This window comes from Nicotiana sylvestris, chromosome 1, assembly GCF_000393655.2.
Source record: "Nicotiana sylvestris chromosome 1, ASM39365v2, whole genome shotgun sequence".
Lineage (NCBI taxonomy): Eukaryota > Viridiplantae > Streptophyta > Magnoliopsida > Solanales > Solanaceae > Nicotiana > Nicotiana sylvestris.
In genome coordinates, this window is record NC_091057.1 from 103,831,708 (window position 1) to 103,903,273 (window position 71,566).

The 71,566-nt window shown below is 37.8% G+C and overlaps 5 protein-coding genes across 7 annotated transcripts; 4 read left to right on the forward strand and 1 right to left on the reverse strand.

The window, feature by feature from the left end:
- Window positions 1-2,252: 2,252 nt before the first annotated feature.
- LOC104243580 (uncharacterized) lies at window positions 2,253-4,697 on the forward strand. Its single transcript, XM_009798792.2, has 3 exons — window positions 2,253-2,517; window positions 2,897-3,187; window positions 3,939-4,697. Exons 1-3 carry the CDS (start codon window positions 2,410-2,412, stop codon window positions 4,524-4,526), a joined length of 987 nt encoding a protein of 328 aa, XP_009797094.1. The 5' UTR covers window positions 2,253-2,409; the 3' UTR covers window positions 4,527-4,697.
- Window positions 4,698-6,145: 1,448 nt separating this feature from the next.
- LOC104243579 (pentatricopeptide repeat-containing protein At2g44880) lies at window positions 6,146-8,159 on the forward strand. Its single transcript, XM_009798791.2, has one exon. The coding sequence runs from the start codon at window positions 6,251-6,253 to the stop codon at window positions 8,060-8,062; it is 1,812 nt and encodes a 603-aa protein (XP_009797093.2). The 5' UTR covers window positions 6,146-6,250; the 3' UTR covers window positions 8,063-8,159.
- Window positions 8,160-8,558: 399 nt separating this feature from the next.
- Window positions 8,559-10,003, forward strand: LOC104243578 (uncharacterized). The gene is made up of 4 exons (XM_009798790.2): window positions 8,559-8,867; window positions 9,047-9,158; window positions 9,377-9,437; window positions 9,526-10,003. Exons 1-4 carry the CDS (start codon window positions 8,837-8,839, stop codon window positions 9,853-9,855), a joined length of 534 nt encoding a protein of 177 aa, XP_009797092.1. The 5' UTR covers window positions 8,559-8,836; the 3' UTR covers window positions 9,856-10,003.
- Window positions 10,004-12,238: 2,235 nt separating this feature from the next.
- Window positions 12,239-17,935, forward strand: LOC104243577 (uncharacterized). Of its 3 annotated transcripts, none has more exons than XM_009798786.2 (12): window positions 12,239-12,493; window positions 13,168-13,252; window positions 13,387-13,438; window positions 13,542-13,562; window positions 13,644-13,697; window positions 14,485-14,535; window positions 16,067-16,129; window positions 16,230-16,298; window positions 16,418-16,456; window positions 16,556-16,672; window positions 16,816-16,908; window positions 17,389-17,935. In XM_009798786.2, the coding sequence occupies exons 1-12, from the start codon at window positions 12,412-12,414 to the stop codon at window positions 17,683-17,685; spliced, it is 1,023 nt and encodes a 340-aa protein (XP_009797088.1). In that variant the 5' UTR covers window positions 12,239-12,411; the 3' UTR covers window positions 17,686-17,935. The 3 variants fall into 3 exon arrangements, with proteins under 3 accessions (XP_009797088.1, XP_009797089.1, XP_009797091.1); XM_009798787.2 differs by having other exon boundaries at window positions 12,357-12,493; window positions 16,233-16,298; XM_009798789.2 differs by lacking the exon at window positions 12,239-12,493 and adding an exon at window positions 12,546-12,758.
- A 1,951-nt stretch (window positions 17,936-19,886) lies between these two features.
- On the reverse strand, window positions 19,887-53,107 carry LOC104243583 (protein ARABIDILLO 1). The gene is made up of 12 exons (XM_070166395.1): window positions 50,783-53,107; window positions 50,356-50,514; window positions 50,202-50,285; window positions 49,936-50,067; window positions 49,178-49,305; window positions 25,994-26,081; window positions 25,079-25,173; window positions 24,149-24,212; window positions 23,050-23,225; window positions 21,240-21,461; window positions 20,674-20,758; window positions 19,887-20,573 (listed from the first exon to the last, which is right to left on the reverse strand). The coding sequence occupies exons 1-12, from the start codon at window positions 52,121-52,123 to the stop codon at window positions 20,397-20,399; spliced, it is 2,751 nt and encodes a 916-aa protein (XP_070022496.1). The 5' UTR covers window positions 52,124-53,107; the 3' UTR covers window positions 19,887-20,396.
- Between the last annotated feature and the right edge of the window lie 18,459 nt (window positions 53,108-71,566).

Below are 71,566 nucleotides of genomic sequence, written 5' to 3' on the forward strand. Positions count from 1 at the left end.
ATACTGTTTAGTTTCAATTTTTTAAGACAGAAGATTATTTTTCATCCATTTTAATCTTTGTTAATTTCAATTTTAAGATTGAAGATATTTTTTGCATTTTAATTTTTGGTATTTGTAATTTAATTAATTTCTTAAAATTTTTACATATATATTATCTTATTTGTCTATGAAATTAATTTTTCATAACCGAATATTTCTAGACCAAGTCTTGTCATGAATTTCATACTCGAAGCAAAAGTATTCATTTTTAAAAACATTTGACCTTATAGTGGTGACCTCAAATGTGTAACAACAACAACAACGACCCAGTATAATCCCACAAGTGGGGTCTGGGGAGGGTAATATGTACGCAAACCTTACCCCTACCCCGAAGGGTAGGGAGACTGTTTCCAGGAGACCCTCGGCTCAAAAAAAGCAATAGGAGATGACCTCAAATGTGCGATATATAATTATAGTCAACTATAAAAGTTTATTGATATTTTGAATCAATCATTATTCATTTTTTTCTTGATAAAAAATTGTAACTATTAAGCCAACTATTTGGAATTTCTTTCTAACTTGAAGGAAAATTATCCATTAACTACAGGATTGTGTTTCAACTAATTTAATAGTCGTAAAATATTATTATTGCAACAATAGGTTTCAATTCTTGGTAAAACTTATAAATAGCTATGAATTTTTGTCATAGTGATAAATCTGTGGTTTATCTCATTCATGACAAATAATTGTTAAGCCAAATATAGCAACAGTTTATTTAGAACTTAAAGCTAAATTATTTATTCAGATACAATATTTTATTTTGAAATAATTTATTGTGACTAAAAATTAATTTTGCTACAGTAAGTTTTAGCATGTAGCAAAAACTAATGATTAGCTACGAAATTTTATCATATTAAAAGATCTGTGGCTATATCATGTCTTCATGTCAAATAATCGTAGCTTTTAAATCAACTATTGCCACGATATTTTATAACTAGAAGCAAAAATATTTATTTTAGCTACAATAGTTTGTTTCAAAAAATTATTATAGCTAAAAGATTATTATTGCTACAATAACTTTTAATGCGTGGCAAAAACTTATGATTAACTACGAAATTATACCGTAGCAATAAATTTATAGCTAATTGTTGCCATAATAATTAGCAATCATAGCAAAAAGGAGGAATTAGCTTTGTCAATTTAATTTTTGTGGCTAAGAAATTTTACGAATTTGTAAAAAGTCACGCAACTCTAATTTTTGTGGCTATTGTTAGGTACTAGCCACGGAATTTAGAGTTGTAGCTGAGATTTCGTAGCTATAAATACATTATATTGTACCCAAAGTCCGATTTGCTCCTTTTTGTTGAATTACCCATTTTCTGTTCATTCACTTAGTATAAGAAAATTCAAGGGAGTTTTCAGAGAAAACCCACCTTATTTATACATTGAGCGAATTTTCATAAACTTAAGATTTACAATTTAATTTGGGTTTGAAAAATAATATGCTTGGTTATGATGCGGCAGCAACAAATACAATATGCTAAAAATGTAAAGACAAAGGTGGACGAAGGAGAAAAAGAAGGTAACATGGTTCTAGGGGTGGGGTGGACTTGGACCGAAGTGAAAAGAGGGGCTAAATGTCCTGCCATTTTTATTTAAGAAATAAAGAAAGTAAAAACGTATCTAATTAATAAAGCAAATAGAAAAATACTAAAACACTGAAAGTAAATTCAAGTCTTTGAAATTTAACTGCACACATGGCCTACATCATCTAAGTGACAATTGAGAATTATTGGACATTAAAATAGTGGAGAAATCCCATCCCCGATTAAGGGTGAGAAAAAAAATAATTTAAAGAAAAACTCTAATAATTAAAGTTATGAAATAGTTTATTTTAAGAGGTATGCAAAAATCTTAAAGGACAAGTAATATTAATCTAATGTAGTATAGTACTCTTTGTTCCTTCGAATTTCGCTTATTGATTTTGAACGTGAATTCGGATGTTGAATCTTAAGTTTTTTAAATAAAATTTACATATTTAAAAATTATGTGAAAAGTACTATAAGTCACAATAGTTAATAATTTAAAATATATAATAAAAAAAAAACAGTTAAAGAAAAACTTGTTTGGCTCTTCAACTTCAAATTTAGCCACGGAGGGAGTAGTAATTAAGAAAAACAATTGGAATGCAAATTAATGTAGTAAATTGTTCAAAGACAACCTGTAAGTTTTATTTCGTCACATTTAGTCCCACCCCGTTCCTAGATTTTACTGCCATTAGTCGAATCTTCCTCGAACCAAACTCGAGGGTTCTCGACCAGACCAACGCTGAAAGCTGCAGATTCAGATTCCTTTGCCAATATTAACGAATTCCCCGTTAGCAATTCAATCGATTAGCATGAGCTAAAAGTTTTAGCTCGGGTTTTTCCCATGGATCGTTGGACAGGAATCTTGAAGGTGCCCTTGTACGCTGATAGCAGCACATATTATCGAGTTGCAGCTTCTCTTTGCCTTTCCGCTTCTACTAAATCACTCTCTGTAAGTTCTTACAAACCCTAGACCCTGCAGAAAGTTTAATAAATCAAACACCCCACCTCCCAATCAAATACTCTTCTGTTCTTTTTTATTTAAAGAAATGACATTTTAACAATGTAGCTATTTGGATGAATTCATAATCAATTGCGCCTCAATTCCAAATAAGTTGGGGTCGTTTATATGTATCCATTCAGTTACGTTTCAATTCCAAATTAGTTGGGGTCGTTTATAGGTGGAGTTACGTAGACACTGAAAAAGGAAATTTTGATATACTGTATTGAAGGGATGGACATTTTAATTTGTGTAGCAGTAAAGTTGCTTGCTTTATTGGTTTTAATGGAATCATCAGCTCTTATTGCCTTGTATTTTGTATGAGAGATAGGTACCTGTTGCAAATGCCATTTTTTTCAACGGAGATAAGGTTGAAGGGACAGGAAATCAAGTGATTGAGAGGCTATCAGACCTGCAAAAAATAGCTGAAATCTTGGTTTCAAAATTTGGGAATTCTATCAATGCTTGGGTTGTTGAGTCACCAGTTTTTAATGGGCCTTTTGCAGTTTATAAGGACTTTATCCCTTCTGTCAATGAATATGGAGAGCCCAAATCTTATGATGCAGAGCGGTTCCCTGCTTCTTCCACCACTGTCTTGCTTTTGTGGAATTGCCTGAAAGAGGTAATTATCTATTGCTCCAAGTACTTGACTTGCTTTCAGTAATCACAATGTACCACTTTTTTTGTTAAGTCAGTATTGAAAGAGAAAACTTAAGGTGATGATCCTCGTTGGAGTTTTGGAATGTGATTTTAAGTCTTTTTGGCCTGAGATGCCCTCCTCTTGCAGTTTCTTGTAGTGACATGTATGTCCATCTTGGCTCTGTATTTTAGGTAAATATTACTCTAATTTTCAATCGAAAACCTAAATAAACCCCGGACCAAAGTGAAGGTTTTGACCATTTAGTGCAACCATCTAGTGTAAGAATAAGTCTTTTGAGCTCTTTAGGCTGGAACTCGCACTAAACATGTTCGTGGGAAGACAGAGATGGTTGTGGAGGTCGTATGGTCCATTGAATCCCTCTTACAGAAACATAGGAGAAAGTACTTTTCCATTTATACAGAGTATATTGATTCTGTTAATTCTCGCAAGAAAAAGTGATGAATCACCAATTGCTTTTTGCTATTCTTTTTATACAGCTTACATTAAGGCTATAACTTGCTTCTCTGGTGGCTTGTGAATATTCTTGTTCCATTTATGCATTTCTTTATTTTGACCTTGTTTGGCTTGTCCATATGCAGAATATTAGGAATGAAAGTGATATATTGCCTCTTTAAAGAGGGCGATTAGTACTTCTTCTTGCACATTTTTACATCACATGCAATGGTTTTGCATATTTCCAGTTGTTAAACAATTTACTCTACTGCCTTGGCAGGCAAAAAATGTCATTTTAGGGAAGCAAAAAGAGCCCTATCAAGCTGAAGTTTCTACATCAACTTCAAGTACACCAAGAACAATACTACTTGGATTTAGTAAGGGTGGTACTGTACTCAACCAGCTGGTTACTGAGCTTGGTTTTGCACCAGTCCAGTTCACTGAAGATGTATCGTTAGCAAATAAGAATGTGACAAATGGAGGATTTGCCTCCCTGCAACAAGATCAGATCATTCCAAATTCTAAGGATAGCTTCTTAAATAGCATAGCTGAATTCCATTACGTAGATGTTGGTCTAAACACACAGGGAGCATATGTAACCAACCAAGATGTCATTGATAAAATTTCTGAGCGCCTCGTGCAAGGAGCCCCTGGAATTCGGTTTTTCCTTCATGGAACTCCTAGACAGTGGTGTGATGGCCGCAGGATTTGGATCCGGAAGGAGAAGGATGAGTTTTTTCGGCTGCTCAGAGGAGCAACTCAGAAGAATATGGGGAAATTGTATATACGTGAAAGATTATATTTTGGTAATAGGCTCCCTGAACTCCAGATACACTTTGAAATCATGGAGCATTTGGATGTGAGTTGAGTGTTTGTTCCTGATGAAATGCATTTACTAAAATATTGTCAACCTCCCGGAACTAGTCCAAGGCATCGATATGATTATGGGCCTTTTGCTGTCATTGTTATTTCGTATATGATGCTGCTGTTCCTGAATTTTATCATGTCGCTTTGTATACATTTCATACTTTTTCGCTTCCTTTTTTTTTTTTAACCAAAAAAAAAAAAAAAAACTACCTTTTGTGGTGGTGGCTTCTTTTTTTTTTTCCCCTTTTCGGGGGTGGGGTGGGGGGTGAGTATTGGAAAAATTGATTTTAACCAATTTTACTGGTAAAATTGAATCTATCACTGGTACTGAAAGGTGTGATCTCGGGATTAATGAGTTGGTATTGAAGAGTGTGATCTAGTGGTCAATGAGTTGGTATGGATTATGTGAGACAGTATTTTTAAATGTTCTTTTTTTTGGCGAAATGGCTTCTTGGCCACCTAAACTTGCACCCGATTTGAAAGCCGATATATGAACTTTCGGTTTTTCCATTTTAGCACCCCAACTCGATAAAAATAGTTATAATAAACCCCTCCCTCAGAGCGTGTATCTCAATTGCCTGAAGTGAATACCACGTCAGATACTAAGACCATTTATTGTTTGACATTTGTAAAATCTGGGTCCCATCCCTTTTAAAATTAATTTATCAATTTTTTTAATTTTTGTTCTCTTTTCTTTCTTCTTCACCATAGCTCCTGCAAAACGTTCCCTTCCCCAACCACTATTTTCACTGGTAAATATTCAAATATGAACAATTCATATCCTAGTATATATCTTAACCAAAACTCAATCTAGAAATTAGTCCAAATAAGCCATTAGATCTTCTAAAAAAATATCAAAACCATTCCGACAAGGTTTTTATCGAAAAAAATGGCATCTTGGTGGCACTCGTCAAAATAAAAATTAACAGACCTCCTTGAGCACCTATTACTTCCTACCCCTGAAAATTTCCAGTAATATTGTAGTCACAACCGGCCAAAGAAGATCGCCGGAAACGCTGTCACCACCATACCTGTCGTCAAACTAAGAAAATGAGATAGACTAACCAACGCTACCAACGCTAAAATAATTAGCTTGTGGAGAAATGAAGCCTGGCCAAGGGATTGTTCAAAGTCGCAACGAAGAGAAAGGAGGTGGGGGTGGGGGACCGGGAAGAAACTATGGCGAGAAAGAAATTGAGGGGGGGGGTAAGGAAGAAGATAAGAAAGGGATTACGGGGAGGGATTTAGGTTTCAGGACTTATTATTTTTTTTTATTTGTCTTTCATTTACTTTTCCTTTTTCTTATTCAGCTTTAATACTTTTCAGTTTAGTAATTCGAGTGACGCTCTTTTTCTGCGTGATTAACACGCACTTTGACCACGTCAGTTGTGTTGCTGCCACATAAGCATAGTCAAAGGTCAAAAGTGTTCACTTATAAGTAATCGGTTGAGTTGAAGTGTTAAAATGGAAAAATCGAAAGTTCATATATCGGCTTTCAAATCCGGTGCAAGTTTAGATGGTCAAGAAGCCATTTCGCCTTTTTTTTTTTTATATATGTTTAAGCTTTGCTAAGCAAAGTTATAAATTAAAAATCACATACTATCTAGGACCTTATAGATGGATGCCATAAAGCATAATTGCCGTTATAAAATAGCGCGAAATTACATCCAAAGTCCTACACAATTGACTATCCAGGACTACAATGTAACTCCCAGAACCCAATCAATGAATAACAGAAACACCCAGTGGCTATGGAGCACAATAGAGAGAAAATGCCATGCTTTGCTCCAACAAAGGAACTCCAAAGCCACCCTTCTCCGTATTCACGCGGTAATGCTTCGAAACGCCGTTGATAGTAACGTCAATCTCCTCACCAAGCTCATTTCCAGCTTCTCCGTCAGCGACCCAGTAGCTGGAATCAGCCATGGACGCCGCGTGTTCGACACAAGTCCCCAAAAGGACGACACTTTTCTCAGTAACACCATGATAAAGTCCCACATGGGAGTTGGCCAATTCGCCGAATCAACACTTCTGTATAGAGATTTACTAAGACATACTAGTTTTGAACCGGACAACTACACGTTTTCTAGCCTTTCCAAGTGTTGTGGTGCAAGATTAGTGTTGTGGGAAGGCTTGGAAGTTCATAATCATGTGTTGAAATGTGGGTTTGTGTTGAATTTGTTTGTAGCGACCTCCTTGGTTGATATGTATGCGAAGCTTGGTGAAATGGGTTTTGCTAGGAAGTTATTCGATGAAATGCTTGAGAGAAGTTCAGTCTCGTGGACAGCTTTAATTGGCGGTTATTTGAAGTGTGGTTGTATTGGTATTGCTGAAGGACTTTTTGATGCAATACCTGAGAAAGATGTAGCTGCATTCAATGTGATGATTGATGCTTACGTGAAGAAAGCAGATATGGTGTCAGCAAATACATTGTTTGAGGCAATGCCAGAGAGAAATGTGATTTCTTGGACTAGTATGATCGACGGGTACTGCAGTAATGGTAACGTAAATGAAGCCAGGGTGTTATTTGATGCAATGCCGGTGAGGAATTTGTTCTCTTGGAATGCAATGATTGGTGGATACTGTCAAAACAAACAGCCGCAAGAGGCTTTGAAATTGTTTCACGATTTGCAGATGAGGACGACATTGGAGCCGGATGATGTTACTGTTGTTAGTGTGCTACCAGCTATTGCTGATTTGGGTGCCTTAGATCTGGGTAACTGGGTTCACCAGTATGTGAAGAGGAAGAAATTGGATAGATCTTCAAATGTTTGCACTGCCTTAGTTGATATGTATAGCAAGTGTGGGGAAATTGCAAAAGCCAGGGAATTTTTTGATGAGGTAAAAGTAAAAGAGACATCAAGTTGGAATGCTTTAATTAATGGATTGGCGGTCAATGGATCTGCTAAAGAAGCTTTGGGGGTGTTTGAGGAGATGAAGAGTAAAGGATACAAGCCAAATGAGATTACTATGCTTGGTGTTTTGTCAGCTTGTAACCATGGTGGATTGGTGGAGGAAGGCAAGAAATGGTTTATGGCAATGGAGAATTATGGGCTTACTCCGCAAATTGAGCACTATGGTTGTCTGGTTGATCTCTTGGGGAGGTCAGGGTGTTTGGAGGAAGCCGAAAACTTGATCGAAACCATGCCTTATGAGGTAAATGGAATAATATTGAGTTCCTTTCTATTTGCGTGTGGTTATGCCAAAGATGTTACAAGGGCTGAGAAGGTCAAGAAAAAGGCAATTGAGATGGAACCGTGGAATGATGGAATCTACATTATGTTGAGGAACTTGTATGCCACCGACAAAAGGTGGAGTGATGTTGAAGACATTAAGGGGTGGATGAGGAGAGAAGGGGCAAAAAAAGAGGCAGGTTGCAGTACAATTGAAGTTAATGGTATGGTTTGGGAATTTTTAGCTGGAGATAAGATACATCCACAATGTGAGGAAATACGTCTTCTATTGGAGCATTTGCGGCTGTACATGAGAGGTCAGGATACACCTTATAGTAATGATATTGGATTGGCTGAATTTTGAATGACGACTATCTTGCCAATACTACATGTGTTTCACAGCTTGTATATACTGGTGTTTCCCCTCATATCTCAGATGTCAGCCTTGAGGTTAACGAATAACATGGACGACAATGTCAATCAAGATGGGCACAAAGACCACAACCTATAAGGAGACATGATAAACACCCTTGCCTTCCCGAAAACGGTGCGGTACTAATGTATTGAATTGATTCTTTGTTAAGAGTGTAATTTATAAACTAAAGTTGTGAACCATAAGAAGAGCCTCAGACTGAAGATCAAGAGAAAACAGGTACTTGAATGTCAGTGTTGGTTTGGAATCAGAAATGTCCGCTGCACAAGTATGGTTCTTTTGGAATTACTGTTGCATGATAAAGGCAGAGCGTCATGCGGGAGTCTGTTGTGTAGATTCCTGTTTAAGCTAAAGCTTGATTGAAGTCAAGAATCTACGCCATGATCTCCCACATGATGAAAGTTTGAAATTTTAATGTTGTTGGTTAGGAATCAGAATTGTCCCTGGCACAAGATATGGTTCTTTTGGGATTACTGTTGTATGGCAAAATTTAGAGCATCATGTGAGAGCCCATCGTATAGATTCCTGCTTAACTCCAAGCTAAATCTTGATGAAAGTCAGGAATCAGATATAGCAAACCAATGGAAAGTAGTTACTGGATTCTTTGCTTGTACACATCACCTAGACAGACAACAAGCCATTCCTAGTCTTTCTTTCTCTTTCTTTATATACTTTCATTGAATCTATTTGTTCATATTGGCAAAGATGGGTCTAATCATGAGCTTCATGGGAAAAGGTCAATCATCTTCACTCTCTTTTAAAACTTAACTTTTGCTAATCATCTTTATTCATCACCTCGTATTTTCTGGGTTTCCCCTCATTAAAAGTTAAGTTTCTTTGAGCATAGCTGTCGTTTGTACATTTTATGTTCAGAAGGCAATGACATTTGTAAACCATAACTATTCAACTCTACAGGATTGCCAACACAGCTTATAAGTAAGGTGACGGGAAAATTTCACGAGTCTTTCGTGGATAAAAATATCACGGATTTTGAAGGGTTCCATCTGGCAATTCTTGACATGTTCGTGTAAGATTCTTTGTCCAAAACTCTGATAAACTTATGTTGATACAACGAGCCTTAACTACCAAAGAAAAATGAAGATGCAATTGGCCTTATTTATAAATATATATCATTTGGGTGTGCGACTAGTTGCCAGCATCTGGTTTGTTCTTAGGATATTCCTAGCTAAATGAAACTATAGAACCATTATCCTTAGGTAACGCTGAAATTTCTTTTTTCCACAGCACTGTGAATGGTGCATTGCCTGGTAAGCACTGGATTGTGCCTTCGCGTGACAAAATCGAGGTCATTGTCTCTCTCTCTTTCTCTCTTTCTCTCTCTCTCTATCACACACACAAACAACTGGTTCCTAATGCATCTTTAGCAAATATAGGAGTGTTTTAAGGAATGGAAGCAACTCGATGAAGAAGGCAAGAAGAAGAAGGTCCTAGAGTTCATGGAGAAGAACATAAAACTAAACAGGTTAGATCAGACTTCGCTCATCATTGGGCTGGCAACACCACCTGCATCAATGGCAGCCAAGAGAGCCGGTGAAGGTGTGCCTCAGCTCAAATTTATTAAATCCATTCCAGACGTGCTGTTTGTACCTGCTGCTACATTGGTTGCTCTTGCATCAGTTAAACTTTCCAGAAAGATATTCCTCCAACACGCAGCATCTGAAGACCGTCTAATTGAAAACCATCCTGGAACATCGAATTCTTAAGCTTCGAGATGAAAATTTTCAATTGGTATACAAGTTTGTTTAACTGTTATTTCAACCATTCTTACCAGTCAAATGTAACAAAGAAACATCACATTTGACATGCATATAACAGTTGGAGATAATCAATAAACCATGCACATTTTATGTATACTTAGAATAAGGAATTAATGCATGCTCCTTATTAGATAAACTGGTTTCAAACCATTCCTACCACTACCAGTCAAATATAAGGGAGTGTCTCATTATCCAAAAAAGTTCACAAATTTACGAGGGAAAGAGAATTTCCTCACTCCCAGATAGAAGGTGCGAGCGGTTAGCCTCGGAGGGTAGCATGAGGGGTAGAGGTAGGCCTAAGAAGTCTTGGAGAGAGGTTATTAGGCGGGACATGGCGCGTTGGAGCTGACTGAGGACATGGCCCAAGACAGAAGGGTGTGGAGGTCAAAGATTAGGCTAGAAGGTTCGTAGATAGTCCAGCGTTTCTCTTTGTCTTACTCAGTTCGCTAGCATTAGTGTTTGTATGATATTTTTTATTCATAGATGGCTATTACTACCTAGAGTTTGACTGCATTCTTGGATTCGATCTTATTTCATCTTGATGTCATTCCTACTTGTTGCAATTACCTTTTCTTTTTCCGTTATTTTCAAGCCGAGGGTCTATCGGAAACATTTCTGCGCTTCCAAAGGTAGGGGTAAGGTTACGTACATCTTACCCTCCCCAAACCCAACTGATGGGAACTATTGAGTTTGTTGTTGTTAGGTTTGTGACACATAGCGCATTAACATACAGTAGTATACCACAAGGTAAATTCAAGAAACTCTTCCAAGTTAAAAAGGACAAGGATAGTGCCCACCCTGACATGTGAACAGACCTCAAAATGAAAAGGGGCCACCTTTCTTGGCATCTATTATGCAATAGCTCAAATGATGGGTGACAACTCAATGCTATGCCTACAAGAATATGACCACTAACATGTTTTCCCGGGAAACACATTTGCTAACCAAGGAGAATATACTCCCATATGCCCATATGAAACACGTTCATACATCCAATATAACACGTTGAAAGATAAACAATTAATAGAATACAGAACAGCTGAAGTATTACTCTTGATTTAAAAGGATCAAACTGAAGTTCAGAGTTTAATCAAAAACAAAAACAAAAAAACTCAAGTATACTTAAGAGGGTTTGAATTCGTTTTGTTGATGGTGAGGTAGAGTTCACCTCTTTTATTTTGCAAAATTTGATTTCTTAAACACATCGTAGCTTTTAGAATGTACTCATGACTCCCTTCAACTTGTTTAACTTTCAGATTTGATTCGTATGTTATTTGAATAAGAAAAGGTTTAACTTTTTATTTTGAATCATGATGGTTATCCTAATATATTTCTTGTGTTATTAGTAAGAATCTCACCACGGATTGAACTTATTTGTAATTTAAATCTAATAGCTAGTGGTGGCAAACGAGCGGCTCGGCTCGGATATGGGTCGGATCGAAACGAGTAATGCAAAAATGGATAAATTATCCGATCCAACCCATATTTAAAACAGATAAAAAACGGATTAACCGGCGAATAACTCATATTATCCATGACTTCTTGAATATGATCACTTTGGGAGAATTCATAGTCTCCCAAACTTGAGGAACCCCCAATTTGAATCTTTATAAATATAAAAGTTAAACCCATTGATTATCCATTTTCTAAAAGAATAATATGGTTCTTATCCATATTTGACTCGTTTATAAAAAGTTTATTATACAACTCATTTTTTAATGGATAATATGGGTGGATAACTGTTTTCTTTTAATACATTTTGCCACCACTACTAAGAGGCAATAGCTAACGATTATTAAGGAGGACTCTCATGGAGCAATCACCACTACAAATTTCTTGTTCGTTTGATCTTTTACAAAAATATAGAGAGTGTTTTTTTCCTTCAATCTCTTTTTCCTTTTAGAGTCTTTAATTTCATAAGAGCAAAAATTATAGAATCTCTACAAGAAACGGAAACAAACATGATAAAAGAGGTGACAACTACAAGTGTGAGGATATAATCCACAATGGACTCATGATGTTCTTTTCTTAAAATGAAGTGCTTGAAATACCATTTTCAATCGGTTAATAAGTTGTATCAATGGAGATTAAGATTATATTTTAATGAGGCTTAAGTGTTCCAACTTCATACCCAAGGGGGCAAAGTAGAAATAGTTCAAAGTTGAAGCCACACCCGTCCAAAACTTGGAATTAATACGTTCCTATAACCTTTTGCCACGTGTCTTTCATTTAGTTATTGTCAACTACCATGACTCTATCCTATTTCTCCTACTAGTTCGCACTTTTGATCTACCAAACTCTTTTCTTTTTCTTTTTCGTTTTCTTACTTCATCTAACCTTCTCTTCCCACGTTTTTTCTTGACACTATTTTCAGTTTTGTGTCAGTTCTTGGAACAATTAGTAAGCTAGTGAATCCAAGATTTATATATATATATATATATATATATATATATATATATATTCCCCTTTTAAAACAAGATTAAAGTTGTTGGGTCTTTTCCAATGAACTTCATGTTGATATTTACTCTCATATTGACCCTTCAGTCAATCAATACTTATTCTCTTCCTTTTGTTGTCTTTCATGGTAAAGCAAAGTTCTCTTCTTTTATATTGCCCTATGCGTAATGTTGTTTTGTGGGACTGCTCATTTTGTTGAATAATCTTGAAAATAAGGTGTTGGAGAATATTTATAGTACTATATAGCTTGAGTATTGTACTCATTTGTAGCGATTAGTTGCCTCTCAGCTTCTCTTGGAAGGGGAAATTTTTCTGTTCTATACATAAAAGAGCAGGTCGGTGCACTAAGCTCCCGCTATGCGAGGGGTCCGGGAAAGGTCCGGACCACAAGGGTTAGTACGCAATCTTACCCTGCATTTATGCGAGAGGTGTCGAACCCTGGCAGCAACTTTACCAGTTACGCCAAGGCTACGTTTCATTTTGTTCTATCCATAGTTTGAGAAAATGTTGTTTCCCTTTTTATATAAAAGCCTGAATGAACCATCCAAACTTTTGTATAATTGAACTTAAGAAGAGCATATAAACGTGGAAGAGTCAACAAGAGTAGAAAAGGTTTATTGGTGTTGTGTTGATATGGATTACAAATTACTTCACTGTGCCTCGGTTTCCATAGGAACATCTAGCAGTCACCTCACTTTCTTCTTAAAGCATATATAATAGGAACAACAATTATTTATTGGCCAAAATTATGGGATTCTACATTGTGTAAATATCTTGAGATAAGCAATGTTTATATATCAGGAATATCAGATAAATGCAGCAATGAAGGAGTCAGCTATTTCACTGAGCTTCTAAGCAACTGGTCTGGCTCTCCAGGATATTGCATGTAAGCATTAACATTATCACTAAGTCAACATACTCTACGATCAACTTGTTATAAATGATGATTTCCCCTTTAATTTTTAACTTAACTCTAAATAAACTCCAAGGGTAATATCTGGATTTTTTCTGTTTGCACAGAGAAATAGGTAACGGAGAATGGGACTCCTGGTTTATGCCTTTTACCAAGCAGGTGACTTCTGTTCATCAGCCTGACTCTGCTCTCCTCTGATTCATCATCTTAGATAATTAAAGAAATAATGATGATTAATATGCTTCTTATTTTTCCTTTGTAGGTAGACATTGCCTGTGATAAGGTAGACAAGTAGTTTATACTGTTTTTTTACCTGATCTAACTTCAATTGTTTCAGTCTGATTATTCCTTTTTCAAGTTATAGGTGAAGGAAATAGATGAGCTTAGTGAGGGTTACCACATAATCGGTCTCTCCCAGGTAGAGAACTTCTGCACCCTGAAATATTCATTTCCAATCCTCAAGGAACCTGTCCTGAATCAACAATATATAAGAGTCAACTGTAATGCTCACCTTTTATTTCATTTTTAGTTCTTACAATTTTTGTTGCAATTAAAACCAGTTTCCATTAACTCGGGATAAGATTGTTGTTTCCACAATCATCAACATGATATTTCATTTAGACATGGTCAGTGGACCACTGTTATTGTAACTAAATGTATAAAAAGTTCTGTTAGGTTCTTAGTAGCACTTGTCGACCTTTCCTCTTTTACTTCCCATAGATTTTCACTTCTTTTCCTCTTAGCAGACCAAGTCAGTCTTCAGCATTGAGAACTTAATTCTTAAATATGTAAACTTTTATGCTGTCTATTTTCAAAATCTTGTTGCAAAGCCTCGAGGCAACTGCTTTTTAGCTTGAACTTTGATACTAAATATTGTAGAAGGAACTAAGCTGTTGGAGTTTGATAAGAGTCTAGCTATCTCAGGTTTATATGATATAAAAAAATATTCTTTCTGTTTCTACATAAACTATCAATTTCACATTGAGAAACTCAGATGCTCAGACTCACCAAAAACTGCAGCACATTTGTCTCAATTAATAAGATTGCTGGAAATGACAGCATTATATGTATTTCAATGAAGAGTGCTTAGAATTTCCATGCATAATTTGATCTCCTTTTTTGATAATCCTATAGAACCCTTTTCATGGTAGCGTTGTTTGTGTCCATTTCTTTTGGTTTTGTGACTCCTCTCTTCATTTTATTAGGGAAACATGGTTGGCAGAGGGCTTGTTGAGCTCTGTAGTGATGGACCTCCTGTAAGTTAAAATCTTTGATCTAGCATTTCATGTATTATATCAACTAAAATGGAAGTTTCTTTATACAGCTTCCCACAGAATCCCCCCCCTCCCCCTCGAGGCGGACTTATATGTTATAGCGAGGGGCCACCGGACCCCGTAAACTTCGGCAAACATCTGGTATATGTACATAGATATACCTTGAAATAGTTAATTTAAAGCACTTGGCACCTTTATCACTAAAAGCCTTTAGGGGTCACTGGTTGAGTAGAATATTGTGCTCCCGTCGTGTAAAAATCCTGAGTCCCCCCCCCCCCACCTTTTTAAAATAAAAGAAGAGGAAAGCGCACACACCACAGGAAACCAATGAAAAGATGGAAACTACAACTCGTATATTCAAGACACACACACACACACACACATATATATATATATACAGTGGCGGATCCAGGATCTTGTAGTCGTGGGTGCTCCGCCTCTTTATCTACAGTTGTTACGGTCAGAGGCGGATGTAGTGTTCTACCGACAGGTTCAATTGAACCCATAACTTTTTACGTAGAGTAAAATTTTATATGTAAACATTCAATAAAATTGCAAAAATAGTGGATATGAACCCATAACTTTAAAAATATATATAATGGGTTCAGCGCTTAAAACCTTAACAGTTAAACCCATAGAGTTTAAATCCTGGATCAGCCTCTGGTTACGGTCACAACATATAAGTGCACAACTACGTCTTATCCCACGATGGTAAAAATATTTAACAAATATACTAAAATTAATATTATAGTTAAAAGATTTAATTTATTCACGGTTATCCCTTGCGATTTTCATTTTTTAAATACACAATAAGCAAACAAATATCATTTTTTGGTTATTTTACGTTTATTTTCAGAATTAACCTTCAGTGCAAAACTATTATCTTTAGATTGAACATAAATTGAATATTTTTAATTAATTACAAAAAAATTTAAACCATATTACCAATTTCCTTCTACAATCGCAAAAGATGGAGTTTCGTCAGCTTAGGTTTGATGGGGTTTGGGGGAAAGAAATTAAAAAAAAAAGCAAAGGCACTTAAAAAGAAAAGAAAAACATGAAAAAGACCATTCATTTTTGGAGCCGAATGGGCCACGATATTGGGGAAGAAAACAAAAAGAGAAAGAAGAAAAATTAAAATGAAGCAAATAAAATTAAAAGAGGAATACAAGTACTGAAGGGATTATTAATATCAAAATGGAAAAAATATTTTTAGGGATTCGATTCTGCGACTGTTCCATCTAGAGATCTCTCAAGTGCACTTTCTAACCAAAGCACCCACCTGCTTATTTTGTTCCTGGGTGCTTACTAAAATTATTTGTTAATTTAATACTAATTGTTTACATAAAAGAGTGATTCCGCACCAAAAGCAATGGGTGCTAGAGCACCCATATGGCTCCAATATATATATATATATATATATTTGGTTTATGTTTTGGTATTCCCTTTGCCAATGTATATTTGTATATTTAATATTATTTGAATACTCATAGTCTCCTAATATATGTAACAGGTGAAAAATCTTATATCTTTGGCTGGTCCTCATGCTGGGATAGCTTCTGTTCCTTTCTGTGGTGTATGTGCTCTTTGATCCCATGAACTAACAATATTTAACCGCTTCTTTGGTTATGTTTTGGTGGAAAGATAATACTAGTGTCTATTCTTTCCTCTTTTAGCAGTCAGGTTTATTGTGCATTCTAGCTGACTCTTTGCTCAAGTTAGCAATTTACAGCAATTTTGTACAGGTCTGATTTTTTCTTTGATATACTACTACTATGCAGTCCCTTTATTTTCTCATCTTTTTTGTTCTTTTCTTTTCCCCTTTCCTTTTTTGGAGTTGATTCTCATATCAATGCAATTGCAGGAACATCTTGCTCCTGCAGGTTACATTAAAATCCCAACAGTAAGTTATGTGATCATAAAAAGTTCTTGTTTATTGTCTAAAACACTATTAGCTTATGCTCTCTCAAATATATCATTCTATCCTATTTGATCATTCCAGGACATAGCTGACTACAGAAAAGGATGTAAGTTCTTACCAGTAGTTAATAATGAGATACATGGAAATTCTACTTTCAAGAAACGCTTTGCAAGCTTGGAAAATTTAGTACTTATTATGGTGAGCAGGGAATTCTCTTCTTATCTGCAACACAATGATATCGCCTTTTAACTCTTCATCTAAATTTTGTCCATGCACCAAAAAGTGTTAATCTGGAAGATCAAAGAGGCTCATAATCTTTTACTTCTTTTTATCCTTATCAGTTTGAGAAAGATCAAATTTTGGTACCAAAGCAAACCTCATGGTTTGGGTATTATCCTGATGGTTCCTGGAGCACTGTTTTGCCTGCTAAAGAGGTACTAATATGTGACATTCTACGTGTCAACTTGACTCCCTTTTAGGAATATGAGAGAGATGTTTCACTTTTTTTCCTGATGTAAAATCAATCAAAGTTTCATCTTTTTAGGAGTTTCTTATCTTGATTGTAAAATCAATCAAATTTTCATCTTTTGAAAGGGGGAGCCTTGGCGTAACTGGTAAAGTTGTTGTCATGTGACCAGGAGGTCACTGGTTCAAGCCGTGGAAACAGCCTCTTACAGAAATGCAGGGTAAAGTTGCATATAATAGACCCTTGTGGTCCGGCCCTTCCCCGAGCCCGCGCATAGCGGAAGCTTAGTGCAACGGGCTGCCCTTTCTTTATCTTGAATAAGTTGGAAGTTATCAATTGTATTTTCTTATTCAATTAGTAGTGTTTGTTTAAAAAAGCAGTAGAGCCTTTTATGTCCTTGATTTTCTGCAAGATATTTCCTGATATTATTATATGATTATGTATGTAGACAAAGCTCTATACAGAAGATTGGATTGGTCTGAAAATTTTGGATGAAGCTGGAAAAGTGAAGTTCTTGAATGTATCTGGTAATCATCTTGAAATATCTACTAGTGAAATGAAGAAAAACATACTGCCATATTTGGTGGATAATGCATCCACTACAGTGACTACATCAAGATCATCTGATCTATGGCCTTCGTCTGTCCGGAATTTCAACGATAAATTGAATGGTGTTGGAGAAGAAATTCTCGAGCTGCATACTCATGTTGAATCAGTTAGCTTAAGATCATGGACATTTTGGTAGGGGAAAAGGTAAACAATGAAGAAAAACCAAGATCAGGCTCTTGCCTTCAGCTCATTCCACGACCTGATTTTTTTCCTTGTATATGTCATTTTTATCTCTACTATTCATTGTATAACAACATGAAATGTGTTTGCTAGCTCCAAATTAGATATCACCTCAGTTGTATGAGAAGAGCCAAGGCTAGCTTACTACATATCAGTTTTCTACAAAAATTCTAATCTTAACTGGTGTAACTTTCTTGCTGTTTTAACCTTGCATTTCTCCTCCTCTTTTTAAGAAGTCCTAATGAATGGACGTGGTAGGCGATCAATTAAAATGGTGACACCTTGCAATATGGGCAAATGCAACCATGACAAGCATAACTCTGGGACATGTTTACTTTCTTTTATACTTTTATATTTACGGGTAGAGCTGTCAATATAGGTTTGGCCCGTTGGATCGGTCCAACTCAGCATAGGGTTGGACTAAAAATTTTGGAGCTCATTTAAAGCCCGTGTAAGTTGGTTAGGCTGGGCTGAGCCAGCTCTATTTGGTGGCTATGGTTTTCGTTGCAGTGTTTCTTCCCTTTTTATTTCAAAAAATCAAGGGAGTAGGGGAAGGGAAAAATAAAATTACGTACGGTAAATTATTTAATGTTAGTGAAGTGTGAGACCCCCTACATCTCCAGTATATCCCAGATTTCGAGATTTTACATTGGTCTTATCACTGCTCAGTGGTGGCAAAATAGTTAAAGAAAACAGTTACTCACCTATATTATCCATTAAAAAATAGGTTGGATAATAAACTTTTTAAAAATGGGTCAAATATGAATAAGAACCATATTATCCATTTTCTAAATTGATAACCAATGAGTTTAACTTTTACATTTATAAAGCATCAAATTGAGGGTTCCTCAAGTTTGGGAAACTAGAAATTCTCTCAAAAGTGATCGTATTCAAGAAGTCATGGATAATATGGTCTCATATTATCTGCCGGTTAACCCCCTTTTTATTATCCGTATTAAATATGAGTCGGGTCAGATAATTTGTCCAATTTTTTATTACCCGTTTTCAACCCGAACCATATTCGATCCGACCCCGCCGTTTGCCACCTAGAATTGTCAGGTGCATCGGAATTCAAAAGGTTAGATTTTTTTTTTTGGTTGAGCAAGTAATGGTTTGGATCAACTAGAAATATTAACCAACCTAATGGAAGAAGAATCCTTTTAAATTTTTTTATTTTATGGATGATGCTAAAATACATGAATATAACTCTATTTCACAAAACTAACTGGAATTTTTCTGAAAATGGAAAAGAACAATGAATAGTTCACCTCAATTAAATAAGTAATCAATGGTCATAGGTAGAGTACTTTTTAAGCTTCATTTTCCTTCTTTATTCTCCAGACATTATTACATATTTAAATTTAAAAAGTACCTTTGAAAGTCCTGTTTTGGGTTGAGAAGTGAAGAAAATACTAGGTTTGAGTTGCAATAAGACTTAACCAGCACCAATGAATAATTAATTATGAACTACTATACACTTATAGCCCGTTTAGCCAAGCTTCTAAAATCAGCTTATTTTGATAAGTGTTTTTCTCAAAAGTACTTTTTAAAAAGTGTTTTTGGTGAGAAGTAATTTATGTTTGGCTAATTAATTTGAAAATCACTTTTAAGCAGTAATTAGTGTTTGGCCAAGCTTTTGAAAACTGCTTCTAAGTGTATTTTTCTCAAAAGTGCTTCTTAGAAAAATGCTTTTGGAGAGAAGTTACTTTTTTCTGCTTCTCCTCAAAAACACTTTTTTTCCTTCCAAAAGCTTGGTCAAACACCTCAATTTTTGGCCAAAAGTGCTTTTAGCCAAATAAAGCACTTTTGGCCCAAAAAAAAAAGCTTGGTCAAACAAGCTATTAGTATTGTATGGCCATTTTACCAATGCTAGCCATTTAGAATTAGACCACTTATCTTGGCCTCTAAAAGCTCAGTGGCCCTTGGATATTCACTTTCATAAGTTGAAGCTAACATTGCAAAACTTTGTTTAGCAGTAATATATTTTTGATAAACGTATTTGGGCAACAGCAAACCCAGTATATTCCCACAGGTGGGGTCTGCGGAGGATAGTGAGTATGCAGGTCTTACCCCTACCTAGTGAAGATAGAGAGGCTGTTTGAAAACGTATACGGGCAAAAAGGATAAAACTTAACATACTTGAAAGACACCATCAACTTTCATCCAAACCACCTTAAAACACAGCTACTATATCATAGAAATTCTTTGAAGTGTTTGTACAGAAATAGTCAGCATGCTAATGTCTCTGCAAATCTATAATGTACAGGTATTGAACAAACTGCCAGGGTAAATTAAAATACAAAAACTGAAAAATCAACTGGACTTCGAAACTAACGCCTGCCAATAGATCTATTAAGCCTAAAGCTTAAACAGACACAAATAATGACGAAAATAACTAATAAAAAGGAAGGGGAAAAAATCACACCCTATATACCCAAGAAATAAAACTAGAAGAAACTCACAAGAAGGCAGACATTTGGGTAGAAAAATAAGAAGCCTTTGCCTCTTCCCAAAAGCCAGCACCATTAGTTTCAGAACGCTAACACAAACTGGAAGCATAGTGCCAATGGCACCGAGAGGAGTATACCTACCACTACTGCTGAGTAAAGTGCCAATGGCAATGGCCGCAATGCACAAGCCTAGGATCATAGTAGTCTTCGTCAGGCCTTAGTTTGAGGATTCTGTATGATGGTGCTCCAAGTTCCGAAGTACAATCCGTGCAAAGATTTTGGCTTCGATAGGGGCACTGGCTGCTGCTGCAGCAGCACGCAAAATCCTTGATGCTCCGGTATTCTGCAATAAGCGGACGTGATGTTGTGCATGCCGACCACCTGGGATTGTGAACTAGGAAAATGTAAACACAAGATCAGTTAAGTTACCAGTTCAAAGTATAAAAGCTGATATCAGAAAAATGGCAGTGTCACTCTCAAAGAGAATCATTTACCTGAAGAAGGGCAAATGCAGCACATGCTTTGAGAATAGAAGAAGAATTTCGTAACATCGTAACAAATCTTCCAATCTCAGCTCCACTGAAGAGGTAGTTTAAGGAAATCATTAATAAAAAAAGGCAGAAGGATAGCTAAGAAAATTAACGAGGGAAAAGAAGATGAAGATTCAAAAAGGCAAGAGAGAATATTTGGGACCCAGGGGAGTTGCTAAAACAGTTAAGCACCACAAATTTCGATCTTGCCACGTCACAACATGGTGAAATGAAGCAATGTGTTGAATTTCATAAAATTGACTCAATAAAGTTTTCTATGTTGCTTCCCCAGGAAATGTACAGGCATTAAGCCCTAGGATTCTCGATGAGCTAGAGACGGCCACCTTTTTCAGAGAGTGAATGATGCAGACTGCTGACGCAGTAAATTACACACACGATGAGATTTTTATGACAAGTGAGCTTATGTGTACAAAACATCTTATCAGTAAGTATAAGATAAAAAAAATTCAGAAAAGGATAAAGAGAGGGAGAAAGAGAGAGTTGAGGGTGAGGGGAGGCAACATACATACCTGCACCTTAGATGACCTGCTTCATGAATACGAGCTGATTCTGTAACTTGAGTTAATGGTGCAGGGGCAGATGATGCAGCAGCAGCTGAAAATGCTTGTGGATCAGAAAATGCAAGGATGAAAGCTTCAATGTTCTTTAAAGCCATTCTTCGAGCTCCATCTAAGTTTACACTCTTAGAGGTGCTATCTGAAGAAGTTCCCACAAGTGCAACTTCATCCATTCTGTCAGAAAGAGGAAATGACATTTTAACTTTTACGCACAAGGAAAGAATGTATCAACGTTCCAGAATGCCTCAAATCATTTCTTTTTCCCTTTGACAAGTGAGAACATCTCAAATCACTTTGTTCAACTTTGTTTTCCTATTGCAAGCACCCTTAGTGAAGCAGTTGTATTTTAAAGATTTCAGCTGAATCCTCTTGGCAGTATGTCCTCTCCCCGTTTGAAATCCAATTACAAGAGTTCCTTTTTTGTTTAGCCTCTCCCATGGAGTAGGTCCATTGTCTATTCACAAAGTTTTATAGAACATGAAAAAGAAAATTTCTGAAAGCTTGAACAAATACACTGATAAACAGAGATTACACAAAATTTATTTTGATTCTGACAATTGGATGCACATGCGGAACAATGACACGTTTTGAGAAACCTACCTTAAATTTTACTGTAGATGCAATATTCAATCAGATTTTACGTTCCAAGAAAAAAACGGAAGAGCAAAAGCATGAAGAGGAGGATGATTTCACATTACCCAGCAGAGTAAGCAGATGAACCACGATTCTGTTAACCGGTAAAAATATACAACAGAGGAACATGTCTATCTCACTTTTCAATATACCACCTATTACCTCTATCCACAATTTTTCAATTTGCTTTGTGGGAATGCCCCATTATTTGGTCACATTTCTACAAAATAGATCTTTTCAATCATAATCATCCGTAAACTTTAAGTGGACGAGCATGATTATTGGAGATCAAAACTTCTACTTTCCTCTAAATTGTGTGAAAAAGCTACCACAAAAGTATTCTGGGTGAAGCAAGACATATACATCATAACCAATCCATATGAGAGTATTCTTAGATGGGCATAAACAGCACCAGAAGTTAACTGTCGACAAGAAAAGTCACATGAGCTTGTCCAGTGAGATTTATCACAAGAAAAGCTAGCTTCTCTATCTCCCACATGTCGTCAAACTCGCTTGGGTGACAACCGTCAAAGTTAACTAAGCCCTTGAACTCCTCTACAGGCTACTATATCCCCATTCAAGCAACACAATTACATCCAAAGGAATCTCGAGAACTGGTTCTCTTCAACTGAGATCTACAGAGAAGTTTTCATGAGATAACGATGTGCTGCTGACGGATTTCTTTTCTCTACTACATCCACAAGTAGCCATTCATAGGCACATAACACCCCCCCCCCCCCCAAAAAAAAAAAAAAAGAAACAAAACCTAGCTTCCCAGGTAAAAATCTTCAAATGACAATGCCCTACTCCTCAATCTTAAACAGCTCAGACATGAGACACCTAAGGAAGAATGGAAACTGCATACTTGTTGAGCATAATAAAAGACGAAGAGACCTTGCTCCAGTTAATTGTCTCCTCTGAAACAGCTATAGCTAGATTGGATTGCTAAATATGATGTGAAAAGAATGCCAGAAATAAATGGCTTCTGGAAAATAAATATCGTCCTAAGACGGCTCTCGTGGAAAAAAAAAGAGAATCATTCAAAAAAATCTATACTAAATAGCATACCGTATGTAGCATAGGATGCTGTTTAGTATATAGTTTCACGGATGAAGACATTGTCAAGTACCTTCCATCAAACATATAAGACAACGCCAATGCAGCCATAAAGCGTGCCATTTTTGAGACAGATGACGAACAGAGATGAACGAGGGCAGGAACCCCTCCTTCCTCCACTATACGGAAAGCATTACCAGGGTTGAAAGCAAGATTCCAGAGAGCCCCAGCTGCAGTCTCATGGACATCCTGGAAAGAGGAAATTTTAGGAATATACAAGCATAATAAGCCTCATACTCCAGAAAGCAGAAAAACTTATTTGATTCAGAGTACATGCCAATCAACAAAGCAGTGGCTTCACAGGTTAGTTTAAAACCGCTTGTAGGTACATAAACAAATGTCAAATGTATGCTACATCTACAGATCGCAGTTTAACCAAAAAAGCATCAGCGATTATGTGAAAGACGCCATCAGAACTACTACCCACTTGCAGCTCTTGTACTTGGATACTTTAGCACTTTCAAGGTGGAATTAATAACAGCTCCAGTAGCCAATATGCAACGGAAGAGTTTAGACCTAAAACTACTCCAGAGTACAGAAAGATTCTAAATACTACATTTACCTATTAAACTATGCAACTCTGAGGAACATATATTTTTATTAAAGCCTAGCCATCATTGGACAGGCTGGTTAATTCTTCTTTTTAAGCTTGAAGAGCTAGCTAACTCCGGCTAAAAAATTTCCAGAGGAAAATGGAAAAACAGTTTACCAATAAATGATACAACCTTAGATGCAAAAAAGTGATTTACTTTCCCTTTAACATAACCATGTTGAGGTGCCAAAATTAGTAGTAGCATAATAGCAAGGTACTGAGAACCACGGGTCGATCTCCCTAGAAAAGATTTCTAGCTGCCGAATCTATATTTAAATTTACAATCTGTTCTGAAACAAAATAAATATAGCTAACTGTTAAGCATGAACTTAAAAGATATACAAGGACCCAATTCAATTACATTTTGAGGAAGGGTGTCAATTGTCATAGTTCAAGAGTAGTAACTAAAATTAACAAGTCAACAAATTAAGTCTTCACAAGTCGCAAACAGCATGGAAGAGCAAGAACCAGGCAGGCAAGAAAAACGTTTCTATAGAAGCCTCACATTATAAAGATTTACCTCAGCATCAGATCGTGCAAGTGCTATAAGTGGCGCCACACCTCCTTCTCGTCCAATGGCAATACTATTGCAGGATTCAATAAATTATGAATTGGATTAATATCCAATCGAGTAAAGAGAAAGCAAATTGTGCAGTTGCAACATGGCTATAAATTTTACCATAAAGCAATAGGCAGAAACATGAAGAAATGAACTTTCATATTCAATTAGTACGTTGCAACGCTCAGGACATAGTGGTTTAAGTTATGCTCATCTCCATCCAATTTTTGTTGGCATCATGCTGTACGTGTACACCTTTCTGTTACCTACCCAGAGTAAATGGTGTGTAATGTAATATGGCAATGTTGGAGAAGAATTATTGCGGTGACCTTAGTAAGTTATGAGTTAAAAATGATTATGGGATACGAAGAGGTGGTGGAAGATAGAGTTTGGGATAGAAAGATGGGCATAATAACAAAATAATCCAAACTCAGAGATGAGGGTGGAAAGAGGTGGTGGCAGTGCCAGAGCAGGAGATCCTCTAGTTGTACATGGACTAATAGTACATTACATAATTTCAAGAAGATTTTTATGAGGTTTATCAGATGGATTGAGGTTCAAATATGGTGTCTATTAGTCCTCTTCGCATCCCCCTTGGATCCTTTTTGATAAAACTGTTACCTACCGAAAAACTAAAATAAAATAACAAAGGAAACAAACTACCTGACATACAAAAATAAATAACTACAGCTTTATTTTTTTTTTAAAAAGGAAAAGCTATGATAGCCATTCAGCCTGATATGGTTCATAGATGCAGCAGGCAAATTGCCTGTACAAAGATCTTCGCAGAGATTAATAAAAGGAGAAATAGGTTCACGCAGTATGATACCTATGACAAAATAGATATACTAATCTAGCATCTGCACCAAAAAATCTAATAATTTTACAGACCTGTTTGCTTCTGAGACAGACAATCCCCACAAAGCACCAGCAGCCCTCTCCTGCAGACCAGGAGAAGCATTTGCGCATGAATGTGCAAGAGCAACCTGGCAAACAGGCAAGATAAAAGGAATACATCACTCTTCAAACTTAGAAAGGAACACGGTTCGGAATTCTAATATTCTGTAGAAATGTATGGATAAAGAAAGAAAACCATCATTTCAACGCTCATTCAAGCAAATCAAAAAAACCGAAACCGATGTGATACCACATAATTAGTATCATGTACAGCAACGGCCGGCACAGAATTTGCCAGCAGTATAGTGATTATTTAGCAAATTCAAGTCACAACAAGCAGGATTGCTTAGAAGTCAGTGATGGAGTTATCATTCTTGGATAAGGGGATTTAAAACCATGATGAAACCATGACAATTTCACCTTTATTTCCTCGACAACATCAGACTGCTAAAGCCTATTAGGAATTAATGTCCCCTTAACCAGAGAAGAAGCTTTTCTCCACTAGTTTCGACATACAATACTTGCTCCCTCAGGCATCTTTGTTCCCGTGAACAATATGGATGCTGATAATGAGTGATGCGATAATGTTGTCCAGGATGGGTCACGAACTGATGAAACCCTGACTAGCAAAAAGATAAAAGTCTAGTACCAGTATATTTAGGCTCCTTCCACTTTTCAGCTGAGCATTCTTAAACTACAAACTAGACCAAGTCAGCAAAATGTACAGTAAATTTGGGAAAATATTATCTTGTATGGGAAATCTGTGACTTGGTATGGAAACATGACACTTACAACAATTCTCAACTCCAAAGCTCAAGCTATTGCCATGTATGGAACATTGTATGTCCATAACTAGTAGTTTCACGGAAACTGAAAATAGTAAGGCCCAAAATTAGATTAACACCATACCAAAGCCTCAACACCACCAGCTGCCGCAATTGCTTCACGATTTCTGTCATCAAATGATAGATTCCATAACGCTCCAGCAGCTTCTTGCCTAAATCACAGCAAGGAAAGCAAAATAAATGAGATACAAAATATACTTGTCAAAGAAAAGCAATGAGATATGAAAAATGAACCTAAGGTGACAGGTGTTTAGGATCATGAATTCTGTTTCACATTGTTTATGCAGAAAATCTGACTTTGAAACTAAAACCAAAAAAAGGTTCCATGTATGCCAGCTTGAAACTAATAGAATCTAGTAAGAGTGGAACACTCAAGTCAAGAAATTGATGCATTAACATGTTAGAATGTGCTTATATTAAAATGTGTCTAGATTTATCAAACTTGAGGTCTCCGTGTGACATATAGGTCACGGGTTCGAGCCTACTTATCAAAAAGAAAAGGTCACGAGTTCAAGCCGTGTCAGCCACTAACGATTGTGTTAGCACAAGCTGCCTACATCAAACCCCTTAGGGTCCGGCCCTTCCCCGGACCCTACGTGAACGCTAGATACTTTGTGCACCGGGCTGCCCTTTTTTTAATCAAGCTTGAGCTGGAGATCAATCTATAATATTACATACAATATTGTATATTTAAATGTAGAATAACTACTTGAGTTGTTAGACAAGTGACTAATTACTAACGACATACTCCCTATGTCCCATTTTATGCGGCAATGTTTGACTGAGCATGGAGTTTAAGAAAGAAAGACTTTTGAAATTTGTGGTCCAAAACAAGTCATAGGTATTTATGTGCCTACCCCTGCAAACAGCTCCGACATCAGATCTCCCACGCGCCGCCATGCGCCGGCGAGCACTCCCACACGCGCCGGTGCGTGAGCCTAATCCAGGCAACTTTTCAACTTTTTTCTTCAGGACAGCCTTTTCATCACCCTGTTCCGACCAAACCCTTCCTTGCAGATCTAGATTCCGACCACTTTTAGTTTTCTCCGGCGACGTGAAGCTTTTCTCCGGCCATTTTTCAATCATTTTTCATTCAGCTTCAAAACAAAATTCTCTCTTCTTCTTCTCAAGCAGAATACCATTACAGGGAGCCTCTCAACGGAGCCAAACATCTCCTTCTTCGGAATTAGCATTCACCAACTGTGATTACTACCAAACACCCTCTATAATTTTCATAACCTGAGCAACGGGTAAGTACATTATGGGAGACAGCAGGATATAATTCAACGCCGGATTCAAATCTTTTGACATCACCAGATGGAACTCCAACAAAGATATATTGTTTGAATGAGTAGAGAGAAGCCGCAACATGATGAGACACTTATCCATGGGTAGAAAGTCAATGGAATGGATTTGCTTTGTACTTAAAGAAGCCTCGACAGATCAAAAGAATTTAGTGAGGAGATGGAAGTATAAGGACCAAATGACAGAACATTTCTGCACTAGGAAATTTAACGCTCATGGAAGATATATGAGTATTCTGTCACTAAAGGGAAAAGGGAGGTCAGTTATTATAATCCCAGAGTTAGCTTTGAATGCAGGCTGGAAAGACATAGCAGCTAAGAGAGAGATTCATCTATCATGCCCCCAAGCTGAATACCACAGTACCACCCAGAAACACTGTGGACAACTATCCTTATGTCAAAGCAGTTAAGGAGAGTAAATGAAAATCCAATACCCTTCGAGAGGCAATGTCAGTACAAACAATGGAGATATCTCTGTTTTGGAACCTCCAGGAGCGGAGAACACAGGTTTACTAAAAAGATGCATTATTTGGTATTTTGGGAAAGGAATCACTGAGAGACCCACTTTAGCAGACATAAGGCGATGGGCTACTGCTTCATGGAACAAAGCATATGGAGTCAACATGTATGAAATGACTGGCAACATGTTTCTATTTGAGTTTCCGAATAGATACAAACAGATTCTGCAAGGAGATTGGAGATGGAAAAAGTTCAAGCTTCATCTGGAATGGTGGAACTACACTGCTGGATGCATTCCAAACTCTCAAATTGTGGAAACATGCTGGATCAGAGCCATGGGGATTCCTTTACATCTGTGGTCACAAAAGATCTTCAAAGAAATAAGAGATATCTGTGGCGGATGGATAGCTACTGAAGAAGAAACGGATCTCAAAAATCACCTTAAGTGGGCTAGAATTCAAATTGTTGGTGACGGCAGAAAGATTCCTAATTATATTGGGATTGAAAGAGAAGGGATCAAATTTTTCATCCCAATCTAGGCTGAAAAACAGGCAAGATTTGAGCTGAAGTCGTCGGAAACACACATAGCTTTGGTGCAGAGAGAAACATGGGCGACCAAATAGGATGCACCATATTGCAAAATAATAATAAGGGAAAGGCACAGGTGCAACATACGCAAGGTTCAAGTTCGACAAATCTATGCATTAATGTGGCGAATAATGAGCTGAAATCAAATGAGTCTGATTTGGCTGCACAAGTCATTTTTAATGATCTCTCGTGTGAGGCCACTCATGAAATTAGGCTGACGACTTATATTGAGGAACTGGTGTGCACCTCTTACTTGAAAGTCAAAGAATCCAATCCAGGGGATCCAATTCCCATTGCAAACCTTGAAATTATGCCACAGGCAACACATATAAGTTGCGATCAACCAAAAGGTGAAGCAGAGATAGGAATACTAGGACAGAAGGCGAGCATACCATAAACAAAAAGATGGGGAAGATAAAGTTGAAAATGCATTGGAGCACCAACAACAGTTAAAGCACTTCAACTCTATCCAAGATTGGGAAATCGAGGAGGTTACTCCTATATCAGTACAACAACACAATCTAGTAATGGATAAAGAGATGGATGCAACACTGTTGGTCCATCAAAATATGATCAAACTGGGAAAATATTTAGAGTAGATTTTCAAGGCCATGAAGAAGAAGCATTGGAGTTACTAATACAAATTGACAGTTGCAGACAAGTTAGAAGAGTGGAGACAGAGATGGAGGTGAAGAAACAAAGATTCAAAGGCTCACTGGAATTAAAAGGATTAACCTCCTTTGATGTCAAATTCAAGAGTGATGGGAAAAGGAGTAGGGGAAGATATCTATCTATTATTGCAATATGAAGATCAATTTAATTTCATGGAATGTAAGGGGATTAAATGACAAGAAGAAAAGGGAGATCATAAAAAGTCAAGTGCTGAATTGGAAGGCAGACATTATCTGTATGCAGGAGACAAAAGTGGATGGGGATATCAAGGAAATAGTCAATCAAATTTGGGGTGGGAGATGGGTAAAGTACGCATGTTTAGCAACTAGCGGTACGAGAGGGGGATTTTGTTATTATGGGATTGCAGAGTATGGAAAGGGGAGGTGTTACAAACTGGTGCATATACTTTGACATGCAAGTTCGAGGCTCTTTTACAGAATTTTCAATGTCATATGACAGGAGTGTATACTCCAAATTGCAGAATAGAAAGAACAGTATGGAGAGAAATTGGTGCAGTGAGGGGATTGATGGAAGGCCCTTGGGTAGTCTGTGGTGATTTCAACATCACAAGGTACCCTTCTGAAAAAACGGGAATGCTCGAGGAGGTCCAGAGAGATGGTGGAATTCTCGGATTTTATAGAAGACATGGAGTTGATAAATCTTCAACTCGAATGAGGCTACTATACTTGGTTCAAAGGGGATAATCATACAACCGCTTCCATAATTGATAGATTTCTCATTTCAGAAGAATGAGATGAAAGCTTCAAAAATATCAAGCAAACTCTCCAACAAAGGATGATTTCTGATCATTCACCAGTGGCTCTATGATGTGGTGCCTAGGAACAAGCTAAATCATACTTTAAGTTTGAAAATTGGTGGCTGAACGTAGAAGGTTTTGATGACAGAATTAGAAACTGGTGGACATCTTTCGAATTTCCAGGAAGACCAGACTATATTTTAGCCTGCAATTTAAAAGCTCTCAAAGGCAAGCTAAAAGAATGGAGCAGAAGTTGTAAAGGAAATCTGGGATTGCAAAAATCAAAATTGTTGAGTCAATTGGCAGGTTTTGAGGCAACACAACAATTAAGAGCTCTGACAGAGGAGGAATCAGTGAGGAAGGCAGCTACCCTCATGGAGTTTGAGGATCACCTCAAGAACGAAGAAAGTGCATGGAGACAGAAATCAAGAGCTCCGTGGCTCAAAGAAGGGGATAGGAATACAAAGTTTTTCCATCGTACTGCCAATGCACACAAGAGAAACAGCAATATTGATCAACTAATGATTCAAGATGAAGCAGTAGAGGAGCCAGACAGAATAAAGAATGTAATCATTGAATTCTACAAGGGGTTATACACAGAATCTGAAGAGTGGAGACTGACATTCAATTTCAGAAACAATCCAAAAATCTCTGAATCAGAGAAGGAGTCTTTACAGAGTAAATTTGAGGAACAAGAAGTCCTGAGCTGTTTGAAGATGTGTGCAACTGACAAGGCCCCAGGTCCAGATGGATACACAATGGGTTTTTTCATTAAGTGCTGGGATATTTTGAAGCACGACATCATGGAGGTCTTCAACAACTTCCATTCCCAGGAGATGTTTGAGAAAAGCTTCAATGCAACATACATAGCCTTGATTCCAAAGAAGACAGGTGCGAAAGAATTGAGAGATTTCAGGTCAATCAGTCTGATAGGGAGTTTCTACAAACTGCTCTCAAAAGTCTTGACTGAAAGACTTAAGAGGGTGGTAGGAAAGCTAGTAGATGCTCAACAAATGGCTTTCATCAAAGGAAGACAAATAATAGATGCAGTGTTGAATGCTAATGAAGCTATGGATTCAAGAATCAAAAAGAAAGAACCCGAAATCCTATGCAAACTAGATATTGAGAAGGCTTATGATCATGTCAATTGGAGCTTTCTACTGAAATTGTTAGAACAAATGGGTTTTGGGCAAAAATGGATCGTTTGGATGAAATTTTGCATATCTACTGTTACATTCTCCATTCTCATAAATGGATCTCCTGAAGGTTTCTTCCATGCACACAGAGGTCTAAGACAAGGTGATCCTTTATCTCCCTTTCTATTCATTATAGCCATGGAAGGACTAAACAACATGATTAAAACGGCCAAAGTCAATGGATGGGTTAAAGGTTTCGAGATTCACAGGAATGGGGCAAGCAGTCTAGAGATCACACATCTTCAATATGCTGATGATACGCTAGTCTTCTGTGACGCTAAAGAGGAGCAACTTAGGTTTCTAAGGATCATCTTGGTCTTATTTGAGGGAATTTCCGGACTACACATCAATTGGAGAAAGAGTCATATTTATCTCATTAATGAAGTTAATAACATGGAGCAACTGACACAGACAATGGAAGGAGAAATCCCCACCAACTATATACCTTGGGATGCCTCTTGAAGCAAGATCCAAATCCAAAGAGATCTAGAATTCAGTCATTGAAAAGTGTGAGAAGAAGCTGTCAAGATGGAAATCGCAATACCTATCAATGGGGGGCAGGCTAGTTTTAATCAACTCAGTATTAGACTCACTTCCTACTTACATGATGTCTTTATTCCCAATTCCTGCCGGAATCATACAGAGACTGGACAAACTCCGAAGATCCTTCCTTTGGCAAGGGAATAAGGAGAAAAAGGTCTTCCATTTAGTTAAATGGAAGACCCTCACAATGGCCAAAAAAACAAGGTGGTTTAGGAATAAGAAATTTAAAAAATCAAAGCAAGGCTCTTACAATGAAATGGCTATGGAAATATTCTCAAGAACCTCAAATTTTATGGAGCAAAGTGATCAAAGCTAAGTACGGTGAGGAAAATAACTAGGTGTCAAACAAAGTCGGTACATCATATGAAGTTAGTGTGTGAAAATCCATCAGAGAACTTTGGCCTATAATGAAGATTCACTCTTTCATAAGAGTGAACAACGGAAGGAACACATCATTCTGGAATGATAATTGGTTGGGACATGGAAACCTAAAGGAAAGATACCCTGATATGTTTGGTTTGGCACAAAACCAACATAGGACAGTAGCTGATATGTGGAGTTATCAAGGATGGGAACTCACTCTTAGAAGACAGTTGAATGACTGGGAGATAACAAGATTAGCTGACCTCTACAAAGAGCTTGAAGCATTTAAAGGCTTACAGGAAGGGGTGGATTCACTTTGGTGGCAGAGGCACAACAGAGGGGTCTATCAGGTGAAGGATGTATATAAGATTTTGAATCAAAATGATCTTCAGATAGATGTTTGGCCATGGAAGCATATATGGAGAACAAAGATTCCATATAAGGTAGCATGTTTCTCTTGGCTACTAGCAAAGGAGATTGTATTAACCCAGGATAATCTTATAAAAAGAGGAATTTCTCTGTGTTCAAGATATTTCCTATGTGGGGAAATCGCTGAGACTGTTAGCCATTTATTTCTATATTGCAAGATAACAGACCAACTATGGAAAATCTTTATTAGTCTTAGGGGTATTTCATGGACAATGTCATGCAGGATTAATAAAGTTCTTTATAGTTGGGAAGAAGTTGGTGCTGAAGCAACTAACAGAGATAGATGGAGGACTGTCCAGGCTTGTATCTGGTGGACAGCTTGGAGGGGAAGAAATGCTAGATGTTTTGAAGATAGAAGCAACCCAGTACATAAGATCAAACTCAATTGTATTCTTCTATTTTGTTTTTGGTGTAAACAGATTTACACAGAAGATACATTGACAATCGTAGACATACTAGGATCTTGCTAGGTTGCACACCAGCACATCTACTTACCATCTACAGTGTAAATTTGGTTTTCAGTACAACCTATGTACTGATGTTATTAATATATACAAAAGTTATCAATTCAAAAAAAAAAGATGAGAAGTTTAAAATTAAATTGTTTCTAAATACATGAAGGTGCCATTCTTTTTTAGACATATTAAAAAGGAAAGTATGCCACATAAAATGGGATACTTTCAATACATTGCCTGGGATTGCAATATATGAAACCTCTCTTGTGTGTTGTCAATAATTAAATCAAGAAATTCTCTTTCCTTTTCACATGGTATCTGAGTTTCTACAATCTTGGTAGATACCTAAGTAGTTTCTGCAAACCGAAAGATTGCCTTACACTGACCTTGATCAAAAAAGATAGCCTTACACAGACTAACCGTACAAAAAATTTCCTACTTATCGTAACTTTACAAGTATTGTCTCTGTGCAGTCATCATTTTGGCGGTACCACCTCTTTTTTAATCTTTTAGGACCACCATCCTGAGCATGGCTACGAATGTTTATTTTCAATGGACGGCAGGCAAACTTGTTTTTTCCGTGCACCTGCCATATTTGATCAGTCCACAGTTGTCTATAGTTTATGCATCAGTCCATGTTGTTGACCTTTAAAGTCAACACTTGACAGTTAACATGTCAAGTTAGCAGCATATGTATGTTGACATATAAAGTGGACAGTTCAAATTATGTACAATTAGTTATTTTTCATCATCAAACATGTCTAGTCAACATCACTTTGCTATTCTTCGACACTCATCATGCAGTCAGCGTGCCACCGCCATCAACTTTATGCCAACATACAGTCACCGTGCAGCGACATGCCACTAGCCCCTCATTAGTGCCAAAGCTTCACCTAGCAACATCTTATTTTTTGGTCAACACCTAGTCGCCATCCAGCACACAAAGCAGAGAAAGCTACCATTTCGAGAATGCAGGTAAGGTTGGCTTACTTGCTATCCTAGTAGCGTAGGTAAGCAGCAAAGGAGGAAAAAACAATTTAGACAATACTACAGTAAAGACGCATTGGGGGAAGCTGGTGAAGCTTTTAGAAGGCAGACCATTGTATAGAAATACTCCCTCCGTTTCATACTAAATGAGGTACTTTCCTTTTTAGTCTGTTTCAAAATAAATGACATATTTCTAAATTTGGAAATAATTCAACTTTAAACTCTTTCATTTTACCCATTTACCCTTAATGAGAAGCTTTTATAGTCACACAAATGTCATGACCCCACAAATTTTTTACCCCTTAAGCTTTTGAGACCACAAGTTTCAAAAGTCCTTCTTCTTTTTTCTTAAACTCCGTGCCGAATCAAACTACCTCATTTAATATGAAACGGAGGGAGTATCAATTTACCAGTCATGAGCTATCTGAAGCAATAAACTATGTCGCAGGGTTGTGAAAAGCGGGCGCTTCCTCGCTTAAAGCGAGGTGACCCATCCATCGCTTCTGCTATCTGAAGCGTAGCAAGTATTCAAAAGTGGTCGCTTCCCACTAAAAAGGTAGAAGCGACGATGCAAAGCGAGGCGATTGAAGCGAGCGCTTCTCTGTTTTAAAGGGCTGCCAACCATTTTAATTAAAAAACCTGTTCTTTTATTAAAACATATCGACCAGCAGCAAGCCAGCAACAGAGAAAGAAAGAGGCGACTAGGGTTCCAAGTTTTCTACACATTTCAACTTCAAGATCATCAAGTTTGGTCCAGGTATGTGATTTCTTCTTCCTTTTTTGATAAGGTAAATTGTATTAATCAAAAGGGAGAGAACTCCTGTACATAGGAAGTATACCAAAAAGTAGAGAATTTACATCAGAACATGATTCTCTACAAACCCAATCTTCTATACAAGTAGGGGCTATATGAGTGCACCAAAAAGCTATCAAAGATAAAAAATTATTCTTAAGATGTGAAAAAGGAGACTCAATCCCCTCAAAAGCTCTCCTATTTCTCTCCCCCCAAACTATCCACATGAGAGCTAACGGGGCGAACTTCCACTTCTTTTGCTTTCTTCTTCTACGGAAACCTGCTCAACTATATAACATTTCCTTTACGGTGCTTGGCATCACCCATTGAACACCAAAAAGGTTCAGGATCGCCCTCCACAAAGCCGAGGACACAGGGCAATGCAACAAAAGATGATCAACTTCTTCCTGTGAGCTTTTACACATATAGCACCAACTAACAAGTATAATTCCTCTCTTTCGCAGATTCTCAACAGTCAAAATTACTCCCCTTGCCGCTAGCCATGCAAAAAAGCACACATTTGTGGGCACCTTAGGAATCTAGATCGAGGAATATGGAAAAGAGGCCTCCTATCTCACCAACATACTCTGGTAAAAGGACTTTACGGTGAACAAACCATCGCCACGCAAACCCCACCTCCAAGAATCACAAGATGGCTGGGGCATGTCTTGCCCATATAGCAATGTCAATAAATCTTGGAGCTCCGCAATCTCTCAATCTTGTATGTTCCTTCTAAATGAGAGGTCCCATACTACCTCCCCTTCGAGCTCCTTACGAATCTGTTGGACCATCAATTTCTTCTGGTTTGAAACTCTGAAGACGTGGTGAAGGAGACCTCAGAGTATCCTCTCCACACCACCTATGATTCCAAAAGCGGATTCTCCTTCCATCTCCCACCCTGTAAGTGATGTTGCCACTGAAGGATTCTCAATTCTTCATGATGCTCCTCCACATGCCACACCTGAAAGGTGTTGTGATTGCCTTGGTCCTCCAACCCGCTCCCGTGGAATCGTACATTTTTACTATGACCTCCCTCCATAGAGCATGCTCTTCTACCCCGAATCTCCACAGCCATTTCCCCAACAAAGCTCTGTTGAATACCGTAAGATTTTTTACTCCAAGTCCACCCCACTTCTTTGGGGAAGTGACTGTCTGCTAATTTACTAGATGATATTTTCTAGTTCCATCCGCTGCATCCCAAAGAAAATTCCTTTGAAGCCGCTCCAGTTTTTTTGTGATGCTCACAGGAGCTTGCACCAGGGACAGGTAATAGGTGGGCATACTCGATAAAGTGCTTTTTCCACCTTTTGACAAGTATCGTTTCTGTCAGCCTGCTAATCTTTTTTCAACCCTTTCGATCACTGGATTCCAAACCGTAGTATCCTTATGCGAAGCGCCCAATAGGAGACTCAGGTAAGTAATGGGAAGGAAGCCCACCTTACATCTGAGAACATAAGACAAAGCATCAATGCTAGCAACCTCACCCACCGGAAAATCTCACACTTGCCGAGGTTGATTTTGAGACCTGATACTATCTGAAACCACTGCAGGACCTGCTTCAGCTAGGTCAACTGATCCATATCGACATCATAGAAAACCAGGGTGTCATTCGCAAAAAGCAAATGAGAGACTCTTCGAGCACTGGCCACCTCGATCGGAGCTGAGAATTCCTCTCAAGAAGCCTCCACCCACCGCACGATCCATCATTTTACTCAGAGCATCCATCACTAGAATGAATAGCATGGGGATAGAGGGTCTCCTTGCTTGAGACCCCTGGAGCTGCCAAAGAAACCACACAGGCTACCATTAACCAGGACAGAGAATCTGACTGAGGAAATGCAGAACTTGATCCATCCCCTCCATTTTGCCCCAAACCCCATCTGCGTCATAATGAAATCCATGAACTCCCAATTGACATGGTCAAAAGCCTTCTGAAGGTCCAACTTGCATAGTAAGCCGGGATCTCTATTTTTCCTTCTGGAGTTTACAAGCTCATTTGCCACCAAAGCGGCATCCAGGATCTGCTTACCTTCCACAAACGCATTCTGGGACGACGAAACAGACACGTCAAGCTTCTTGAGTCTGTTGGAAAGCACTTTAGAAATAAGCATGTAAATGCTCCCCACGAGACTAATAAGCTTGTAGTCTCTGATACAAGATGCACCTTCTTTCTTAGGCACAATAGTAATAAAAGTAGCATTGATACTTCTCTCGAAAACACAATTCACATGGAAGTATTCAATGGTTTCCATTAACTCCCCCTTAATGGTGTCCCAACAGAGCTGGAAGAAGGCCAAGGAGCAGTGTTTAGAAAAGCGATCGCTTCGTCGCTTAAAGCGCGAAGCGACGCGAAGCGACAGTGTATCGCTTCTGGCTGCTCGAAGCGATGCGATCTTGAAAAGCGCGCGCTTCACTAGCTGAAGCGATGAAGCGAGAAAATCGACGAAGCGATCGCTTCTTTTACAAAAGCGCACTGGCCCTTTTTTAAAAAAGAAAAACTTGGGGTCTGTTTTTTAATTATACAAAAAAGACCCCTAAATAGTCACAACAGACCACTGCTTCTCCCGTCAAAACAGAGACATCAACAAAGGGCTAGGGTTGACCCCTTCTCTCTCAAGCTCGAGCTCGACCACTGTTTCTCCAGTCCAGGTAATTTCTTTCTCCGTTCTTCTTCATTTCTTTTTCTCCTTTCTTCTTCTCCTTTCTTATTTTTCTTCTGCTTCTGCTGCTTCTTCTTCTGCTTATTTTTCTGTTGCTTCTGCTTCTTCTGCTGCTTCTTCTTCTGCTTCTGCTTCTTCTGCTTCTGTTGCTTCTTTTTCTGCGTTTGTTTCTGCTGCTTCTGCTTCTTCTTCTGTTTCTGTTTCTGCTTTTGCTTTTGCTTCTGCGTTATTATATTTCAGCATATAAAATAAATTATATATGTATTATTTTTAGTTTATGTGATTTTTTAAATGTTTTTTTCAGTTTATATAATTAATTATTATATATATTATTATTATATGTATTTTCAGTTTATTGATTATGTTTTTTTCTTATATCTTAAATAATAAGGATATTAAAATGTCTCAAAGTTCGAAAGAGAAAGACCCGGCTTGGCAATATGGCGAGAGAACTAATGAGAAGAATATAAATGTTGTATGCAAGTTTTGCAACAAGATTACAACGGGTGGCATTTATCGCTTTAAATACCATCTAATTGGTGGCGATAGAAACATCACAAGTTGTCCGAAATGTCCACCGGAGGTGAGGGAAGAAATAAAGAATTTTGTTGAGAAGAAGAAGGAGCAAAAAAATCAAATGGTGACCAATCTTGATGATGATGATGATGATATTGAAGAATTGTCACTTCCAACAAAACGGGGAAGAGATGGGTCAAGCCATGGATCATCGACTAAAGGTCCTATGGATTGCTACTTTTCAAAGAAGCCGGGAGCAAAGGGCGGTGGAAAAGATGTACAAAAAATTGCTAAAGACATTTTGAGGGATCGTGCGGTTAGAGCTTTTGCACGATGGGTCTATGATGCTGGGCTCCCCTTCAACTGTGTCAACTATGACACTTTTGGAGACTTTATTGAGGTCGTTGGTCAATACGGACCTGGAATGAAGCCTCCCACTTACCATGAAATAAGAGGTCCTTATCTAAATAAGGAAGTGGAGGAGACTAATAAAATTGTTGAGGAGCATAAAGTTGTGTGGAACAAGTACGGCTGCTCCATTATGATGGATAAGTGGACGGCAAGAACGGGGAAAATGATTATTAATGTGTTGGTAAATTCTCCCCGGGGAAGCTTGTTTCTTGAGTCCATTGATGCTAGTGACTCATCCACTGACCACATCAAAATGTTCACCTTGTTTCAGAATACCATCGAAAAGATTGGTTCAAGCAAAGTTGTTCAAGTGGTCACTGATAATGCAAGTGAAAATAAGAAAGCAGGTGGCATGATTGAAGGAGCGTACAAGAATGTCTATTGGACTCCATGTGCGGCTCATTGTATCAACTTGATGTTCGAGGACATTTTCAGGGAAAAACCCTTCTCTACAGTTTTTGGCCAGGGCGTTAGGTTACATTCTTATATTTCTCAGCGGCCCTTGTTATTGAATATGATGAGAAGATTCACCATGCAAAAAAATTGGTGAAACCGGGCAAGACAAGGTTCGCCACTGCTTTCTTGACTTTGCATAGTATCCACTGTCAAAAAAACAATTTGAGAAAGATGGTCACTTCAGAGGAATGGAGCAAGAGTAAATTTGCAAAGGAAAGTGCGGGGAAAGAGGTTGCACGCATTATTCTTTCTTATTCTTTTTGGAATAATGTCCTTCATGCTCTTAAAATTGGTGGCCCTTTGGTTAAAGTACTCTGTTTGGTGGATGGGGAGCAAAAACCATCAATGGGCTACCTCTATGAAGCTATGGATAGGGCCAAGGAGGCTATTCAAGCATCATTCAGTGATGAGCAGAAATATGCAAAGGTCTTTCAGATCATTGATGCAAGATGGGATGAGCAACTTCATAGACCTTTGCATGCAGCTGGACTTATTCTGAACCCATCACTCTTTTATGAGCAGCATGAGAAGAATTCATTGGCTAAAGAAGTGTGGACAGGATTCCATCAGGTTGTTATCAAGTTGAACCCAAATGAAGACTTGCAAGAAAAAATAGTAGATCAGCTTGCTATTTACAAGGCAGCTGAAGGACTTTTTAAGCTTCGACTTGCTATTAAACAAAGAACGACGAAGTCACCAGGTGACCAAGTGTTTCTATATTTTATAGCTCTAACTTCAATGTATTCTTTATACTTATTAACTCTTGAACATTTTTTTTGACTTCTATAGTTGAATGGTGGGACCAATATGGTGTAGAGACTCCGGAGCTACAGGCTTTCGCCATCAAAGTTCTAAGCTTAACTTGTAGCTCATCCGGATGTGAAAGGAACTGGAGTGGTTTTGAACACGTGAGAAATAAAAAGAATTATTTCGTACTTTGAGATAAAGTAAATTATATCTCAATTGTCCAAACTCCTACTAATTAGTTGACACATCTTTTTTGCAGATTCATACAAAGAAAAGGAATCGACTAACCTTGAAGCGCCTCCATAATCTAGTGTTCATAAAATACAATAGAGCATTGAGGCGTCGCTACAACCACCGCAATATAATTGATCCAATTCTTTTGGACAATATTGATGAGGCTAATGAGTGGCTAACCGGAGTCCCCGAAAATTGCGAAGGTGAAGAAGTATTTGAAGGCGACTCCGATTTCACTTGGGGTGATGTTGCGGTTGGTAGTGGAGTTGGGGAAGATCCTTATGGTTTAAGGAGATATACTCCAAGTTCAAGCTCTATTAGGAAGGGAAAAAGTGTGGCTACTACAAGTCGATCCCTATCCCTAATTGATGAAGATGAAAGTGATCATGAAGAGGAGGGGGAAGAAGAAGATGACGAGCAATATGAAGATAATAGAGGAATTCAAGATTTTGACAATCTTGAAGAAGAAGAAGAGTAGAAGAATAAGATGTTGATTCTAGTAATTTAGTAGCTTTGATTTTACTTGTCATATGGTTTGTGGATGGTTTGTGGATGATTTGGTGGTACCTAGTACCTACTTTTAAGTATTTAAATTGAAGTTTTTGATTATTTATAATTTTACATTATGTTTTTTAAGAATTGCGCTTCACTTTAATAAAGCGTGCGCTTCGCTTTGCGCTTCGCTTTTGAAGCGAAGCGAGCCCTTGTCGCTTTTTTGCGCTTCGTGCTCTCAAAAACACTGCCAAGGAGAAACCATCAGGGCCGGGGGCCTTATCACCAACACAACTCGACACAGCCTCGTGCACCTCCTCCTCCTCGAAAGCCCTTTCTAGCCACTCACTGTCTCCCTCCCCTATGTGGTTGAACTCTATTCCCCCCAAAGTCAGCCTCCAACTAACGTCCTCTTTGTATAAGTTCTCATAAAACCCCACTATCGCCCCTTTTACCTCCTCCTCTCCCTCAATCCTCACCCCATCCACAACTAAGGACTCTATGGAGTTTCTCCTTCGATTTGCAACCGCCACCCTGTGAAAAAATTTGGTATTCAAATCCCTCTCCTTTAACCATAGCGTCCTCGATTTTTGCCGCCAACTAGTCTCCTGAGCTATTGCTAATTCGACTATTTCCCTCTTAACCTCTCCCAATCTCTCTTTCTCAAATTCATCTAACTCCCTCGCCCCTTCCCCTCTCTCTAATTCCCCCAATTCATGCATAAGCTCCCTCATTTTAACCTTTACCCTCCCAAAAACCTCCTTATTCCACCTAATAATATCTCCCTTGAGCAATTTAAGTTTCTTCGAAAGACGGAATGAGGGTGTCCCTAATACCCCGTAGCTTGTCCACCATTCTTTCACTTTGTCACCAAATCTTGGCACTTTCAACCACATGTTCTCGAATCGGAAGGAAGCACGCACCCCCCTCCCTCTGCATCCATCTAGCAAGATAGGCAAATGATCCGAAGTCAGCCTAGGTAAAGGAATCTGCAGCACATTCGGCACCAGCTCATCCCAGGAGGGCGATATCAAAAATCTATCAAGTCTAGACCTTGAGTTGAAATCCTCCGCCTTGGCCCAAGTAAACCTTTCAAATGACAGAGGAAGATCAATGAGAAAGTGATCATTGATGAAGTCAGAAAACTCCTCCATGGCCCTCGAAATCAGACTACACCCTAATCTCTCCTCCGGGAGTCTAATAGTATTAAAGTCTCCCCCTAAAACCCATGGAATGTCCCATTCCCCATCATATTGGCCAGTTCCTCCCGGAAAAATACCTTGGACCCTTCTCCTACCGGTCTGTACACTCCCCCAAATCCCCACTCCACCCCACTCACTCTATTTTTGACAAGAGCTGCTAAAGAAAAAACTCCCTTCTTAATCTCCTTTACCTCCAAGCTTCTATCATCCCACATTAGAAGAATGCTCTCGGCACTTCCCGCTGCTGGAACCCAGTCATATTTTACCCAACTACCTCCCCAGACACTCCTCACAATCACATCCAACAAAACTCCCATTTTGTCTCCTAAAAGCAAACTAGGTTAGCACCTCACTCTCTAACTCTCACTTTGATGATAGCCCTTTGGTTTGGGTCATTCATCCCCTCACGTTCCATGAAAAAATCTTAACTTCCATAAGAAACAATATCTTCTTTCTCCCCACCCCCTCTAATCGAACTCCCTTCCTCCCTGTCACACACCCGGCCCCTTCTCTGGTACACCACTACACCCCTAAATTATTTTGCTTAACACCTTGACCCAACTCCCTCCCTGCACCATCATAAAAAGATTGTTGTTCAATCTCCCTCAACAGTTCTAACACCCTATCTTCCTTCCCCTCAAAAGAAACACCTAGAAACTTCCCAAAGTTCAATAGTTTATCCTCCATCCAGAAAGACATATCCCCTCCTCCAATCCGTGACGAAATTGGACAGGCGTCTTCTATATGAACCATTTCCTTGCTCCTACCGGAGGAATACAAGACCATAGCATTGCTAGCAATAGGAACTTTATGTGCCGAAAGGATCTCACCATTTCCTTGAGGGGTATCAACCTCTGAAATTAGCACCCAACTGTTATAGGAATGACCAGAAACACCAATAGGGTAGCAGGAAGGAGGAGAGCATGAAACCCTTGGCGGCATCTTAACTGGAAATACTGGTCCGGCACTAACATCAGCTGGGGCATGCTCAACAATCTTCCCAGAAGAAGAAGAAGCTTGAAGTGTAGCCTCAATACAACTAAGCCCAGAGCAGATAAGGGGGCGCGATAGAGCTGGGTCATCAGAGGCGGGAGGTCGTGGATAACAGCACCATCTATAGTCGGTGCTGCCCCTGAAGCAGCGGCCATCGAAGAGGGGCGCAGGTCACTAGAGCTCGGTAAAGAAATACCATTGTGTGTAGCACCATTGGCGGAAGAAGGAAGAACGACTGTTCCCATATGCTTAGGAGCCTTATCAGATGCAGCTTTGAAATAATATGGCCCTTTAGGATCAATTCTAATAGAATTGGGAAAAGTTGTTGGGCCCATGTAAGGAGGCCCAGGCTTATACTTGCTGAAATCTTGCCTGGCCCCAGGATAATTAGAAGAGGACCGGCCCATTCTGCATTTCCAGCCCACATCACTAACCCATTCACGTTTTTTCCTCCTGTTGAAATTGTCTTCTTCTTCCAAAATCAAACCTCCCATCTCTTCTCGATCTAACGTCTAATTCCGGCTTAATCCACTGATCCGGTGAGCCCTCCCCTCCCCTCAGAGACTGATTTCCCCTCCTCTCCCTTCTATTTGACCTTCCCTTTTCTTCCGCCACTATCTCAGGCATAAAGATAGGGTGAAATTTAGGGCTCAACCAAACCCTATAACTTAAGTATCAATCTTCCACCACAATGGAGACAGGGATTTTGCCCTCTTTCCTCACCACAATCCTCACTCGCGAGAGATCGTGTAAGCTGCAAGCGACATCAATAAAACCCCCACAGATTTCCCCAATCTTCTTGAATAAGTCAAGACACCAAAGATGCACCGGGAGACCCACCATGTTGACCATCAATGATTCGCCGGTGAAACAAGGGTTTAGACACCCATCGTGCTCCACCCATATGTCTAGCTTTAATAAGTTCCCATCGAACCACTTGTTTCCTCTTACAAGAATTTCTAAAGCTTGAGACTCGTCAACAAAACGAAAGAGATATTGTGTGTCCCCCGGTTGCGATATTTTCAGCCCGTCCTTAACGTTCCATGCCCCTGCTGCCCAGTTCCTAACAGCCTTTGAAGAACCAACCATTTGGAGAAAGACCCAATCAGACAAGATTTCAAAAAGGCCTTGCGCATGAGAGTGTGCTCCTCAGATAGCGAGAAGTGCGGCTCTTGCCCTACGTCAAGCTTTCGATGGCATCTTCCCCAAGTTCTAGGGCTGGCCAAGAGGCAGCTTTGATGAAAGACATGTTTTCCCGTTTTCTAGATTCTAGAGAGAAGTAGGAGTTTCTCTCTGTAGAATCCATCATATTCTAGATGCGATTGTCCCAAAAAATAAAGGTGAGAACTAACCCGAAAAACCTCAAAGGTTAGAAAAATTAGTAGTCACGGTGGGTGGAAAACAGATTATAGGAAGGGAAATTTTCTGGTACTGAACAACGGAAACAGTCGCCGGATTCTGGGGTTTAATGGCCGGAAAAAGAAAGCGGATTTTGGTGAAACTGAGACGGGAAGGCTCGGAAAAGCCTCGAGAAGAAGCTGTCAGAAGAAAAAAAAATTGAAAGTCACCGAAAGATGCCACACGCGCTTCTTCTTCTTCTTCTTTCATTGTTTCAGCGTCCAAATAGCAGCGAAATGCTAGTGAATTTTTTTTTTCCCTTCAGTTCTTCTTTCTCATTCTTCTCCTCTTCTTCTTCTTCATTTTCTTGCACTGTTTTTTCCTTTGAAATGCTGCCCATTTTTTAACAGACCCTTCCTCTTATTTTTATATCCTTTATTCTTAGTTCTTATCGCCTTTCTTATGTGTTATGTAGTTGTTCTTTTAATGGCACCAAAAAAAGATAGGAAAGACCCGGCTTGGGCTTATTCTGCAAGAGTTAGCGAGACCAACAAAATGGCAATTACATGTCACTTTTGTGACAAGATTTCGTCAAAAAGCGCATCTAATCGGTGGTAATCCAAATATCGCGGCTTGTCCTAAAGTTATGTCGCATGTGAAGGAAGAATTGAAAGCATCCCTTCAAAAAAAAAGAGTTAAAGACTCAAATGCTTCATGAACAAAAACTGCATAATCTTGATGATGGCGATGATGAAATAGAAGAAGGTGACGATGCTTCGTCGCTTCCATCAAAACCACAAAAACGGGGAAGGATGCAAACATTGTCTTCTAGTTGTGGATCTACTGGCAAGACCAAAGGTCCTATGGATTGTTATTTCCCACAAAAATCATGAGATAAGGGAGGAAAAAGTGGTAATCCTCAAATTGATGCCAAAGCGATTTTGAGGGATCGTGCAGTTGCAATGTTTGCGCGGTGGATGTATGATGCAGGTCTTCCTTTTAATTGCGTTAATTATACTGACACTTTTTCTGCTTTTATTGAGGTTGTAGGCCAATATGGTCCAGGAATGAAGCCTCCAACTTATCATGAAGTTAGAGGTCCATATCTAAAAAAAGAGGTGGAAGAGACTAACAAAATCGTAGAGGAGCACAAAGTAAAATAGAGCAAGTTTGGTTGTTCCATTATGATGGATAAGTGGACGGCAAGAAATGAAAAAATGATCATCAATATCTAGGTGAATTCTCCTAAGGGAAGCTTGTTTCTTGAGTCAGTTGATGCAACTGACTCTTCCACTGATTCAACCAAAATATACTCCTTATTCAAGAGTACAATACTCTATTGGAGCAGAAAATGTTGTTCAAATTGTCACGGACAACGTCAGTGAAATGTTAAAGTTTGTGATTTAATGTCTGTAGGGTACCCGCATATTTATTGGACTCAGTGTGCAGCACATTGCATTAATTTGATCTTCGGCGACATTTTCAAGGAAAGACCCTTCAGTTCAGTCTTTAATCAGGCAATTAGAGTGCATTCCTATATTGTTCAAAAGGCCTTTGTTATTGAATATGATGAAATGATTCACTAAACAAAGAATCTTGGTGAAACCTGCAAAGACAAGATTTTGCTACCGCTTTTTTGACTTTGCATAGAGGTATGAGCAAAAAAGCAATTTGAAGAAGTTGTTTGTTTCAGATGAGTACACTAATAGTGCCTATGGAAGGGAAGCTCGAGGGAGAGAATTTGCAGATATTATACTTTCTACTTCATTCTGGAACAATGTGGTTCATGCATTGAAGATTGGTGATCCTTTAGTTAAAGTACTTCATTTGGTGGATGAGGAGCAAAGGCAACCAATGGGCTATCTTTACGAAGCAATGGATAGGGCAAAGGAGGCTATTCAAGACTCTTTTAGTGATCAAAGAAAATACAAAAGAGTCTTTGAGATCATAGATAAAAGGTGGAGCGGTCAGGTTCATCGCCTTTGCATGCAGCTGCAATTGTTTTGAACCCGGAACTGTTTTATGACAATAAAGAGAGAATCTAGGAGATAAAGAATTGGGGAAGGTATACATTGAATGTATTGAGAAGTTGATACCTGATTTATTCGTGCAAGATAAAATAACTGAGCAATTTAGTACTTATAGGAATGCTGAGCAACTTTTTGGAAAAAACATGGCGATTAGACAAAGAAAGATGAAGTCACCAGGTGAACGAGTGCTTATATGTTGCTTTATAGTTAATAAGTTATTTCTTTATCAATATTATGTTTTGAATTTTTGTTCTGCTTCTACAGTTGAATGGTGGAAGCAATATGACCATTCCACTCCAGAATTACAAAAGTTTGTCATCAAAGTTCTAAGTCTAACATGTAGCTCATCCGGGTGTGAAAGGAATTGGAGTGTGTTTGAACATGTAAGAACTAAAAAGAAAAATTTAGTACATTGAGATAATTAAATTATTGTCTCAATTGTCTTAATCTTACTAATTACTTATTATTTGCAGATTCATACCAAAAACAAGAACAAACTAACCTTGAAGCGTTTTAATTACAATAGAACATTGAGGCATCGTTACAACGCTTGCAATGTAATTGATCCAATTAGTTTGGACAATATCGATGATGCTAATGAATGGCTAATTGGAGTCCCGGAAGATCATGCAGATGAAGAAGTATTTGAGGAAACTTCTGATTTCACTTGGGGTGATGTTACAGAGGTGCGTGGAATTGGGGAGAGGATTTATGGTTTGAGGGGGAGTACCTCAACTTCAAGTTCACAGAGGAAGGGAAAAGAAGTAGCTACTTTGTCCCTAGTTGATGAAGAAGAAGAAGTTGAAGAAGATGACGAGCAATATAATAATGATAGTGGAATATAAGAATTTGACAATCTTGTAGAAGAATAGGATGCTCATTTATGCTTTAATTGATGTTACTCTTTAGTTTTTACATTGGAGTATTGAACATTTGCTTACAATTACATGTGTTGTCTATGCAGTATTTATTTTAATATTTTTTTTTTAAATTCCGCTTCACTTCAAAAAAGCGAGCGCTTCGCTTCTCGCTTCTTGCTTTAAGCGAAAAGGGGCTTGTCGCTTCCTCGCTTCACGCTCTTCACAACACTGCTCTGTCGTAAAAGTTTTCTAATATCAGCTCTTCTTTGAGTGACTATCTATTAGAAACTTGCCATGGTACTAGGTCCACTATCTCCAATTTATTCACGCATAATGTTTCTCTTCTATTGGGCTAATGGTCGTGACTCGTCACCTTCTTTCTGCTTATGGGTTTGACCTTTTTTCTAGTCCATACGACTAGCTCCATCACCTCCACTATTCACACTAGTATTTCTCTTCTACAAGAGTAATTGTTTTTACGTGATCGTCACCTTCTTTCTGCTTCTGGGTTTGACCATTTTTCTAGTCCATAAGACTAGCTCCATCACCTCCACTATTCACACGCGTAATTCTCTTCTACAAGTTCACCTTCTTTCTCTACTCCTGGCTTCAACCGCTTTTCTTGATTTTTAAACTATAGTTTGTCTATCGTTCAAAATAACAGCTTTAATTTCCAATTCAATTAGTCAACTCAAAGTGGTGCCTTCAACTTCAAGGTCATCTCAGGATGATCTGGGTCAATCACTTGTATCTCAGCTACGGGTTCATTACAAATTTCCTCGCTCTTATTATTAAGCCCAAATCTCTGCTCGCTATTCCTCCATTTTCTTTTCCTGACCCAATGTTGTGTTTCATTTGAACATAATAGTTGTTACACCCCATTGTATGCGCATGCTCAATGTTTTCTTACAAGTCGTCAACTGAATTTGTAAGCCAAAAACAAAATTACACCACTATGTTGCACGTACCGTGTAAATGTGTCATCTGTCGTAGGAAAAACTGCAGGTCGATTCTCCATCAGAATATTATTGTATATCGTTTGTAGTTTGTCAGAGATGAGTACATGCTGGTGAAATAGTTTGGGTCATCTTGTTGTACTCAGTGTTATCAAAGGCGAAAAGCGCAAAAAAGCTCTAAGATCCATTGGAGCTTTAAGTGTAAAGCGCAAATAAAGCATGAGCTTTCATGAAGAAAGGTGCAAATGAAGAAAAAATACAAATATGTATGTGTAATCCAAGACTAATAATTATAAGCATGAATAACAAATATATGGATAAAGAAATTAGAAAAATATTACAACAAAATGAACTATTAATTGTTTAGTACCGCCTCGTCAGGATTACGCTCATTGGCAAGGAAAAGTATGCCTTCGAACCTTGATGACGACACTGAAGCGCCCGCTAAGCGAGGCGAAACGCTCAACATGTTTTAAGCCTTGCTTCAGAGCTTAAGCGCGCTTTTGACAGCACTGGTTGTACTTATGTTGACTCAATTCATATCAGAAACATTTATAGGTTGTATCCCCAACCTCAAGCACAGTCGACGCTGGTAATAACTTCACTATGCATTTCACACCAACATGAACCTATCGCAAGTGAGATCCACTCCTCATTTCTTCATTTAATTTCAAAAAGACGGCACATTTCTCCCGGCGATCCAAAAATACTTTCTGACCATAACTGCGCAAATGTCCAGAAATCTTATCCAAGGATGGTTTGATTTTAGTTGTTCTCAGTGGCAAGTAATCACCGCGACCATTTTCTTCCTACCTCTGATCTCAATGGAAACTCGAATAAGTAAGATATGCATTCATTTCCTTCATCATTACTCCTATTCAACCGCGGGTTTGGAAGGGGGGGGGGGTATCTGCTCTCCCCATGTTCTGTCATAAGGTCTCTTAATCTTCCCACTTAACATCTATTCAGGATTCAATCTCAGCTTACTGAGCTTTTCTTATCCACAATTTGATTTCCTTCCTCGATTTTTTATCAATCACTAATTTTAATATTTTCAATTGGCCACTCTTAGATTATCGCTATTTGGTACTTTGCTTTTTTGGCATCTGTGTGATCTCCTTTGCATGGTATGTTCCTTTGTCCATAATCTTTGAGGTCCCCTATTCAGCTTGACTTTGTTCTTCCTTGACTTCCCACAAACCCATACCATGTTTATTAATTGTCTGCCACTTCCTTTATTTAGAAAGATTTCTGTCCGATTAAAGAATAAGATTTCTTTTCCAAATTTGTCATGTAGATAAAAAATATTTGTCATGTAGATGATAGATTTTTATTATACTTCACCTCTCTTATACTAAGCTTGTGTTTTTAAATATTTTACTTACTATTTTCGTTAGAGCTGGATAAAGTTGGGCAGCACCAGAAATTGCCTGGAAAAGTTTGCCAGAGAATCAATGTCTTGCTTGTTTCTATGTCTCAAGTAGTCTAGAGAGAAGGGAGAGTTTCTCTCTCCATCCTAGAAGGACCTTTGCGGAATCAATAGTTACATGCAAGAGGCGAGGAAATATAGAAATATTTCACTTCATGTAAACAATACAACAACAACCCAGTATAATCTCACTTAGTGGGGTCTGGGGAGGGTAGTGTGTACGTAGACCTTACCCCTACTCTGGGGTAGAGAGGTTGTGAGTTCGAGTCTCCCCAAGAGCAAGGTGGGAAGTTCTTGGAGGGAAGAATGTCGGGGGTCTATTTGGAAACAATATTTCATGTAAACAATACACAAGTTAAATTATGGAAGACAGATTACCTGACTCCATCATGAGGAGAACGAGTAAGTTGCACAAGTGCTTCAAGAGCTCCTGCCTCTTGTCCCACTGCTGCATTGTTACTGTTGCTATCACCGTGAGCAGCAAGATTTGCGAGTGCACGGGCAGCCTGGAGAAATAAAATGGATATTATCATAAAACTGACAGCATCAGATATACGAACATACTCTTCACCAAATGGTCCACAAATTGATAGCCAAAACAGCCCAACAACACTAGACACCACAATTTCAGAAACTCGTCTGTCTGTGGTGTTAGATCATACAAGTCCCAACTGGCAGATGTTGCATGTAATCACTTGCATATAAAGAAAAAGAAGGGCCAAGAAGACAGCACAATATCACAGATAACTTTTAGAATTAACTAGAAGTATGAAGGAATTCATATTCCATTGTGCTCAGGTGTATCCTATCCAGTGGATCTGTATATGGTACATGCATATACAAGCCACCTCCCGTGAGGTCCTATTGCAAACAAAACAACCAAGAAAATGATGTTCTAGCCTCAGAAGTACACACAGGTTCGCTAGTGACCTATCAACTTGAAAGGATGCTCTTTGGTAAAGCACAGGCATTTGATGCATATAAAAGCTTGTTCAGATTTACTCTTGCATTCAACAATTTCCATTGGATGCTCGGACCCTAAATATATGTTGGAAAAGAAAACCTAGAAACTGTCTGCTTGTTATCCTGAACAGTCAGACAAAAGTTGCTGACTTCAAAATCTGAAAGAATTGAACCTGCTCTTGAACTCCTTCAGACTTGCAGTTCTGAGCAAGCTTTACTAAAGCATGTACACCACCTACGGTCGCTACTTCCATGCTACATTTGTCATCTGCCGCCAAATTTGCTAATGCACCAGCAGCACGTTCCTAAGAGGTGGCAAAAAATAAGATAGTTACTTACAGCAACATGAGCTGATAATATTCATTTTTATGGCATAAATTGCAAGTAAGAATGCAAAGCATGAGTTTTACTTGCATATGCATATGCTAAAGGCACGTACCAGAACTCCCTCACCACCAGTGACAGACCACTTAAAGATAAGATCTACCAGAGCTTTTACACCACCAGCTTCAGCAATGGCAGCCTGCATTTGAACTTTGTTTAGCAGGAAGCAAATTGCTGAAAAACAAGACAAGCAACTATAAATTGACAACCTTATGCTCTTCCCCAACTGAGAGATTCCACAGCCCTCCAGCGGCCTCTTCTGCAACCAACCTATTCATAGACCTTGCTAAATTTGCTAGGATGCTTATCCCACCTTCCTCTGCTACAGCTTTTGCAACATTGGCGTTCACCGATAAATTTGCTATAGCCTACACGTAGAATAGAGATGCATACAGATCAATCTTCACCATGAGAGCAAAATAACTTTAGCACATTTTTGGGCCATTTATCAAGTAGTGTCAGAGGGATAAAAGGCAAGCTAATGGATGCTCTTGCAAGACAGAACTGAAATGTACTAGAGCAGCACGAATATGATCTAGCAAATAAAATTCATGAACACCTACCATAAGAAGTTATACAAAATCAAACTAAAAAGTAAGAGGTTCTTTTGACCAAAGCATTAGAAAGAAGTTTCACCTTTGCAGCTTCTGTCTGAAGCCCTTCCCGCCAAGATCTTGCAAGGTTTAGCAGGAGACCTATGCCTCCATCTCGCATAACTGCTTCAGCCCTTCCACTGTGAATACTAGCATTTTCATCATCAATGACAACAAAAGTTGCCAGGCCAGTGGCTGCCCTTTCTTGAACTTCCTCTTGAGCACTCCGCATTAAACTAAGTAACAGATATGCACCCTGGCTAAGCCAAAAATTGTCCAACCCTTGTGGATTGCTTTCAGCAATTCGCAGAAGTGAATGGGAAAGGATCCATTCCAGCCAATTCATTACATCATCCATTTTTCTGTCCTTGGTCTTTAAATTTCTCCACTCCATAAATACATTCCTCTCTTTATTTGTAGTATCGGCAAATAGTGATGCTACTTCTTTAAAAATGTCAGTGAAAAAAGAAAGTAGTAGTTTACCTTTATGATTGTTATTGGAAACAAAGCTGGCATCTTGCTCGAGGGCTGGGCAATATAAGGCACACAAGATCTTCAAGCATGGTGAGGACGAAAACAATCTTAAAGCGGCATTAGGAATTATATCTGTTCTGGAAACATCTAAGCCCATCAGGTTAGGCAGTTTACTCCAATTCTGTAAAGCCAAACTCCATTTCATATTAGTTGTGCCAGCAACCGACAGGAAACGAAGAGACAAAACATTTCCTAAAGCCAACTCATCAACATTGAGACAATCAATGAGACCAATGTCCATTAGATTCCGACAATGCCTAGCCAATGCATTGATGGCATCTCCATCAACTTCGCGAATTCCAGAAAGTCTAAGTCTCCGGAGTTGGGGACAGCAAATGGCTATTGCTTTTATTGCATCACTGCTAATCCTTTCACAAAAATCAGGGCCAAGTTGTAAACTTTCAAGTGACTCATGTCGAGCAGCAATTACAGACAATGTAGCATCTGTGATCTTGCGGCAGTAATCGCCACTAATCTCACACAAACTCTTAGCCTGAAGCTGTATAATTGCATCTGCAGATTCAGCGCCACGAAATCTAAGTTTCTGAAGATTCCTGCACCTAGGAGCAAGAGCAACAGCAGCATCAGAATCACACTTGTGGGGACGAAGATCTAAAACCTGCCATAAGGATGGTGATACACCTAAAGTTCTCCAAGTGCGGCAGGTGGATGACAAGCTCGCTCGATCACGATAATTCAGACATGAAAATAGCTGGAGTACTGTATCATCCGGCAACCTAGTCCAATCAACTATCCCTCTCTCATCCAAAGTTAAACACTCACCAAGCTCAGGGAAATCAACCTTCTCCTGTCCCCTCCTTGCCAATTTCCTCCGAACCCTCCTGTTCATATCTAATTTGGTCTCTCACACGAACTATTTCACAAAACCAGAGTTCTTACACCACTAATAAAAGCAGACAAGGGCAACTTTCAAACACTTGCTGAGAAACAAACAATCATAAGAAACTGACAAGCGAGCGAGGAACAAATGCTTATCACACAATAAACCCTAGGAAAACCAGAAGGTGACAGCTTCACCAGCAACTAATCAGGTGCTCAAATACAGTAAGATTGGCAATACCCCAAAAAAGCCAAGAATTCTGAGACCCTTTAATCTCAAACTAAAATCCCAAAACCAGCAAAGGATATCCCTTTGTTAACCTCAATATGCCCTAAGCAGAAACCAAACCACCAACATATAGTCACACCACAGCACAATTCAAGATTCAGCTATTACCAAAATGATCAAAACCCAGATATCACCAAATCTCCCATCTTAAATGCAAGATAATGGGCAAAGTTATAAGGTTTTTCACAAACCTTACTGATTTGGCTTTGTGGGTGTTACGGTAATAAACCCTTTTGCTTCCATACTAGGCATCAAATGTATTACCCAAATTAAGAGAATTTGCATTCAAACAAAGCTTCAGTTTTTAGCTCCAATACTATCCAAGACACAAAAATCTATACACTATGATGATGATATAGTTATATATGTATTAAGAGGTATGGATTGGAGAGAGATAAAGAGGAAGAAGAAGAAAAAAAAAGGGTCGGAGAAAATCAGATATGTAATCTAAGTGGGAGAAACTTAGAGCAACAAAAAAAAAAAAGGAAAGCAAGCCAAACCCTCAAAGGCCAATTTGTCTACACCTCTCTATCCCTCCTTCTTCTTGTTGGGTATTTTTTGTGTTTGTATTTGTATTCCCCAAATGTAAGAACTCTACTGCAGGCAATTATAGAAAGGGAATGAGATTATCCCAGAGATTTTTGTGATATGGGGTTAAGCGGAGATACATTTGGGTAGATTGTAAAGAAGTTAGTGCTCTAGTGTTTTTCTTTCTTCTTTTTTTTCTGTTCTTTTCTTTTTCAAAATTTTCATACAACAAAAATCTGGTTAATTTAGATAAAAATTATTTTTCCCGGACTTTTATAGCAAAGCATATCAACTTACCATTCATGACATGCATTTATTAGTTTGATATAACAAAAGAACCACAACCTAATGCTTAAAGCATCTCATGTTAGAGTTACATATCAACTTATTAGATTAAGTGACTTAATAAGATTAGAATAAATATTAATTAAGTGAAATTGTGAAAGAAGTTTATATGCAAAATTCATGGTGAATTTATTGGTTTGATATAAATGAATAAAAAAGGTAGCCTAGTGCACAAAACGTCTTGCAGAATTCGGATAAGAGGCGCACCCCACGAGGATATATCTACTGATGCAAACATCAATATTTAATTTCAAAAACAACTTTAATATTGTTCTAAGGCTCAGCTTCATTTGTTTAATATAGACACCATTAATTTGCTATAGAAGATACATGTCTTTGGTACTAAACAACAAGTAAAATTAGTTTCTCTAGAGACCTCTTGGACTAAAGGCATAGAAATCGAGTTGTAAAATTACTAGCATTTTATCACTTCCTAACAGCAAGAGAAAAAATAATATTATATATAGATTGCTGAGAAATCAAAGGTCATCCTGAAAACGATCAAGGTAATCGTTGCTTGTAATTTCTTTAAAAGAAATTGGCATCAGTAGGAGCTGCATAACTTTGACTGCTTGGACTTTGAATAAGGCTATTTACATAACTTTTAAAGCAACAAATGCTTCAACAATTATCAGATTCCAACAACTTAAATTGGGGAATCATATACACAAACCAAAAAACTTAGAAATATCTAAAATCACCATATTGATTTCAGGAATATCATCTCATAACCCTCAATCATGGATGTTGCAGTATTTTCCATGAAAAGCTCTTCTTCGGGACTGACAGTAGACTAAGTAGCAAATGCTTCTTTGACAACACAAACATGTTGAGTGGCTCCAGAGTCAATCCACCACTCCTTCGGATTTCCAACCAAGTTACATTCTGAAAGCATTGCACACAGATCATCAATGTCATAACTCTTTTCCACTAGGGTTGTGCATTATTTGGGTCAAAACGAAAAATCTGAACCGATCGATGTTATTCGGATTAGTTCAGATCAGATTTCAACCCTTTGGATCGGATTAAAGATTTAATTATTTTGGATATCGGATATGATTTGGCTTAATTTAAATCCAAACCGATCCGAAATCCGAAATCCGAAATATAGGGTCTACATATAAAAGTAAGGGTGCCATCAGATAAATCTAGGGTTTCATTTGTCTTATTTCTCTCACATCGGCAAGTCCGAAATATATCTCTTAGAGCTTTTAGACCTAAGCCTCTCTTAGTCTCTCTATCTTCAGAACTCAGACTCCATCTCTCTATCGCTCATGCCTCTTCACTCCAATATCGTCGCTTCATCTTTGCTCTTATAGGAGAAGTTGTTTAGATAGTAAGTGCATCTAAGTATATTTTATTATTTGGCAGGAATTAGTAAAAAAAATTGGACAAGTCTTGTTTCTCTGAGTTTTCTTGCTGAGAAACACAAGTGAGGTTAATCAAGTCCTTATATTTTTGTTCTAGCTGGGTATGTAATGGTTGAAACGGTTGTGCTTTTGCCTGTTTCTCAATCCAAGTATGTTGTGATCTTACATAGTTTCCTTATCATGAAAGATTTAAGTATGGAATGTTATGTATGACTCATTAGTTTGCGGTGAAGTAGGATAGCTAACTATACTTAAAGTCATTTATTTTAGCATCTTAATATATAAGGCTTACAATCCGAGCCGTAATCCGAAATATTTATCAGATCCAAACATCAAAATTCAATCCGAACCGAATTTAATTTGGTTCGGATTCGGATTGCAATTTACCAAATCCGGAATCCGGAATTATAGTCCAAAATGTGCCAAATCTAATCCAATTTGATCCGTGAACATGCATATTCTCCATTATGTTGGTCTGTCCCTTTTTCTTGTCCTTTTTCGGGAGACGATAGTCAGGGGCTTTGTGACTAGATTTTCTATAATTATAATAGTTGCCCTTGAATGTTTTCTTGTTCTGCTCATTAGTCTGTCCAGAAGACCTCTTCATTTTCTTACTTTTTAGACCAGCGTCCTCAACGATATTTGCTCCCATAATCATTGAATTTACACGCGACTTCTTCTCAGTTATTTTGTTATCTTCCTGAATCTTGAGACGAATCACAAGATTTTCCAATTTCATTTCTTTGCACGTGTGCTTTAGATAATTTTTGAAATCTCTCCACGAAGGAGGCAACTTTCTTGAAATGCTTCATTCACTACCATATCTTCAGCATTAAGGTCATGCAAATTAAGTTGAAACTCTTGAACTTGGGTTCCAACGGTTTTGCTGTAATGACTCGGCCGGTCGTTTTAAGAATTAATGCCTTGATCCCCTATTAAATACTTTCTCCGTATTTGTTTCTATTATTTTGATTTGTCGGGATGATTCGTTGTGAGTTTTGGAGTGTTTTGGGACACTTAGTCCCTCAATGAGAGCTTAAGCTTTAAAATTTGGACCGTAGTCAGAGCAGTGAGAAGACGGTCTCGGAATGGAATTCCGTCGATTCCGTTAGCTCCGTTGAGAGATTTCGGGCTTAGGGGCATGTTCGGATTATGTTTTAAAAGTCTGTAGCTTATTTAGGCTTGAAATGCTGAAAGTTTAATTTTTAAAGTTTCCGGATCGATAGTGAGATTTTGATATCGGGGTTAGAATCAGATTCTGAAAGTTGGGATAGCTCTGTAGTGTTGAATATGACTTGTGTGCAAAATTTGGGGTCAATCAGACTTGGTTTGGTTGGTTTCGGCATCGGTTGTAGGATTCTTGAAATTTCAAGTTCTTTAGATTTTGATTGGAGGGTGATTCATGGTTTTAGCGTTATTTGATGTGATTCGAGGGTTGGAATAAGTTCATATGGTGTTTTAGGACTTGTTGGTATATTTGGTTGAGGTCCCGGGGGCCTCAGGTTGATTTCGGGTGGTTAACGGACCTTAGACTTAAGAGGAAGATTGCAGAAATTGCAGCAGGTCTCCAGTTCTGATTTCCTTCTTCGCGTTCGCGAGTGGGGTCTTGATGACGTCCAAATCCACTACTAAAAAGTAAATGGACACGGTCGCATGCAATATAATATACCCACTTATGAGTCGAGGTCGAATCCCATAGAGAACAATATGTAGGCGATTAGGAATGTACGAGAATTATCACTTGTTATGCAATGCCAAACACTAAGAATTGGTTTGAGAAAATATTATGCTTAAATGCGGAAAGATAAACTAAATATTATGCTTAAATGCGGAAAGATAAACTAACCTATAAAGCAAGTAAAATGATCAATGGCTACAAGTATGGATGCATCGGGAATTACACTCAAGTAATGATCCAATGTATTTCACGATTTTACAAATATGAGCGAGTTTATGTTAATTAGCCACAAGTAATAATTATGTATTAGCTTCTTCCAAAGACTAACAAGAATTTCTAATTGAAACTAAAACAATTAAAATATTAAGCACACCCGGATATGGCGACAAGTAGTTCAATCATATCCCTAGGTAGAATCTATAAAATGAGGGTTAAAGCCTCAAGTTCTTGTTAATTAATCTTTTCTAACCCCAAATAATCTTTCCCAAAATTAATTCGGAGTTAATGGGCGAGCCTAGGGTTAGCTAATCCCTTTGGAAACATTAAAGAACAAGAATAATTAAAGAAACAATAACTTACTTCATAAAGATATAAAATCATTCAATACATAAGCACAACAAGGTATTTAATCCACGCTTTAAATATGAATATTTCCATAAACAAGATTCAAATGTTGGATAAAATACTGCACACTTAGATATACAATACAAAACAAAGAAATGAAGAAATAAACATAAATGGGTAAGAAATTTCTCAATCAAAAGCTTCAAATCTTCAAGACCAAAGTGTGTGTGCAAACCCTAGCTTCCAAAACTTGTTCTCTCTAGTCTGTGGAACTGAAAATAAGCTAAAAGATATCTACAAATGAGTTGGTTTGTGTATTAAATGATTTGGGGTCAAAGTTGTGAATTTCCAGAACTGCCCAGTTTCTTCTTCGCGTTCGTGATGGTTTGTTTCCCTTAGGCTTCGCGTTCGCGTTTGATCCTTCGCGTTTGCGAAGGTTTGAATTCTGATTGTTCGCGTTCACGATGGGTACTTCGCGTTCGCAAAGGTCTAGCTTCCTGCTTCTTCGCGTTCGCGAAGGGTAAATCACTGGCAGGTTTCATTTGTCCATTTTAACTCCTTTTTTGACTTGTTTTCACTTGGTTTCTTCACCATTACTTCTAAATCACATACAACCTGTAAAATAGAAGTAAATGACATTACACACGATTTTATCACTCAAACATAGCAAAAACATAAGTTTAAAGACAAGATAAGTTGGTAAAATACCAACTTATCAGGTCTCACATTCGCGAAGAGGAGCTGGGGCAGGTGGAAGTTTAATGCTCCACGTTCGCGATGTTGGTCCCGCGTTCGCGAAGCTGAGAGGTCATATGCCTATGCGTTCGTGTAGGAGTGAGAGAGTGGCTACCGCGTTCGTGATGAAGGAATTCTGGGCCAAGTTAAGTTGTGCTTCGCGAACATGAGGGGCCTTCTGCGTTCTCGAAGAAGGAATTACCTGGGCAGATTATAAAGTTTCAAAATCGAGGGTTAGCCATTTATATCAAAACTAGAGTTTGGGAGCTCGGATTTGAACGAGATTTTGAGGGATTTTCAGAGATATCAATTGGGTAATGATTCCTAAGTCCTTTTTGCTTATAACCCATTAATCTAAACATGAATTCATCATCTAATTTTGGATTTGGGGTGAGAAATTGGGGAAAATTTTGAAAAAGTTCTTAGGCCTAATTTTGGGGTTTTGATCAAGATTTTGGTATCGGATTGGAGTAATTTTTGTATGGATAGACTCGTGAGTGAATGGGGGCTCACAATCCGTAACTTTTACTCGATTCTGAAATGTTGGCCCAGGGAGGATTTTTGGGCGTTTTTCTATTTTCTTGCCTTAGCTTCGATTTCATTAGCTAAATTAGTTGTTTGTAGTTGTATTTACGTTATGATATTAATTTGATTAGATTTGGGCCACTCAGAGTTGGATACTCGTGGCAAGAGCATGATTTCGAATTGATTTTTAAGCCGATTCGAGGTTAGTGGTTTGTCTAACCTTGTGTGTGGGAACTCCCCTTAGGATTTTGGTGTTGTTGTTATATGAGTGTCGTGTACGTGAGGTGACGAGTGCGTACACGTGTTAATTGTTGAAAACTCCCATTTTTATTAAGTAAATATCTGTATATTTTCTTATAGTTGAGCATTTCTTGTACTTGAAGCCTCTTGTTTAGCTTAGGAAAAGAATGCCTATGTGTTCTAATTGTTTTACCTGCTTTAACTGCTTACTTGTATCATGTGCAGCATGTTTAGAGTAGAATTCCCGTTTATTCACGAATAGAACTGTAGTTTCCTTCTTGCTACTGTTGTTTGTTTACTTTGGAACTACGGGACGATATCCCGAGAGATCCCCTGCATGTTTACTTTGGGATTACAGATCGGTATTCTGGGAGATCCCCCTGTACGCTTATATTTGGGATTACGGGACAACACCCGGGAGATTCCGCTGTACTGGATATTTACTTTGGGACTACGGATTGGTATTCCGGGAGATACTCTACACATTTACGTTTGAGACTACAGGACAATATCTCGGGAGATCCCCTGTTGCTATTTTTGTGTACTGAGTTACATTCTTTCTGTGATTTTATTCTCTATTAACTGTTAGTGTTTTAACTATACTATTATATTTATACTGTCTTACCTCGTTGTATGTATATAACCAGTAGGGCCTGACCTTCCTCATCACTACTCGACTGAGGTTAGGTTTGGCATTTACTGGGTACCGCCGTGGTGTACTCATGCCCTTTCCTACACATATTTTTCATGTGCAGATCTAGGTTCTTCGACTCAACCATATTATTAGTGAGGCGAGGCGACCTTCAGAGACTTCGAGGTATATCTGCTGCGTCCGCAGACCGAGGAGTCCCTCTCTATTTTCCCCTCTAGCTTTAGATCTCATGTATTTACTTTTGTTTAGACATTCTGGAGTTAGAACACTATGTAGTTATTCTACAACTTGTGATTTCATGAGATTCCGGATTTTGGGAGTGTTGTTATTGGTCGAGAGTGTTATTATGGTATATGTCGAGCGGCATGTTAAACTTTTCTTATTATATTTCCCGTAAATTGCTAATTTTGTATCTTTATTTCCTTTTTCCGCAAATTGTTAGGCTTACCTGGTCGTAGAGACTAGGTGTCGTCACAACAATTCACGGAGGGAGAACTTGGGTCGTGACATTTGTTGTCTATCATTTTATAGTCTAGAAACTTGACAACCACAAATATTTTCAAGCAGGCATTTTCAGTCTTATACTTCTTCTCAAGTGCATCTCACAATTCTTTCGAAGTATTCATAGCATTTTAGACATTGTACAAATCATCATCCAAAGCACTTAGGATGTAGCCTTTGCAAAGAAAATCTGCATGTTTCCATGCCTCAACAACCACAAAATTTTTATTGTCTGGAATTTCGGCGGCAGGCACTATGGCTGTCCAATGGGACGGGACGGGATGACATTTAAGCGAGACGGGACAAACGGGACGAAACGGTTGTCCTATCCCATCCTGCTAACAAACGGGATGGGACAGGATGGGACGGGACGGAACGAGACGGGTTTGTGGGCCTTAAGTATATATTTTTTTTAAAAACGTCTAGTTTTTTTAAAATTACTATGTTTTTAAAGTTTGCAATGACTAGATTTTTGACTTATTTAATAAACTTAAATGTTACTATGTTAAAATGAAAATTAGGAAACTAAGTAAAGAATTATAAAATATTAAAATAAAAAAGTTGTAATGAAATATTCTACTAATTATAAATTTATAATACAATTATAATTTATTTAATATAATTTCAAAGTATTAACTATTAAGTAACTAAGACAATTCATAAAATAACTTCAACGCTTGGAGCCTTTTATTTTATTAATAGAACTTTCAAATCTCAAATAAAAATATAATTCTTTTGAAGAGCACCTAATCTACGCAACCACCTTCTAGGAAGGGTTCTGTTTGAACTAGGCCTCTTAGTAGCCAATTACAAATTATCACACTAATATTTGTAAGCTCCTATATAGCTTCTTTGTAACTTATCAATAATATCTCTCGGACATTCTGCTAGAATTGGCAATGTTATTAATGTTCCATGAGCTCCATGTCGTCATCGCTCCCAGTGGTAAGTATCTCATTGTATTCTTCTTCTTTTCTAATGGTTAATTTTTCAAAATCAAGATTTCTTCTTTCTGAATTAATCCAATCTCTGAATAATATGGAAACCTCTATACTGTCCTCCGCTAATGCATGTCTATGATCTCCAATTTGAAATCTTGCCGCACTAAAAGCACTCTCCGATGCTACTGATGATGCTTGAATAGCCAGGCTATCTCGGGCCATAATTGAAAGTGTTGGAAAAGCCTTGCCCCGCTCCCTCCACCATGACAAAAGTTGTTCTTTACCTTCTTCGTCTTTAATATTTTTCAATCCTTAATTAAGATAAGAATCAAGTTCATCATCAATAGAGGAATCAAAACCTGTTATATCATCCCATAAAACTTCTGCTCTAGACTTAGTAGTAGAAGGATTTCACAACCAGTTGTATCCATAGATTTATATTTATCAAACATTGATCTAGCATAAGAATATATGCTAGCTTGGCAGTCTTCGAGAGATGGTTGTTTATTTTCTTGAATTTCTAAATTCTCATAAATTTTACGAACAAGTCCTTTTGCACCTCTTAGTTTTAAAGATGGGTTAAGTAGAATAGAAATTAAATAAACTTTGGGAATAGGGAAAAATACTTTTTAAATTTTAAAATCATTTCATTAATGGCCGGTGCATAAGTTGAATTTATTTTATACTTATCAAATACAACAGAAATTCCACAAATATTACTACTATATATAAGGGACAATGTTAAAAGTTTTGTAGTCCTTAGCTACATTGTAACTATTTTGTTAGCTTGCCAACCAAAAGGGTTTGCCCTTTCAAATATGTCCTTGTATTTGCTATTTATTACTTCATATACTAAAACATGTTCAATAAGTCAAGATACTTTCAAACCCCTTTTGGTAATATATAGTTCCTTAACCTAACTTTTTGCGGGTGAAGTATGTACGATAAGTCTTTTGCCCCTACCTTTTTTTTTTTGCTTAGGTTCCTATATTTAATTTGTAAATATATTAAACTTTGAGCCCTTCAAAAATACTTGAAAAGTTGTGAATGATGATGAATAATTATGCATAAAGATAAATCTAAAATGTTGATAACAATAACCTTGAAAAACTCATTTGATATTGGGAGAGTATTCTGTTGATCAAATTTTCTTAGTAATTCTATAATTATAATTAAATATATCTTTGATCTTATTTTGAAATATAAATTTGGTATAATAGAAAATAAATTTCAAAACTTTTTAAAAATTAATAGATTAGAATCTTGAAAATAAAATAAAAATATTTAAATTTTATCCAATTTACTTAATTGAGTGGAGATAAAATAGAGGAAAAGGGAGAGATGCTTAGCAAGTGATCAACTTGTAATCTCATATTTATTAAATATGGCTGATGGTCACATGCTATTGAAACAAAGATATATTTTGTTTCTTAAAATAATTTAATTTTTCAAAAATCATATAATCTTTAATTGGTTGGGTAGCGGAATTTTCTTTTTAAAATAGCGGAATATTTAATGACAAACTAAGTTAATTCTTGGACTTTGTTTTAATGAATTTGGGTCTTTCTAAATTTCATCTAAACCTAGACTTTAATCACCATATTTTTTTCTAGCATAAACTATGGTCATATGAAATTATGAGTAGTTAATCAATAAATACCAAAATAATCTATTAAAATATCTTCTTTATTTCTACCTCTAATTAGAAATTATATGCCCACAAATTCATCAAATATTAAAATATCTTCTTTGATTTATGGATTATCGTCCATTTGGAATCATTTTGCATACTTTAAATTATGTTATTAAATATCAAGTTACCTTTTGTCCCTTTGATATCTGCTTATTTCTTAGTACACTTGCTTTCTTATAAATATTTCTTTTAATATATTATCTAATGATATGATCAGAAAACATAAATAATGAATAATAAATGGTTAAGCGATGATCTTAAAAAAGTTATGCCTAAAAACGTAACACAAATTATTATTATTATTATTATTATTATTATTATTATTATTATTATTATTATTAACTTTATTGCCTTGATTTTGGGCCTGGATTCACTAGTACCATAATATTTGTATAACAGTAGGATAATATATACCAGAAAATTATTTTGTAGCATAATAAAAATTTCTAAAAATTTAGTAAGCTCTTTTGATCTCATCCCAATCAGAATCAATATTTTGATCATCAGGGTGAGAATTATGCATATTAAATACCTTTTGGATAGACACACGATAATCATAAGCAACTTTAAGCATTTTATAAGTAGAATTCCACCTAGTACAAATATCTTTTGGAACTTTTCTAAATGGAAGGTTAGCACTAGCACATTGTTGAGCAAATTCACGAATTCTACTTTGTTTATGAGCACGAAAAATATAGTCACAAGCATGTTGTATTTTACTACAAGCATCAGAAAATAAATTAAGACTGTCTTTTACAACCAAGTTTAAAATATGGCATGCACATCTAACATGAAAAATTGTTAGATTAATTGGACAAAGTCTAGATTTTAAGCTATTTGTTGCGGTTGTGTTAGCAGAAGCATTATCTAAGGTGATAGTTAAAACTTTATTAATGAGTCCATAAAAATCAAGTATTTGTAGAACAATAGTTGCAATATATGCTCCAATGTGTTTTGAATCAACAAATTTATAACCAATAATACGTTTTTGCAAGTTCCAGTGATGATCAACCCAATGACATGTAATAGTTAAATAATCACAACCATTAGGATTACGACATATATCATATGTGATAGACATTTTACAATCTAAGTGAAAAAATACACAACGAATATACTGAAGATATTCGGTTTGAAATTTAAAAACATCATTTCTAACTGTGGTTTTAGGAAAACCTTGAAAAGCAAAGTTATAAGTTTCTTGTATATAATGCACAAAAGCAGGGTGAGAAGGGAAAGTAAAAGGTAAGCCACAGACAACCATCATTTTTGCTAAGTTCTCACGATCTCTATATTTGTTATATTTGCGTAAAACATGACCAGAAGCAGGGTCAAGTTGTTGTTGAATTTGATTAGAACCAGATCCACTAGGAGTGCCAGTACTGATGGTAGGATCTATAATTTTTTCGGCTTCTATGTTAGCTTGTATCCATAAAGATTTGTGATCCCTTCTTAAGTGTCTAGTTAAACCCCCCGTCCCACCACTTGTTGTGTGTGCAAATTGTTGCTTATATTTTTCACATATAGCACGATGATTGACTTTATCATGTTTAAAAAATTTCCATATAAGTGATGTTTTGGGACGTTCAGCATTAGGCTTACCTCTTACAGGAGGTACAAGGGGTAAAACTCCATATTGAGATTGACTCTAAGTTGGAGCTTGTGTTGCGGGACTAGTGAGTGTTTCATCTAATTCTTCTTCCTCATTTTCTTCACCCTATTTTTTTCGTCCTAAAAAAAATTATCATTGCCAAATTGTGTTTGTAAAGTTTCATGATCTAATTGTTCTCCGACATAAACATCATAAAATGTGGGGGGTTGGGAAAATGAAGTTTCGTCAACATGAGTCATTTCATCAATATGTTTTCTAATTCTAGGTCTAGGAGAATGGTTAGGATTAAGATTACTACTACTTTCACCGTTACTATTTTTTTACTACTTTTTTTTTTAAATGCCAAATACATTTTTAGGTGCCATAATTTAAATACAAAATTAAATTAAAAAAGGTAACACAAAAATTAAACACACAAATGAAATATGAAAATAAAACACGTAAAGTAAACACAAAAATTAAGCACTAAAATGATACGCAAAAATTATATATTAAAATTAGGAGATGGAACGAGTGCACCATGATTAAATATTGAAACTTGAAGAAATTGCCCAAAATATTGCTCCAAATACTTGACGAATTAATTTGAAGCTTGAAAGTTGCTCCAAAAAATTTGCCCAAATACTTGAAAGTTATCACTTGATACTTGATAGTAACAAAATTGAGAGAATAATATAGATAGAATATTAGAATGTAAGAGATTTGAGAGAGAAGATTGATTTTTTGTGGGAAAAAATGAAGAAGAATGGAGGGTGTTTATAGTAAAAATAGGGCCAAAGTGTAATTTAATAAACTTAGGGGTTATATTAAAAGTTTGGGGGGGGGGGGGGAGGGGAGAGATTAGGGGCTGTTTGGACTGTTGGCAACGACTATTTTTGCAATTTAGGTCGTTGCCCAATGGCTAGTTTAAAAAAAAAAAATATGGCGGGACGCGGGACGAGACTAAATGGGAAGCCACGGGACGGGACGGGACAAACGGGATGAAATGGCCGTCCCATCCCATCCCGTGTCCCGTTTAACATTGGCCCATCCCGTTTAACTTGAAGCGGGACGGGACGTGGGACAGGACAGGCCGTCCCGTCCCGTTGGACAGCCATAGCAGGCACTGAAGGGTCTTCATTGGTGAATTTTTGCATACCAAACATTGTAATTGCTGCCATCCTTTGAAGTTGGCTCCAGAAAAATTTTCCGATTTTTCGGCCGGTGGCACAACAGTTCGGCTTGACGAGGCTATTGTCGTTGCCGCAACAATCACAGAAAGAGTTCCAGTTTCAAATATCATTTTTTCACAGACAATGGAGGAGTTTAATTTATGACAGAAAAATAAAACAGTAAACAATACTGTATTAATAATAAACAGTACTCTTAATAAACAAAAACCAAAGTTTTTATATATTGTTTCGCAAGAAAACGATAAATTTTTTATGTTCTTCAAATCGTTTCTTAATTATGAACTTTAATACTCCGATGAAGTTTTTATATCTTCAAATCAGAAATAGAAAAATTCACAAGAAGTAGAAAACCACAAAGGTCTTAATCTTCAGAAAATAGAATACAAATTAAAGTATAAATTTAATTTCCTTAAGACTTTTATTAATCTGTATTAACTATAATATTATGAAACGGTAAATTTCCTATAGCAAAAATAGAAAAAAAAGTAAAGCATAAACTGAAAATAATCAGAAAACAGAATCTGGAACTATATTTTGGAATGAAATCAAGCCCACTAAATGCACAATGTGTCCTTAATAAAATTATTCCCCTCAAGTACCAAAGATGTTGGATTATTATTCTACGAGGATAGAACGATTTGACTCATCAGAGTATTGGTACCTAAAACGCTGGTGAAGTGCGAACCACTCAATGGTTATAAATCACACTCGATTTTATTTGTGCAGAAGAAGAAAGATTGAAATTCAGAAAATTTCATAAGGAAAAATTCTGGAATCAAAGCGAATTTATAGCCACTTTTTTTGCACCGTTTCTGAAAATTTGCAAGCTTTCAAAAATAGCCATGGCTGTTGGAACATGCGTGAATATTTAAAATTATACGGGAAAAGAGACAGATCGGGTCGCGGGTCGCGTGTGGATCCTGAGTTATTTCGGGTTGACTTTTGATAATTAATTAAATAATTAAAGGAAAATTTGTCCAAAAAAATAATCAATCAATCTTTGACCAAATTCAAATCTAAAGCTGAGTCAAGTGAGTGACGACGAGGACGCGAGGCTTACCTTCTTTCCAACCCATTTAATACCAAGGGAAATGCTTTCTTAATATTACACATTCCCTTTAAGTTTCACTATCAATGAGGGACAATTACTCTTTTGTCAAAGCATAAGGAAATAACTCACTTCCCTTTTACATTTCTTCTCTCCATTTTTCATTCACCAACCTCTAATCCCAACACTTACTTGATGTACAAAGTTAAGGTAGCTCCTATTAGACTATTGACAATAATTCTTGTCCTAATCGTTTCATTATGCCTCTCGCTAATAAGCTTATATTTATCAAATTACATTCTAGATAAGTGCAAGGTTCCAGCCGGAAGCGGCTCCTCTCCAGTTTACCATCCCTCCAGTTCTTCCAGTCCATCTTTAAGTTTATGATATCTGTCCATTCCTAAATTTAGTGGTCAATATTCATTTAACTAAAACAACCCCTCAAACCATGGTTAAACCTCCTAATTATATGATTTATGCTTACCTTATTGGCCGCATTAATTTAGGCTAAAATCTTGCTCCTCTTGCTGGGAACTTACCAACAAAGACCAAAGATTAAACTTATTTTCATGATTTTATAACTTCATTTTTTCATGCTTATACTGAAAGTGACTTGCACCTATATATATGTATCACTTTCATAATTCCCGTAACTATATATTCAATCTGACAAAGTAGTTATGAAGATCGTTATTATAACTTTAATCCCTCCAACATTACGTAGAGTTTGATCTTTATTGACAACAAAAAACTTTATTGCATTACAAATCAAAGTCACTATAACATCGAATTACGATGAATATCGAGCTACAGTTCTTACTTTATACTTTATGATACTTTTGTTTATAATGATTTAAGAAAAATAGGACCCATCTCTAAATTGAATGATGTCCTTGTTTTCTTAAAGCTTTTCCAAAATTGAAATCTTGAAGGAGATTGACCTGTGGTACTGATCCAGGAAACGAATTCATTTGATATTTTGTTTTGTTGATCCTTGCAATTCATTTTTCATGGTAAGAAAATATTTTTTCCAACCAGGAGGAATTTCCCAGCAATATTTTTGGATGCCTATTTTATTTGCCAAATTTGTACTGATCCATGAAATAATTTTTAGTTAACCATGGTTTGAGGGGTTATTTAAGTTAAATGAATATTGATTATTAAATTTAAGAATGGACAGATAAAGATAGACCGGAAGAACTGGATGGATAGCGAACTTGAGGTGAGCCGCTTCCGTTCCGGACACGTTATGAGATAATATAAAAGAAAAAGTCTGAATAACACTAAAAGTCTTTTCATCCTAAGGGCCGTTTGGAAGGCCGAGCTATATCGATATATGTCCTCTATATCTAAGGAAGATATGTAAACGTGTGATGCCACCTATTAGGGCCTGACTCTTTGACATCGGGCGTGGCGCGACTGTGATAAGGATTGGGCATGATGGCCTTGCCATTGGCCTATGTGCGGGTAAAACAATCATGCAGGCAATGAGAAAGACATTGTCATGAGGGTTGTTATGGGAAAGTATTGGCCAAGATCTTCGGGCAGGGAAGACATACTTGCAAAGGCTTGACAAGGAAGTGTGGGCAAGTTGGGGCGTCATGGCATGGCATGCATGCCAAGGTCAGTGGCATGGGCACTTTGGGTTGTGGCAATGCTAAGTGTGGGCTAAGCTAAGACAAAATAGTGAGGGATGATGCCAAAAGCTTTAGATAGCTAATACAGGGCTATGTGAAGCAAAATACAAGCAATGTCACAGGTAAAACAAGGGTTGATATGAACAAGGCTGAAGCACGGCCAAGACATATGCGGGCGGCAATAGCATCGGGCGTGTGCGACAAAGTCATGAGCGGCGGGTTGTGGGCAAAGCATTGGTGCGTAGCAATATCAAAAGGATCCAAGATTGGGTGCAATGCCAGCCTTGGGCGGGCAGCAACAAGCAAGCAATAGTGCACATGTAGTGCACATGACAAAGTAGTGGGTGGTTACCTTTTTGTAACTACTTGTACCTATGTCTGCTTTATGTTTGTATTCACTGTCATTTCATGTAGATCATGAACTATATAGTTGGGATGTCAACCACAAGATAGGAATAGATTTAGCATTATCCCGCCAAGTGGCAAAAACTATAGACAACAAGTGTCAATGTGTTGTCAAGTGCCAAAGGCTGCTTATGTGCTATACATAGGTGCCTTTGGACTTAGTCAAACTTATATGGGAATTTCGTGTGAAATTCAAAAAGGAAATAAGAGTAAAACGTGAGGGTTTCTATGTGTTTTAAAAGGGACTAAGGTTAGGCATTGGGCAGGTCTTAGTGTTGGTTAAAGAACGACTTGAATTCTTTGTCAAAGTGAGATTGTGATCGACTTGTGATCATAGTCAAGTGGGGATTTCCTTTGTAAGTTTTCGAATTAATACAAAGGTTGGGATTTTTCCGTATTTGATTGTATTCTCTTTACTTTGCTGTCTAAAATTAAACTAAGTACAAATTTGCTGAAAATTTGGCTAAGTGTTGGGAAGGCTGAGTCAAATGAGCAACTTGACTGCCGCATAAGTGTGACGTTGGGCTAACAAAAAATTACCTTGGTGACAACTGCTATCAGAGCGGAGCAGGTTCGTGGTGATGGAAAGACAATCGGTATCAGATTTTGTGGTACTGTTTGAGAACATAGCTGGTGGCACAAATGCTGAACTTCGCCAAAAGATGGAACAGTTGAAAGCACTCGTTGGGCAAGCCTTTGAAATAGGCATTGATTCTTCTATTCTTGCGAGAATGACATATTTCGAGGCAGATTATGCGACAAGGCATGAGACTACGCTGGCAGAAATGGCCTTGGTATGCAAGGAAAAGGAAGAACTGCTTGAGGAGGAGGTTCTACTTCGAAGGTCATTAAAAAGCACTGTCCCTAGAAGTGATGATCGCACCAAGGTGAGGATTCCGGAGCCAAAGGCTTATGGTGGTGCAAGAAGTGCCAAATTTTTTGTATGGGATATGGAGCAGTATTTCCATGCTATCGTGTGTTGGATGAGGAAAAGGTGACCATTACACCTATGCATTTGACTGATGATGCAAAAGTGTGGTGGTGTATGCGAGTTGTGGAAGTGGAAACTACTGGATTGCCCAAGATTGAAACCTGGGAGATGCTGAAGAATGAATTAAAATCTCAATTCCTTCCAAGCAACTCGTCATTGGTTGCAAAATATGGACTATGTCACTTGAAACAAAGTTGCGCGATAAGGAAGCATGTCAAGGACCTTGATGCTAAATGTGAGTAGTACAGCAGATGAAGACAAGCTTCATTACTTAATGAGCGGATTAAAGGGCTGGTCGCAATTAGAGTTGAGAAGGCAGAATATTCAAATCCTCTCTACTGCCATTGCGATGGCAAATGCGTTGGTTGACTTCAATTTAGGTGATGACCCGACTGAGTCTTCGCATTTAAAGTCTAATGCAAGGAAGGACAAGGTAAAGGAATGGAATAAAAGTGGGAAAGACCAAACTGTTGAAGATGATGGGCATGCCAAAAATGGAAGGCAGGCGGAGACTTCCAATAGCAAGGAAATGAGCGACAAATTTAAAGGCTGCTTTACTTATGGTGGGCCTCAGGCCAGGGTGAATACTGTGTTGGCTGCAGAAAAATAGGAGCAAGTGGTGGATATAAATGCCATCGTGTCATATGTGAGTGGAGCAACAGGGGTATTGTATTTCAACAACCTCTTGGGGCTCATAAACTGAGTTGGCTCGACGAGGATGTCGATTTCAAAGGGTGCAGGTAGTTTGTTAGGGGTCTGACTTTTTGACATCGGGCATGGCACGACTATGGCAAGGATTGGGCGTAATGGCCTTGCCATTGGCCTATGTGAGGGCAAAACAATCATGTAGGCAATTGACAAGACATTATCATGAGGGATGTAGTAGGCAAGTATTGGCCAGGATCTTGGGGCAGGCAAGACATGGTTGGCAAAGTTGGGGCGGCATGGCATGACATGCACGCCAAAGTCAGTAGCACACGCACTTTGGGTTGTGGCAATGCCAAGTGCGAGCTAAGCTAAGGCAAAATAGTGCAGGATGATGCCAAAGGCTTCAGAGAGCTAAGATAAGGCTATATGAAGTAAAATACAAGCAATGTCACCGGTAAAACAAGAGTTTACATAAACAAGACAGAAACTTGGCCAAGATAGGTAGGGGCGGCAGTGCCATCGGGCGTGTGCATCAAAGTCATGAGTGGCGGGTTGCGGGCAAGGCATTGATGCGTAACAATGTCAAAAATAGCCAAGGCTGGGCGCAATGCCAGCCTTGGGCGGGCAACATCTGGCCAACAAAAGCGCACATGCAATGCACATGCCAAAGTAGTAGGCAATTACCTTTTTGTAACTACGTGTACCCATGTCAGATTTATGCTTGTATCCACTATTATTTCGTGTAGATCATAGACTATGTAGTTGGGGATGTCAACTACAAGATCGGAACAGATTTACCATTAGCCCGCCAAGTGACAAAAGTGTTGATAAAAAGTGTCAATGTGCTGTCAAGTGCCAAAGGCTGCGTATGTGTTATAAATATGTGTCCTTGGACTTAGTCAGATTTATGTGGAATATTTCGTATGAAATTCAAAAGGGAAACAAGAGCGAAACGTGAGGGTTTCTAAGTGCTTCAAAAGGGACTAAGGCTAGGCATTGGACAAGTTTTAGTGTTGGCTAAAGAACGACTTGAGTTCTTTGTCAAAGTGGGTCTGTGATCGACTTGTAATCATATTCAAGTGAGGATTTCCTTTGTATGTTTTCGAATTAATACAAAGGTTGGGATTTTTCCGTATTTGATTGCGTTCTCTTTACTTTGCTGTCTAAAATTAAACTAAGTAAAAACTTGCTGAATATTTAGCTAAGTGTTGGGAAGGCCGAGTAAAGCGCAACTTGACTGCCGCGCGGGTGTGACTTTGGAATGACAAAAATCGCCCCCGTAACACCACCTATCTCGAATTTTATGTCATTGTAGCGTCAAGTGTTTTGCCGAATCAACTGTGCCCTGAACCTAGTGTTTTCAATGTTGAACATAAATTTATGTATGAACATTTATTAAAATTATAACAATTAGTAAGTTTAAATCCATAATTCTAAAAATACAGTGCCAAGAACATTAGAGACCAAACCAATAAGACATAAATCCTAGACCCCTCTGGTGGCCATTGCATCTGACCATCACTCGAGGAAAAGGGACAAGTAATGCATTCATTGGATGTTCTCTAATGTTCATGACCCAAAAAAATTCTTGCCAACCCTATGGACTAGTTGAAGGATAAACAGGTTTTTCACGTGTTGTTCATGAGCAATCACTCATTTTGATGTGTTAGTGTAGATAGTTTGAACTGTTGATGAGGATGCAATTGCTCTTTCACCCACATTTATAACAATAAATTAAATTCCTTGAAGAATTATTTCCTAATCCAACACTTTGTCAATGCTTGGTATATGTTATCGAATGTAACATGAATAATATTGGACTCCTAATTCTCTAAAAATATATAATACATTTTAGTTGTATATTTGGCTTAACCCTATA

Bases quoted from the DNA above. Each gene is read 5' to 3' on its own strand.
- LOC104243580 (XM_009798792.2), top strand. From the start codon at position 2,410: ATGGATCGTTGGACAGGAATCTTGAAGGTGCCCTTGTACGCTGATAGC. The intron at 2,518-2,896 runs GTAAGTTCTTAC...TATGAGAGATAG, and splicing joins CTTCTACTAAATCACTCTCT to GTACCTGTTGCAAATGCCAT. The intron at 3,188-3,938 runs GTAATTATCTAT...CTGCCTTGGCAG, and splicing joins TGTGGAATTGCCTGAAAGAG to GCAAAAAATGTCATTTTAGG.
- LOC104243579 (XM_009798791.2), top strand. From the start codon at position 6,251: ATGAATAACAGAAACACCCAGTGGCTATGGAGCACAATAGAGAGAAAA.
- LOC104243578 (XM_009798790.2), top strand. From the start codon at position 8,837: ATGGGTCTAATCATGAGCTTCATGGGAAAAG. The intron at 9,159-9,376 runs GTAAGATTCTTT...TTTTTTCCACAG, and splicing joins GCAATTCTTGACATGTTCGT to CACTGTGAATGGTGCATTGC. The intron at 9,438-9,525 runs GTCATTGTCTCT...TAGCAAATATAG, and splicing joins CTTCGCGTGACAAAATCGAG to GAGTGTTTTAAGGAATGGAA.
- LOC104243577 (XM_009798786.2), top strand. From the start codon at position 12,412: ATGAACTTCATGTTGATATTTACTCTCATATTGACCCTTCAGTCAATC. The intron at 13,439-13,541 runs GTGACTTCTGTT...TTTCCTTTGTAG, and splicing joins TTATGCCTTTTACCAAGCAG to GTAGACATTGCCTGTGATAA. The intron at 13,563-13,643 runs GTAGACAAGTAG...TTCAAGTTATAG, and splicing joins TAGACATTGCCTGTGATAAG to GTGAAGGAAATAGATGAGCT.
- LOC104243583 (XM_070166395.1), bottom strand. From the start codon at position 52,123: ATGAACAGGAGGGTTCGGAGGAAATTGGCAAGGAGGGGACAGGAGAAG. The intron at 50,286-50,355 runs GTTGTCAATTTA...GTTCAAATGCAG, and splicing joins CAGTTGGGGAAGAGCATAAG to GCTGCCATTGCTGAAGCTGG. The intron at 49,306-49,935 runs GTTCAATTCTTT...TTATTTCTCCAG, and splicing joins CTGAAGGAGTTCAAGAGCAG to GCTGCCCGTGCACTCGCAAA.